Here is a 71,755-nt window from a genome sequence, read left to right on the forward strand (position 1 = left end):
TGTGCTGGGGGTGGAACTTCTTTGTTTCCCTAGCCAGATGGCATAGCTCCGATTGTAGTTCGCGGAAGCTCAGGAGCCTGGGTCTCATGGGAGCAATCCTGAGATAAACTTCTTCATCATTCAACCCTCTCAGGAACTGGCGAGTTAGTTTCTCATCCCGGTCTGTGAATGGCTGGTCCCTACGCTGGGCCTCTTCTACTGAACGAAGCGTGGCCTCCAGTGCAATGGCATAGGAACAAGCCGGTTCATCTGCCCGCTGGCTCCTCATAGAAGTCAGCTAATGGATCCAGGGACTGTTGGATGTCACCGTATTCAGCTCTCAGTTCATCAAATGCCCTCTCTGGATGCTGCTCATGGGGGGCTAGATTTAAGACCAGCCTCCTTGCTTCCCCACTCAGATGTCGCACAATGGTTGCAAAGCAGAGATGGGTGAGCAGCCCTCCTGCGTCCAAGAGGTACTGCATATCACGTATCCAGTCTTCGATGAGGGTTTTACCATCAGGATTTCCACTGAAAACTTGCACATTCTTCACTTGGTGTGTCTGTGTGAACCCAGCTGGTGTAGGCTGGACAGTGCTGTAACTCGCCGGTCCCCAGGTAGGAGCCCTCGGGGTTAGCATCTGCAGTTAGGGGTGCATGTATGTTGGCCCGGCCTGAAGGGGGGCTGGTAACTGGGAAGTTGGCGGTTCATTCAGGGTGGCTTGGGGGGTGTGGTCCGTGTTCTGGAGGTATCCGTGTGGCACCAGGCCTACTGTTAATTTAAAAATAAGTTGATTTTAGGACACAACGTTTTTGATATGTTAAAGGTGACGAAAGACAGCCAAGAGAAAATAAATTCTGCACTGCTCAGACCAAAGAACGCCAACTCCTGTCCGTTTTCTCCTGACTCCAACCACACCAATCAAATAACACAACGCAGAGGGAGACAGGGAGGAGGCAAAAATACAGGGCTAGGGAGACAGCCTGCAGAAACATGGGCTACATATACAAGAGCATTAAACAATAAAAAGTCTTCAACACTGCCTGATTTTCCTTAAATAACAACAGAAGATCGATGAAACAGAAAACATGTCATGAGGTAAATTGTGCGTGCCCTTGAGTGTTGGTAGATGGACTGTGTAACTAACCAACTTACAACAGATTTCAGCCAGTCCGTGGAATCATGTTGAAGAAACTGACCACAGGCGCCGTTCTGCTGCTGTTTTATGTGCAATCACTCCATTCCTCCGCCCTGCCTGCTGTGTCCTCCTATGAGTTTAACGCCTACAGGATGCAGCAGTACAACCTGGTGCAACAGAAATACGGTGAGTCCACTGGAAGGACCGCTCCGAAGACAAAGCTCGGTGTCAGACAGAACTCTTCTGTTTTTGTTTGTTTTCCAGAAACATCTCACAATTCCCTTGTTCAGGTGTGATTTTTTTTTGTCTCAAGTGTTTTTGAATTACCATGGCAGTTGAATTTCCATAAACTACACTATTTTGTGGAAAAAACAGCAATTTGTGTCTAGCCAATCATGAAGACACGAAACAACTCGGTTATGTTTTCATTTTACAGCATTAATGACACAGGCAGCACAATGCCAATGAACAATGAGGGTTAAGGCCCGTCATAGTCAAGGCCGTGCCTGTCGCTACTGTGCCAGTTGTGTATCTACATAACTTTATTTTCATTTGACCTTTGTGTTAAGATTAAAGTTCTGCACAGTTCTAATTGGATATATTAGTAGAGATGACTATAATAGATAAGAAGAAACTAAAAGACAGGTCTATAGTCAAAAGAGTTGGTAACTTAGGTGATATTTGCCACGCTTTTTGTGGCATGAGATATGGAAGGGTTAGTGTTTGTTTGTTTGGAGTACCTAATCTGGATGCTGACCTTTCTATTATTTTGATGAGGCTGCCGTGGGGCCATTGTGGTGGCGGAAGCAAGGTCATCAGATGAGCCAGTACTGACCAGACGCTGTGTCATCATGAAGGTAGCAGACTTCACCACAGAGAAATACCTCGAGGCCCAGAGGCAGAATGCTGCCGCCATATTGATCCTCCTCCCTAGAAACACCTCTTCTGTCTCACAAGAGGCCATACAGGTACAGACATAAAACATAGGTGCCCCAGAACATAACATCTGGTTTTGCCTGTCAGACACATGCAATTTATGTGTTTAATGATATTTTCAGGCTGAGTTGTTTTGAGGTAAAACTTGCTGCAGGAATATTATGAAATGTCTTTATTTACTCATCATTCTTTAGAATTAATATTTGTGCAACAGTTTTAATTTGCTGCATGAAGTCATATAAATATTGTTCGTGAATATGATCGGGAATACGCGGGTGTCGGAAACTACTGCAAAGTAGTTGCCTTGACCGTAAAGTAGTTGTCTCATCTCTTTTTAAGAGCAATTTAATCATGTTATTGACATGAAAAGACAGGTACGCCAGGGGGTCAACAAGAAGATGTCAAATGTCTCATTAAATAATGAGCCGAGATAGGCTGTCAGTAGAATTCGGAGCAACAGGAAACAACCTTTCTTCCTGTTAAGTGAATTTCTCTCTCTTTTGTCAGTCCTTCATGGTCAGTGAGAGTGAAGCCCTGCTGAAGGAGACACTCATGCCTGTGTATGTGGCGCCTGAGGATGAGCAGCTCCTCTGCATGTATGAGGAGGTCAAACAGGCCGCAGCCACCCGCACCTCCTCCATACTTGTACGAGGTAAATAGAGGTTAGATAATAGATGGGTGTCTGGATTGAGGTTTTCAACAGCAGATGTCTTTGTTTGGAGAAAATTACAAATACTGAGTCCACAGCAAAGAAAGCAGGACATGAATAGATTAAACGCTTAGCACTCTGCTATTTCTCTTGAGCTATTGAGAGGATCGTAGGTGAGGTAAAGGTGAAAATCTCATGGCCTGCCTTATGTGTTCTGTGTTTGGAGTTCTTCGTAGTATGGTCACAGCCACCGCCTTTCAGATCTTGGTGAGCAACAACAGCCCTATTAAGGCCATCACCGACAACACACTAGTTACACTGGAGGTGAGTGTTCAACCCAGTCTGAACATGCTGCATGAGTAAGGAGTCCTGATTCAGTTCTGTAAAATTACAGGAAATATTGTTTGCCATGAAATCCGGTCAACGCTGGCTATGCAGCCTCTTAAAATGCTGATGGGTGTTTCAGGGCGTGCTACCTGGATCAGGGGAGGATCCACCCACCATTGTCATCACTGCTTACTACGACTCCTATGGTCTGGCCCCAGTGAGTTGCTTTACTTGCAGTCAAACACTTGCAAACACAGTCTTCACGTTGCTATGAATGAGGACAGGAGGACTTTGGCAGCAACTGTCAATGGATCTGAATGTCCATCTATCTACCCTGCTTTCCTCTTTTGTAAAAGTCCATCAACAACAACTAAATATCTACTTACAGCATCCGGGTAGTGTAGTGGTCTATTCCGTTGCCTACCAACATGGGGATCGCCGGTTCGAATCCCCGTGTTACCCCCGGCTTGGTCAAGCGTCCCTACAGACACAATTGGCCGTGTCTGCGGGTGGGAAGCCGGATGTGGGTATGTGTCCTGGTCGCTGCACTAGCGCCTCCTCTGGTCAGTCGGAGCGCCTGTTCGGGAAGGAGGGGGAACTGGGGGGAATAGTGTGATCCTCCCATGCGCTACCCACCCCCTGGTGAAACTCGTCACTGTCAGGTGAAAAGAAGCAGCTGGCGACTTCACATGTATCGGAGGAGACGTGGTAGTCTGCAGCCCTCCCTGCATCGGCAGAGAAGGTGGAACAGCGATTGGGACAGCTCGGAAAAGTGGGGTAATTGGCCAGATACAATTGGGGAGAAAAAGTGAACCCCCCCCCAAAAAATCTACTTACAGCTTGACCGATATAAGTAAGCATTGTACATATTAGGTGCTGATGACAAGTCTCTCTTTAAACAATTCCCTATTTCTTTGGCTTAATATATCAAAGCACTTGCATTATTGTGCATGTCCTTGTATGCCTATGTATATATATGCATACATGTATAAGTACCTTTTTGTGTATCACAGTGGCTGTCACACGGCGCAGACTCTAACGGCAGCGGAGTCACCATTTTGATGGAGCTGGCACGTCTCTTCCAAAAGCTTTACAGCAACCCAAGCACCAGACCACCGTGAGTTACAGTTCATTTTGTGTAACTTTTAATACAATGTAATATATGCAATTCAGTGCTAAGTGCACGCACATTTACCATGAGTGACCTCAGCGGGAATCAAATCCTGAACCTTAGTTTTATTTCCATGATCAGTCTACTGACTGTGTCACTGCCCTTGGTTGACAAGACCACACCATTGTTTGGATTGACATGAATTGATAAATGTGCAACACAACCTTATATATATATATGATGAATATCTACTTGTTTAAGATCCTGTAATGCCACAGGGGTAAGAATAACATTCAGTGTTAAATCGTAGATTTCCTTTTGGTGTATTAGGTATCATTTGATGTTCTCCCTCACTGGAGGAGGCAAATACAACTTCATGGGCACCAAGAGATGGATTGAGGAGAACCTGGACCATGCCGGTGTTTTTTTCTTTTTCTTTTTAGCAGACATTCAGGATTTACTTTGTCTATGGGTTTAGCATTTATCGTCCATGTAAATGAACGTTAAAAGATTAAGGGACATTAAAGAAAGAAAAGTAAAAGCCAAAGTTGAGATTTGTTCTACGAAACTTTTCTCTCCGACCAACCAGAGTCCAGCCTGCTCCATGACAACGTGGCGTTCGTTTTGTGTTTGGATACTCTGGCTAATGGTGACGAGCTTTACATGCATGTGTCCCGCCCTCCGAAACCTGGGACCTCTATGCACTCCTTTATTCAGCAGCTGGAAGAGGTATCAGTCGATGTTACCGTGTTCGACATGAGGCTGATCTCACCCCCCGCGCAGTTCAGCTGATGTTCTGTCTCTTGTAGGTGGTTTCCTTTCGATTTCCTTGGGTAAAGATAGGAATGATTCATAAGAAGATCAATCTCGTGGAGTCCACAGTAGCCTGGGAGCACGAGCGCTATGCCCTGCGCAGGATCCCGGGGTTCACTCTGTCTCATCTGGAGGACCCCAAATCTGAGCTCCGGGGATCCATGCTAGATACCATGTGGGTCTGTCTATGGTGATCAAGAGAAAGGCCGTGTCGTTTTTTTTGTTGTTTTTTTACAGTATAGTACATCAAACATGTCTTGCTTCCCTGGTTGTACTCAAGAGGATCTCATCTCACAGGTCACAGGTGGACTTCAGGAAACTCAAACGTAACGGCATTATAATAGCAGAGGCGCTGGCACGGTTTATGTTCAACTTCTCTGACAAGGTGATGTATGATTATGAAATATGAAACCTCAAAAACGGTTGTTTATTATTGTTTATTGTGCTAGCTTCATCCCTCTGGACAATTTCAAATCGATATTGTTGCGTATATTGAGATGTTCTTGTATGACTGATTTGTCTTCACTGTCTACCGCTAGGGCTCACCAAGAGACCTACAGGTCTTCAAGGGCCAAATGGTAAGATTCGTTTTGTGTGGCTCAATATTACAAAGACAAACGCTGACCTCTAATGGCCATTTGGTAGCATTGCAGTCAATAGACGTTTATTTGACTGCCCAGAAGATTTTTTATATGTTACTTTCAAACTGATGGGCCAATATCTTACTAAAACAGTTACCTTTTATTTAGGATATCCGTGAAGGCTCTAAAGGGTTAGGGTTGGAGAGAAAGTTAAAAACGTGTTTTGGGCTACAGTGGGATCTCAATGTTTGAAGATATTACTTTCAAACAGCAAATGAATATCATAAATCCCAGATTGATCTTAAACTCAGATGAGTTAGATCTATTTCATGAACGCACCCTGCACCAGTGAAACGTCATTAAAAACCTCATGCTTTTGCTGCACACATTTGGTGTAACACTTTTTTGTTAATGTGCAGATGTTAGACAGTATCTATACGTTATAGATAAGATAATTTAGGTGCATGTCTACAGAACAAAGTGCAACGTTATAGACTGTAACGTTGCACTTTGTTCTGTAAATTGTCTGATGCAGGACTTGCAGGACAGTCGTTTGTCAAGTCTGATGTCCTTCCTGACGTCAGTCCCACGGGCCACCCAGCTGCTGGACAAGGAGCCCAGACACATCCTGCTGCTCAACTCGCTGGAGCAGGAGTTCAGACACTACTTGTTGCAAGTGCACAGGCACACCTTCCGACAGGACAAAAGGTTATTTCTTGTTGCACACTGTGGCACAATATTGCTGTATGTGACAAATGTATTGATGCACACCTAAACACACACACACACACACACACACACACACACACACACACTCTCTTAATTGGAACTTTCTCCCTTGTGTAACTTGTGCAGACAAGTGACTATCTGTCTCCTTTGTGCAGACAGATAGTCATTCATACCAACACAATCACACCTGTGCTAGACTTGGGATTCTATGAAACAGGATAAGAATAAACACCGCAACAATCACACTGTTTCTTAAACATTTTATATCACACATGCAATTTCTACATAGTAGATCATTATTCTTGAAGTTAACCACGATTTATGAATCTATTCTTACAGAGACCCTGATATTACATTTTTTGACCAGATGAATCAGCCCGTGATGATGTACAGGTAAACCTCTTAAGTTCCTATGAACTAGCAATTTTGCCCCTTTTCTGGGTGTAAAAAGTCAAATTGATTTTATTTTCTATCCATCAGAGTGAAGCCCGCCGCATTTGATCTCTTCCTGGGTGGCTGCATAGCAGCTTATTTGGGAATAGTTTACTATGCCATCCAGGTTTGTTGATATCAGCTCTTTCAAGTTGTGCAGATGGATTATCCATTGTTAATTGCACATTGTCTTGTTTTGGTCAAATGATCAAGATACACGTATGAACATAACAGGCCCACAGATCACGCTCTTCTGTATATATATTTTTTTGATTTCCTTTTCCACCCTTTTACAGAATTTTGGCTACCTCTACAAAAAACTCAAATCGGTGGTGAAATCCAAGCACCAGTGAATACGGTGATAGATGGCGTCTGAGACCTGCCACCACCTGTGTTGGACTTCACTGTCCCTCTGCTCTGCAGCATGACAGCAATACTGTATGACTCTTGGAGCATGCTTTGGAATATGGTCCTGTGCATCATATGTAAAAGAAATGCACCTACGTTCTGTTTTTTGTTTTGTATTTTTCTTTTATTGTGTTGAATTTCCAAGTTTCCAATAAACAGGATATCATTGCAGAGGTCTATTGTGTACTCACTGTAGCGAAGCTTATTTTTCTAATACCAAAAACCCTACTCACATAGGAGGAGATGAGATTGTGAGATACAATGTACAGTACCAGTCAAAAGTTTGGACACCCCAACTCATAGCAGGGGGTTTCTTTATTTTTGCTAAATTCACTTAAGTACTAAATGAAACAACTTGTTGGGGTGGGGTGAGGGGGGGCGGTTTCATATCAAAATCTATATTTAACATTGTTTTGGACAGAAATTCGGGAAATAGGGAACGACTTCAAAAGTTTGAAAAACATACATTCAATCGGGTTTGTCCAAACTTTTGGTACTGGTACTGCATGTCTTGCACCAAATCTGGCATAAAACCAAAACAAGCAGCACATTGCATCTCGAGCTCAGAATTTTCATTTTTTTTGTTCATTTCAACACGTAACGCTGTATGATCGTGCTACGCCGTTACTATGACTCCTCATGTCCTCCGCTGTGCATTTGCATGGCTTGGACTTGAATGGAGGTTGGCCATCAAACGAGCCCTTGCCATTTCATGCAGATGAACAACCAGATGCACTGAGCAAGTGAGAGCAGCGGAGACACAAAGGGACCCTGCAGTGCTGGATGAATTATTGATGGGCATGAATGAGGCATGCAGACTATGAACAGAATGGCGTGAACATGACCATGACCCTTTGTGTGTGTGTGTGTGTGTGTGTGTGTGTGTGTGTGTGTGTGTGTGTGTGTGTGTGTGTGTGTGTGTGTGTGTGTGTGTATGATTGATCCAATGATATTAAATCCATCTTAACTAAGCAGTGGTCTAACAGCTGGGAGCCAAGGCTTGGTGTTTAAGATCTTAGCTGGTTTGTTTGTTAGGGCACACAGGTGGGAGCTCTGTAATGGATATTAGATCGCTGTGTGTCCATTTCTGCAGGGGGGCCCTGGTCTTAGTGAGCCGCACATGGATTAGGGCCAAGTGCTCAGGTGGCAGAAAGGTGTTCTGGTTCAGCAGGGATGCCATCAGGATCCCGGTTCTACCAACATACCAGACTAATCACGGCTGCTGTTGGGTGACCAAAAGGTTTTTAACCATCCAGTCACATTTCTTGACTTCATAACTGAAGATCGAAGCTGCTTTAACAGGAAATGGTGAATTTTGGCTGTACTTTTACCGCAGTGTTTGAAAGCAGGAGCAGACAAAGTACTACAAAATATACGATGGTGGAATATTAAAATAAGTAAAAAAAAAAAAAAAAGTAAATCATATCAGCAAAAGGGCAACCGGTAAGCCACAATCCAGTTTGGTTCAAACCAAATAAGGCAATCGTGCAAAAAATAAACCACACAGACATGAAATGCGAAGGGTCAGGTGTGACGGACAGGGAGGAGCTACCGGCTGACGGGGGAGGAGAGGGGGGAATGTAAATGAGTTGAAGTGCTGCAGTCTCCAGCAGACTGCGGGACAGTGGTGGGAGCTGAATTGAGAGGAGCACCAGGAGAGATGGTTCCCCAGCTCCTCATCAGCACCTACTCAGAGCAGTTTGGCTCTCCTGGCAGAGGGAGACCTGCACGGCCTCGACCATCCTCAGCCCACCGCAGGAACAACCCACATCCCCGGCCGGTAAGACGCACTTTCAACCAATGCAGAAATTCTCCAAAAGCAGATGTCAGAAGTAGCCAAAGCGGATTTACAAGTACCTGTTTAAGACCGTGTAAAGGTCTCGAAGTTGATCAAAAGAGTCTTCAAAATTACAAAGGGAAGGAAGGTGGGCAGATTTCCCGAGGGTTCTTGTAAGGGCAGACAGTACACTTATCATTAACCCCTTTCCTCATTGCAGTTCTTCATTAAGACAGACTAAGCCCTCTTGTACTAATTGATGGCTGGTTGTTTACATACTGGCGTACAGAGTGAAAGCTGTATCCCATCTATTATTAACTACTTCCTCCATGCCTGTCTATCCCGAGATTGAGTACACAGAGCCACCGAAGACCTATTCAATATCACAAACGATTACCGTACATTACCGCTTTGTACAAAAATATTATAGTATAAATGTAAGTTGCATGTCTGTGATGAGTTTCCATGTCCTTCTGCTTTCTTTTTATCCCCTTGCCACACCAGAATCAGAATCACAATCAACTTTACTGGCCAAGTGTGCTTATGCACATGAGGAATTTAACTTCAGTTTACAGCAGCTTCTAGTACTTGCATATATCACTCACACAAAAAAAAGAAAGCAAGAGAAAATAAAAAATAAATGGAATAATAAATAGGATATTGGAGGTAAATATGTTTGCACAACAGGTATGTCACAACTATACAGGGTTTTGTTATAGTTGAATAATTAATAACTTATACTTATATATTATATGGCTTATATATTATATTGCTTATATATTATATTATATACTTATATCGCATACTTATAACTTTATAACTTATTATGCTTGTAGTATATTATATACTAATATACATATATATATTTATATATTTATATAAATTTATCTATTATAAAATTATATACTATATTATATACTTATATTATAATTATAACAATAACAATAATACCAAAGAAGGTTGAATCAGTTCATCTGGACACAGCATTGTATCCAGATGAACTGATTCAACCTTCTTTGATTTTCGTACCTGGGTTATTGAGCATGCATCAAGACAATCACAGTAATAATTTGTAACCAGTACACAGTGGCTGTATATGTATACATACAACTGTACATTTGTATTGCACATGTGGTTTAAAGAGAGGCAGTGCACATTGTAGATATGTAGGTGAGACATCTTGAGCAGAGGGGCTATTTACAAAGTGTCATATTTACATATAAGTGTCCATGCTGTTGCACCAAGCTGTTAAGTATTCATGAGAGAGATGGCCTGTGGGGAAAAAACTGTTCCTGTCTGGTGGTTTTGGCGCACATTGCCGAGTAGCACTTGCCAGAGGGTAGGAGTTCATACAGACTGTGTCCTGGGTGTGGGGGGTCTGTGCTGATTCTGCCCGCCAGTTTCCGGGCTCTAGAGGTGTACACGCCCTGCAGGGTGGGCAGGGGAGCGCCAATGATTTTTTTTCCTGCTGTCCTTGCACATAATAAAAATACAATGACAAGTTTAGAAAGGAAATATTCTGAGAGAAGGGTGAGCGCAAAATTGCATAACCCCCATCTTCTCTATGCATTTTCATCTTTTTCCAACTCCTCCCCCTCCCCAGGATTTCCTATTTCCCCGAAGACTTCAAGCACAAACAGTCTCACATCCCGTACCTCCTGTGAGCACCAGCCGTCCTCTCTTCCCCCCTGTGAGACACTTATCCTTCCACAGCCCAGGTACAGATGCATCCTCAACTTTAAGCCGTTTGTGTGAGATTTTTCCAAGTTTAAACAACTATAGTAACTCTGTGCATCCAATTATTGTCGAGTGTCTGAACCTGATTGAACAAGAATAAAACCAACATAAACGAAAGACAAATTTTTATCCCAGCTAAGTGATGTGCATTTTTTTGTACGTATGTGTACGCGTTGTTGCTGTGTTGTTGTGCGTGCTGTTTCTTTTGCATTAGGGGGTAAGCCTGAAAACACACTAAATGCAGCGGACACAGGCGGAACTCCCTTTACGCCTGCTGTCAGAACATCCACGACACATGCCCTGCCCTCTGCTGATGCACTGCAGAAAGTTCAGCTAACAAACCCTTCTGATCACGCAGACATTCTGTTACAAACACACCCGAGGAACCCACTGAGGTATCAATCCATATGTCTCATCCATTAGCCAGGCTATAAAGCTAATTACACTGACTTTAGGAAGATATGACCGTGGAGGATAACACTACAAAGGTCCTCCGCTTTACTGACAGTTTCATCCCGGATAATGTTTTGAACTTTGTCTGCAAACGTGGCTTTTGTTGCTGACAGTAAAATGGCTTTGTTTTAGGCATTTTCAGCAGAGGCCGGATGACCTGAAAAATGTCCGTAATCACTCAGCAGGAGGACTTAGGTAAGAGGTTGGCTTCTGACCTCTTTTTTCCCCCATGGCTTTTAAACCTTTGTCTCGTTTGCCAGTTTGATGGACATTGCTTCCAGCAATCACATGACAAAGGGCTTCACAGGAAGAAACACCCTGTTTACACATGTGTACACTTAGCATAAAAATGTGTCTAGAGTAAACGGTTGTGGCTAGATGGGGTACAGCCACGGACGGAAGTGACACAAATCTCGCTGGGTGTATTCCATTGCTATGGTGCTAGCTAGCCTAGCTAACCTCCTGAGACACATGGCGGCAAATTCAGAAGAAGCCCACGAAGGCTATTTTCACAGTTTCCTTTCGTGTAGATCTTTTGAGGGGATTTAAAAAATATATAAGGAGGACACACTGATGAAATTCGTTGTTTCGATAAAAGACAAGGCTCCTGGCGGAGCGTGGCAAATGCGATTACTTAATAGGGATAAATGCACAGAATTAACATTTTAAATATAATGTTATCTCTATGGATAGCTACAGTGTCGCAGACGCAAGCTAACGTTAGCAACTGTTTTATATAGACTTAGCTGGCTTGCTAGCATTGGGAAGCAGTATCTATGCACAAGCAACAGCGATGTTTCATTTAAAATGCACAATAAGCAGTTTTTATTAAGTGAAATTGTAGTTATTTTAAGTAAAAATAATTCATCCGACTCATCATTCATCTGGCTTTAAAAACCAAAGTCCAAACTCGTGGTAGCTCAGGAGGTTAGCTAGGCTAGCTATTGCCGTAGACAGTGAAATACGCCCAGTGAGATTTTGCGTCACTTCCGTCCGTGGCTGTACCCCATCTGGCCACTAGGCTAGCTATCGCCTTAGCAACGAAATGTGCCCGGTGAGATTTTGTGTCACTTCCGTCCGTGGCTGTACCCTATGTAGCCACTAGCTGTCAGGTTTAGTCAGTCCTTCTTCGGTGCGTCTTGGCTCCATTAACACTTGGATCATTATGTGGTTTGAGTAAATGTGACAGCTGTCGGATTTATTCAAAACGCACGTTTATGCTAAGAGTAAACAGGGTGAAAGTGGATATAGTTTTGATATCAGCTTAATGGCTGCATGACTCGTTAGAATGCATGGATAAAGGAGTTGCTGTCACAACATTAAAAGTGCAGAAATGATTTTTGCAGTCGGCAGTGGTAGTCATAAAGTAAACTTACATCGTTTCCGACAGGCAATTCATGGCTATTAATCCTCAGATGGGACTCCAAACACGCAACCCTCCTGCAGCACCTCACCACCTGCCACATACACAGCCCTGGAGGTCGCGTTCAAACATCACGCTGGATTCATGGTACACGTCCTACTGCATTGAGTGAAGACCAATTTTGTCCTGATATGGCGAACATTCCCCCATGCAACACACAAACCCATGGGTGTGGTCGGGGGGTGTCATTTGACCAACAACAATAAACAAAACGTCCAAAAAGTCCAACTAAATTGTATTCAATGAAACAAAGCAGCAGTTACCTTGGGAAAAAGGCTCATAGTCACTACCATATAATGTTTTTAAACCTGAAACATCCAGTGTTAGGTGACGCTTCTGTTAAATTACGAGTTTTAGCCCACTATAAAGTATAGTGTATTCATAGCTATAGTGGGTCAAGCACTGGCTTGCATAGGTGTCTTGTGCTAGGAATAAAATGTCCACTTTTTGAGAAAAAAGACCCACCCCTTTTAGTAGGCTGACTACTGCCCTGAGACGCATGCACATATTTCACACACACACACACACACACACACACACACACACACACACACACACACACACACACACACACACACACACACACACACACATACACACACACACACAAAAAGGGGGCGGGAGAGAGAGAGAGCGAGAGAGAATATGGACAATAACAGGTCTTTTTTTGTTCTGCTCTAATCCTTCCTTGACAGCAGTGGCTACAGCTGCTTCCATGTGGTGAACCCCTTCCAAGCTGGACACTACATCATACACCCGGAGTTTGTGTCCGAATTCCTCCGTTGAAACGCCAGCAAATGCATGGATGGATTCGTGAACGGGCCTCCTGTGCACAGGCCAAAGGCAGAGCCTCTGTGTGAAGTCACTCTTATTCACTTTTCATTTCGAGTCAAACGGCTCAGGCATTCGTTTCAATAACACCTTGCTGTCACTGGCTTTATCTGATCTCATATACGTGGTTGAGAGAGGCGTCAGTGTGCTGTTTGCTTTGATTGAGTGTACCTGTCCTGGGGATGGGGGTGGGGTTTGGGGTGTTTAAGGTGTCTGTTAAGAGGCCCCGTTGTCTCACGATCCCTCTCCATGAACGTATTTGAATTCAAAACATTTCAATAAAAGACGTTTACTCATACATGTGATATAGCTATAACTTTAAAATGTTATTTTGTGGAAGTTGGGTGAAAACAGAGACGAAAAACTTCTCTTTAACTACACAGTTATTTTTTATTTTCCACCACCCTGCCTCAACAACATGGCGCTGTGTAACCATGGCTACACCCTGAGCCCTTGAAGAGAGCATGTCAACTTAAAACAAAACAACAAGCCATGATCAATTAGGTCCGTAAGTCCACTACCCAAATCCCCCCAGAATTCACCATAATAGGAAGAGTTAAAGTGGTGGGGAACGGCTCTGCCGAACAGGTGCGGGGGGCTGGGGCTCCTGCTGGAGGGGCCTTAGGGACCCTACGGTGGCATGGGGGTGGGTGGGTGGAGGAGCTTTAGGGACCTTGTTGGGGGGTGGGGGCCAAGTAGGAGGGCGTCCCCGTCATGGCGATTGAGCCAGTCCAACAGGTCGGTACAAGTCCAGGTGAGCCGGTTTGAGGTGATCCATGGAAATGTGCTCCAGCTTACCACCGATGTCCACGACAAAGTGTTTGTTCCTGGTCTCCAGGACACAGAACAGGCCATTGTAGGGGGGTTGCAGGAGTCCACGGTGGGCATCGTGGTGGATGAAAATGTATTCTGCTGACTACAGACTTGCAGGGACGTGAGACTGTGGGAGGCTGTGTTGCGAAGTGGGGATCAGTGTGAAAACTGGCGTTATCCAGAAGCATGGTCTGTTGGTGGGCTGCAGACCAGGAAGCCGTGGTGTTTCAGCCATTGAGTCATCCTGTCCACCATTGTGAGGAGGTAAGTAAAACTGTGGGAGGGAGGTAGGGCCACCACTAGGTCCACGTTTACGTGGTCGAACCTCCTTACGGGCACCGGGAACTGCGCCAGGGGAGCTTTGGTGTGGTGGTGCACTTTAGAGCGCTGGCACTCCACGCAGATGTCAGCCCTGCCTTTCACATCTTTTTTTAGCCCATGCCAGATGACTTTGGCTGCTACCAGTCCTTGAGATGGCTTTTTGCCCGGGTGGGAGAGGCCATGGACAGTGTCGAAAACACACCGCCTTCATCCAGTTGGAATGACGGGCCGGGGCTGACCCCTGGAGACATCGCATAGGAACGTGGTACCAGTGTCGTCGAAAGCCACATCCTCTAACTACAGCCCTGTGACAGCCGTCCTGAGCTATGTGCGGGTTGGCGGCTTGGTCAGCTGCCATGCGGGCATTGTCAAGTCCCAAGCGGATGGCCCCCGCGATGGCCCAGGAGAGGCAGTCGGTGATGAGGTTGGTTTTGCCAGTAACATGCTGTACGTCTGTAGTGAACTCCAAGATGTAGGAGAGCTGTCGCTGCTGGCGGGCGGACCACAGCTCAGCCACCTTGGCCATGGCTAATGTCAGTGGTTTGTGGTACCCAAATGCCATGAACTGGTGGGCCTCCAGCAGGGGACAGAAGTGTCGAACGGCGAGGTAGAGAGTGAGGAGCTCCCAATCAAAGGTGCTGTACTTCCATTCGCTGTTGCATAACTGTTGGCTGAAGCAAGCAAGCGAGTGGCTCCCAAGCACCATTCACCCACTGCTCATGCACTGCACTGACTGCATAGTCCAAAGCGTCCGTGGTAATGGTGATCAGACCCTTGGGTGATGGGTGCGACAGCATTTTTGCATCAGCCAGAGCAGTCTTGGTGTCCACAAACGTCTTGTCCCTCTCTGCGGACCAGTCCACAGTGTGTCTGGTGGCCTTGCCTTTCAGGACCTCATATAAGGGTCGTATGAGGTGAGCAGCTTGAAGGATAAAGTGGTGGTAAAAGTTCACCATGCCGAGGAACTCCTTCAGGGACTTGACTGTGAGTGGTCGCGGAAGTTCACAACTGCGTCCACCTTTGATGGGAGGGGTACCGCCCCGTCTTTGGTGATTCGGTGTCGGAGGAAGTCGATGGTGGTCGGCCTGAACTGGCACTTGGCTGGGTTGATGATCAGCCTGTGTTGGCTGAGGTATTCAAAAAATGTCCAGAAGTGAGACAGGTGTTCTACTTTGGAGGTGATGGAAGATGAAAGGCAGGTCCCGTACACAGAACTGAATCCACGAGGCGCTGCGATGTCTGTGAACGGCATGTGCAGGAACTTGAACAGTCCAAATGGGGTGCTCACTGCCGTTTTGGGGACATTCAGCAGGTGGATGGGCAACTGATGGTATCCATGGACGAGGTCCACTTTGGAAAAGATGACTTTTCCAGCCAGGTGGGCAGAAAAGTCTCGGATGTGTGGGACTGGGTAGCAGTCCAGTGTTGTTGCATTGTTGAGTCGGCGTTAATCGCTGTACAAGTGCCACCCGCCGCCAGGCTTCAGGACGATGTGAAGGGGTGAAGCCCACGGGCTGCTGGAGCGGCGAATGATGCCGAGGCGCTCCATATTCTCAAACGCCTCCCTGGCGGTGGTGAGCTTGGCCGGGTCAAGGCGCCGAGGCCGAGCAGAGACCGGTGGGCCAGTGGCGGCGTGGTCCTCCACTCCGTGCTTGTTGGTGGATGACGAGAAGGTGGGCTGCATGAGGACCGGCAACTCAGCGAGAAGCCGGAGAAACTCGTCTGCGGCGGAGAGCATTCCAGACAGTCTGATGACGTCCGTTCCGCTGAGAGCGCACGCATACACAGAAAGTGACAGCGTCGATCAGCCGGCGGTTTTTGACATCCACCAGCGGTCCATAGACGCATAACAACGGAAATCCGCGCCGAGGAGGGGGACGGACACTTTTGCCTTGACAAAGCCCCAACCGAACCGCTGTCCGCCGAAACACAGCTCCACGTACCTAGTGCCACAAGTGCGGATGGGGCTGCCGTTAGCGGCATCCATGGGGGGGGGGTGATATCCGCAGGACAGGATTTATACTCTTAAAGCGGGCAGGATGCTCCTCTGCGCGCCCGTGTCGCATAGGAACCGCCGTCCGGAGATGGTGTCTTGGATGAACAGCAGCCTGCCAGTTCGGCCGACGCACATGGCCACTACTGAGCGCCGGCCCCGGCGTTTCCCGCCACGCTGTAACTGCATGCAGGTTGACGCCGCTTGGCCTTGGGTCCATACTTGGCGTAGTAAAAACACAGGCCGGGGCCCCGCCGTTGAGGAGCTGCTGCTGCTGCGGCGGCGACTGTTACATGTCTCCAGGCAGCGGTGAAAATGCTCGGGCAGGAAAAAGCGTGGCCGCAAAGTGCTGCTGACCAGCCAGGAATTTTTTTTTATCAGCCTCCTTGGCCAGAGCACGGCAGTCAATGATGGCAGTTTTGTGCCAAGCAGCCCGTACCTGAGAATTCGGGCTTGTGCTCGAGATCCAGCGCCCTGTCCATGAGTTCAGACGGCTTACTGTCACCGAGGCCTGGCAGAGAGAAGAGCCAGCTGGCCCGCTCAGCGTCACAAAGCTCGAACGTTTTCAACAGGCGAGCCTTGAGTGTCTCGTATTTATCCTGCTGCGGAGCATTTCTGGAGGAGGCTCGCCACTCTGGCTGCTGTTCAACTCCCGAGAGACGCCACATCACGGTATTTCGCGGCGTCCGCGGTGATTTCCCGCAACGCGAACTGCGCTTCTGTCTGGGCGAACCGAGCCGAGGCGGACGACTCCCAGAACTCCGGCAGCTTGAGAGAAACCGCATCAGGCGTCACGTCGGTGAAGAGCTGTCTCTGGAAACGCCCAGCTGACAAACGTCGGGGGTCACCAGTTGTGGAAACTGGGAGAAAACAGAGACGAGCGACTTCTCTCTTGCCTACCCGGACGCGTGTGTCGTCTATCTTGTTCTTTTTCCACCACCCCGCCTGAAACAACACGGCGCTGCATAATCATGGCTACACCCCGAGCCCTGAAACTATAAAGTGAGCACGTCAACTTCATACAGAAAAACAGCAAGCCACGGTGAGTTATTTCTGTAACCCCGCTACAATTCAGACGTCTGGCGCTGTGAGATTTCACTGGAACTGGCTCAGAAGTCTGTGACCCCACTCACTACACGTCAGGTCAGGAGAACGTACTTTTCCTGTCTAACTACATTTCCCATAGCTTGGTACGGTCGTGGTTTGAGTCGGTGGGCGTAGCCAAAGCGCACACGCAGAGGGTCCTGTTTACGAGGCTGTTCCGCCGACACAGGGCTCCTCTTGATCGGTAGGTGAATCTACTTTTTTCCTCTTCTTTCTTTAGTGACTTTTAGGGGTCTTAGCAGAACAGTCAGTACGATCAGCTGGCGCACATATCGAGTCATTCTCCTGTACTGTACATCACGTGAGAGTGGACCACGCGACGACAGAGTTATTAGTCCGCGAGGAAACTTTTTTAGCACACGACCGGTCGCCCAATGCATGTGTATGTCCACATAAATTCTCGAGATGATTTAATCATAACAGTGTGCTTGATGGTTAATGCATTTCGGTGAAAACAGAATGCTTTAGTTGAAAATATTTCCTCAGCAATGGTCACGACAGCAATGGTGATACTTGGTGTTTGGGTAAGTGACCATTACAGTGCTACCGTTGCAACACATGTACAGTATTGTACAGTCACCCCCCCCACCACCACCACCTCCTCCTCCTCCACGCACACATTTTGTTGTTTTGTTTTTTTCTGAGCTAGAGAGGTGTTCTCAGACACCAGTTTTGAGTGTATCAGCATGTCTGTGTTTATTTTTCTCCATGTGACAACACATGGAGAACTGTGTGACTTGGGAGATAGTCGCCTCCATTGACTCTTAACATAAACAAAAAACCTGCTTCACTCTCAAGTTGGGAATTTTCTTGGTTCCCACAGTGCTGGGCCATATGGAAAACATTATTTTTTACGACGATCGTTGGGGATTTTACACAATTTGTCACCATGTCTGTTTACATCTGTAAAAATACCATATTTAAGAGTCCCAAGGTGAGGTTTATCACACTGAATTGTTTGGTAATGTGAAGTATAATATCAAACTGAAAGTAGTTTGTCAAATAATACTCCCTCGGGTATTTCAGACCTCATTTTGTGAGAAATGTCCGGTGAAAGATTTGTGTTTTCATAATTTAGACTCTAAATTTGAGTATCACAGGACGACAATCTCATGGAGATACAGTACCATTTAAAGATGATAAAATTATTCAGTGACTTTCAAGATCGGTTCGCCGGATTAGTTCATATTGCAATAGTTTGGATTTAATTTGTGATTGCATGCTTAGAATACTAAAATCTGTTATTTTTATTTTATTTTTTGCTACATTTTTACACATCAGACCCTTGAAATTGTGCTTTTTTTCCACACCACATTATGCACATAATTAAGCACTACTGTATTGAACATGTCTCCAGTATAACTTTACCAATCGTATTTCTTTCACTGAGTTGATTGGAGCAAAGTGGCTACAGGCCCTTAAAGAAAACCAACGTTTTTAACCCTTATAAAAATGGGTTTTGTGGAGGGGTCAGGAATCAATAATGAGGCTGGTTGAACACAGAATTAGTCCATTAGATTGCTAATTAATTCCAAGCATTCTCTATTATCGACCCCAGCTGGCAGGGCAGGCAGTGAGGGCCCACTGTAGTTTAGGCTAGTCAGCAAGGCAGCAGGAAAGAGGAGACTGACCTCTTTCTGGTCTGCTCCACTGCATCCTATTGAAATTGATCTCATTAGTTAGTAGCCACAATAACTAACATCGAACAGGCAATTACCCATAATGGTTTCTCCTATATCGTTGTTGGCTGAGCAGTCTTTGTGCAGATCAAGTGGCTATGAGACATAGACATATATAGATATGTCTGTCTTTTTTGCGCTCATCAGTGATTTCCTGCAGTTTATTGTAATGTATAGGACCGTTGTTTTGTTACTGGGTTTGTTAAAGTATCTGGTGTTTAACTGGAGCGGACCAGGTTGCTTCCACTTCTGGCTCTTGGTCTGGCTTGATGGAAAAGGAAGTCTTGTATGTGTTCCTCTCACTGCCTGGTACTGGCAGAGCTTGAAAGCCTAAAATCCCTTTTTCACCTAACTCTGCTGCCTTACATACAAATGAGTCTTGTGTTTTAGTTGGAGTGATGCATTAGAATGACCACTGTGTGCTTTCACTTTGTCCGATTTGTCTTCGTTAAAGCATAAAAGTTCATACCTCTCACTGGCGTGGAGGCAGAGCGTTGTGGAGCTCTGTTCAGCATCTGAGTCCGTGGCTAAAGTGTGTGAGAGATGAGAGGCAGAGGATGGAATGTAAACTAGATGAGACTGTGAGGCAGATCCATATTGTGAAATGTGTATTCATTGGAACAGTTTTCCTTGATGTCTCTGGTTGTTCATAGTGAATACAAAGTGAATATTTGAATTATGTTACTTTTAAGACAACACTTGGTAATTGATATTGAGTGAATTTAGAGCAATCGCAAACAGATTTTTTTTCTTTTAGTAGTTTACTAACTTTATTGCTAACACGGTTTTCACTGAAAACGAATTGCTTTCTTATGTGAGAAACTGGCAAGACAATGCAGATGAGTAAATCTTATTCTAGGAACTACAAACAGGACTTTTGAACATATGTTATCACTTTCTTATGACAGGCAGATGAACAGATAACGACGGGGACGGCTCTCTCCTTTCTCTCTACAGTCTCCAAGGTCATGCCAGGCAAACGCTGATGGTCACAAAAGCACCGTCTCTACAACTTATCAAACATCAAGTGAAGGAACTGCTGCTTTGGTGAAAAAATCATGTACCAGGTTGTTCCAGGAGGAGCAGGGGGAACAATAACAGACATTATCCCCAAGCAAAAACACACCAAGGACAACCGTCCCTTAGTCGGAGCTGGAGTAATTGGGCTGGTACTTGTGATTGCGGCAGTGACTGCCTGGTGCTATTACATTGCCTCGCTACGCAAAGCTGAGCTACTTAAGACTCAACTCCTGGACCTGAATAAAGATGGCTACATTATCCGCAACCAGGGTGGCTCTATTGTTTTCAGAATGGATTTCAGGTTGGTATTTTCCAGTGGGATTGGGGTCAGTTGGAATTTGATCATTGCATACGGATACATAAAAATATATTTCAAATAAAATTCAATAGAGTTAAAGCTGAAATCTGCAACTTTGCTCCGTTGGTAAATTGTTAATTTATCCATCTGGACCATGGGGTCGGGTTATGTATTACTTAACTGGCATATTTACTGTGGTTGGAGACACTCTCCACTCTCCATATACCGCTGTTGAATTTTTTGACCAGGTGGGATGAACACTGGTGCAGCAGCAAACACGTACGTGTTGGAAACGACTCCAGCAGAAAAAACAGATTGGAACTTGATGCCAATGTGATGGCGCTAATGATGGACAGACAACCAGTTATACTGGTTGTCTGTCCATATAATGCCATATAATTTCATTAGGTTTGTAGTACTCCAGACTGCCTGTGTTAGCTCTGGTTTCGTGGCAGACTGTGATATCAGCAAGTATTGTATCGTTGTCAAAAAAAGTCAATATAATATCGTATCATGATGAAACTTGTGATTTGCACCCCTAATTAACATCACCCGAGAAAGTTCTGAGGAGGGCTCACACAGTATGCAGAACACCTAGGACCCCCATTTTGTTAAAATTCATTACTGGCCAAGAGGAAAGGAGGGCCATGTGTATTATTCATGGTTAAATTAAAAACCAGCCAGGCATGTCATTTGCCCCATAAGACAGAATAATTGCCAATCAGCAGGGGGGAAGGCGGGAAGGGGGTTGGTTCTGTGCTCCAAATGTACCCAAAAGGAAAAATATTAAACACACAATACTTAACCATCATGGCAATGAATCTAAAGAATTTGAACATACCAAAAAAGTAAATTTACCACTGTCTCTTGTTCCCGTTCATTCACCTTTACTCCATTACTCCCCCCCCCCACTCTCTGTTTATATATATATAAAATCCAGTGAGTCAAGTAAGTTCTTTATGAGACAGCACAAGCCTGTTTCATGCCATAAGCAATCATCAGCTGTGACAGCTGATGATTGCTTGCTTTCATGCTTACGGCACATGAAACAGGCTTGTACGGTCTCATAAAGGATTTCCTTGACTCACTGGATTATTTTTGTTGAGCACTTTCCCTACCGTTGAGTGTTTCTTTTAACAAAGTTTTATATATATATATATATATATATATATATATATATATACACACACACACACACACACACACACACGCATATATACACACATACACCTACACACATATACATATATCTTAATATTCTCAATCTGGACTGAAGCCAAATATGCCAGAAGCAATATGTACAGATACGAGACATTTTTCCTGTCCAGTGTTGCAGTTAACGATTTGGGCTTTTCAACTTTTTTGTTTTACAATTTTTCTAAATAACTACCAGAAAATGTTCAACTCACTGTCTAGTGTTCAGCAGGCTTATCATGACATTCTTTCTCTGTGAACTGAAATGTGTTTTAGTTGAGCCTAAAATAACTGCCGGCATTTGTTTGTCATTTATTTTTGTGTTTTTTGACAACACAAGTTTGAGTTCAGTTTAAAACTATTACATTTTTGCAGGTCTGGTACCCTGGATCTAGATTCTTGCAATAAAGAGGGAGAGATGCTGAGCTGCAGCCGTACCAGCGATAGAGAGCTTAACTTCTTCATCGAAACGGTGCGACCCAAGGACACAGTGCAGTGCTACCGCGTGCGCTGGGAGGAACTAGTTCCTGACATTCCTGTTGAACATGCCATGACGTACAAATTTTCACATTGGTATGGTGGTGCTGTGTCAGCCATCCAGCACTGGCCTATAGCACTCTCTGGCCAACAAGCCCCAAAACCCTTTGTCACCAGTGATATTTATTCAAACCGAAATGAATTTGGTGGAATTTTGGAAAGCTATTGGCTCTCCTCTAATGCCACTGCCATTAAGATAAATAACTCAGTACCCTTCCATCTGGGCTGGAATGACACGGAAAAAACCATGTACTTCCAGGCACGCTACCATGACAGTCCCTTTAAGCCAAACCCAGGGGAGGCTCCGTGTGCTGAACTCAGCTATAGAGTGTGCGTGGGCTCAGATGTTACTTCTATTCACAAGTACATGGTCCGCAGATACTTCACCAAGCCAAACAAAGTGCCTGCCAAAGCCATGTTTCGCCACCCTATCTGGTCCACTTGGGCTCTACATAAGACTTACATTGACCAGGAGAAACTCTTGGCGTATGCTGCCAACATCCGAAAGTATAGTTTCAACTGTAGCCACCTGGAACTAGATGACCGTTACACTAGCCGCCATGGGGAATATGATTTTGATCCGATCAAGTTCCCCAATGCTTCAGCCATGTTTCAGAAGCTGAAAGCAGATGGATTTTTAGTGTCCCTGTGGACTCACCCATTTGTGAACTATGACTCGGACAACTTCCATACTTGTGTAGAGAGAGGGCTGTTTGTCCGGGAGCCCACTGGCCAGTTACCAGCTTTGGTGCGTTGGTGGAATGGAATTGGTGGCATTCTGGACTTTACTAATCCTGAGGCTCGTGATTGGTTTGCCTCCCACTTGCGTTCATTTCGCTCCACATACGGGGTGTCATCCTTTAAATTTGATGCTGGTGAGACAAATTACCTGCCCTGGAAGTTTAGTACCAGAACTCACATACGGGATCCAAGCACTTTCACAAGGCGTTACACAGAGATGGCCATTCCTTACAACGATCGAGCAGAACTGCGTAGCGGCTACCAATCCCAGAACATATCCTGCTTCTTCAGGCCTATTGACAGGGACTCTGTGTGGGGCTACGAAATGGGACTCAAATCCCTCATCCCCACAGTGCTCACCATTAGCATTCTCGGCTATCAGTTCATTCTACCAGACATGATTGGAGGCAACGCCTATCTGAATCGCACAGACGGAAATCGTGCGTTACCCGACCGGGAACTCTATATCCGCTGGCTGGAGCTGTCAGCTTTCATGCCGTCCATGCAGTTCTCTATTCCCCCTTGGGAGTATGACAATGAGGTTGTGGAAATTGCTAGGAAATACACAGCCCTCCATGAGAGTATTGTTGCACCGCGAGTGCTGGAGTTGGCCGGTGAGGTACTGGACACGGGAGACCCCATCATACGGCCCCTGTGGTGGATTGCCACGGGTGATGAAACTGCCTATAAAATTGACTCCCAGTTTCTGATCGGGGATGACCTCATGGTAGCGCCGGTTTTAGAGCCCGGAAAGCAAGAGCGGGACATTTACCTTCCTGCCGGCCGTTGGCGAAGTTACAAGGGGGAGAGCTTTGATATCAAAGAGCCCCTGCACCTCACGGACTATCCTGTGGACCTCGATGAAATTGCTTACTTTGTCTGGGTTTAACATAGGAAGATTACACGATTGGGTAGATATGGGTATCCCATGCGTAAAGTTGTTATTGAGCAACAATATTTTGCTTTAACCCTTGCACATTCGAAATTATTGACAGAAAATAAGGCTGTCATTACAACGATTAATTTGATTTTCATGGATTTTTTTTTTTGCTGTAAAAGCCACCTTTTGTTCGAACTGTGAAACTAGAGTTGTCATTTTATTAACCCATTGAACGTCTTTTCTTTTTCGCTGTTTTAAGTGGCTTTAATACAATGTAATTGCTATCTGTTGCCAAATAATTAAGCCATGTTGTAATTTTGTTTTAACTAAACAAAGCCATAGATCTTAACTGATTGTTAAACGTAACACCTGTTTATCTAAAGGGATTTAAAAAGTTATAATGCTTTACGTGTAAATTAATTGTGAAAAAGGGAAAATGCAAACTGCCAATGGCAGGAAGTCTGAATTGAAAGTGTGAATGATTGGAATTTACTTTTTGCCTAAATTCTTCTCTTCTTTTCGCTTCTCTTCACTTCATCGACTTCAAGTAAGTCAGATGTTATGATGATGATGATGATGATGATATGTTGTTTTGGCAAGTGCAAATGCTTGAAGCTAAATCATGCGTCTTTAACCTGCCAAACAAGGTGCATATTTTTGTGTAACACTTGTTGTCACTGAACCACTTTCAGTGTAAGGATAATGTCACTGATCTACAAGTCCCTCTTCTTATGCATGCAGTGTTTAATGCAGCTCCTCGGGTTAAAGCTTTGTTTTTCTCAGGTTATGGCCTATATGAGGTATCTAATACTAGCTACCACCCCCCCCCTGTCCAGCCCTAACGCCTGATGCAGCTCTGCAACCAATAATATCTGTGATGGATGGTAGATTGATCGGTGACAAAATCACCCCCCCCCCAAAAAAGCACCTCAAGTCATAATTTGGTTGGGACTTCTCATTTTTGGCATTTTAATAAAATGTCCTACAAGATAATCCTTTGGTTTTCACAGCAAGTTGAGTCAGTTCATCTGGACACAACGTTTACTGAGAGACAAATGTTTCATTACTCATCTAGGTGTCCTTACCCTTATAAACAATACGGTGGCATAACGACCAAAAACAAGGATTGGTTTCATATGCAAATTACCGTGACCATTAACTAGAGTTGCAATGGCCATGTGTACTGTTCACAGAGGGTTGGGGAATAGTTGCAATCACAGCATTGTAAAATAGTGACAGAAATAGCGTGATCCTCCCACGCACTACGTCCACCTGGTGAGACTCCTCACTGTCAGGTGAAAAGAAGCAGCTGGTGACTCCACGTATCCCAGATAGCATCCGGATGTGGGCCACTTCAGGCAATGATGTGGCACTGACGGCCTTCATCTGGCCCTGACAAAATGGATGTGAGCCGGAAGTGGCCCACGTGTATAATAGGAAATATGGCCCTAATATGCCAAATCAGATGTGGGCCTTTTTTTTGGCAAAGATGCAGTGTCACTGCAGCGTCACTGCTCTCGGCAACATGTAATCTGGATGTGACCCTGAAGTGGCCCGTGTGGTAAATGGTGAATATGGCCCAAATATGACAAAACAAATATGGGCCACCTTTGCACATGCGGCATTTCTGTGGCTTGGTTCTGGCCCAGATCTGGCAAACAGGAGCAGACTACTCAAGTGCCATCATTCCACGCGGTATGAGGGCCGGATGAAGTGTCGGGTGTGGGACGGGTCCTGGCCACAGCCATTTTGCTATCTGGGATAGGCATGAATGGTTGAATATGTCTGTGAATATCGACGGAAAATGCACAATGCCCTGTAATTTTTCTAAATGTAAATGTTACCACAATGATGTAATTTAAGCACCGTAACGCTGCCACATAATCTTATATTATGCTATTGAATTTAATTGTTTTTCAACGCTCAATCATTTGGTTCATTTTCTGGTTTTTCTTTTTGATGCGACCTGGCTTTTAAACATCTGCGGAGGTTCCCGACTAGCATGTGGCGTCCCATGTTGACCTCAGTGGTTTGTGTGTGCGCCCTAAGAAATGGTTTCATCATTGCCACATGGCCTATTTATAGCCGCTCTCACCCAGTCTGCAGGCTGGGCGGACAACCGACTATTTCTGTCTCACACGGTCTTTCTTTTTTGACAACCTCAAGTGTTGAGATCCCGAGATAGAGTCTGAGGCACCTTTGCATGTAAAATGTCCATCGTGTTAACATTTTATTAACACGTCTGATGATGATGTTGCAGGAGTTAATAAAATCGTTTGATTGCTTAAGAGTTCTTGTTGTTTCGAGTGGTAAATGTGTTTGTTACCTTGAGTTTTGTGGTGGTCACGTAAGAATATCTCTGTTGATGTGTAATATTTGTGTTTTTTTTTAAGTAAGAATCCCATGGTGAAAAACAGAACTAGATTTAAAAACAAAACTGAAAGGTAGCATAGCGGTCTATTCCGTTGCCTACCAACACAGGGGATCGCCAGTTCGAATCCCCATGTTACCGCCGGCTTGGTCGGACGTCCCTACAGACACAATTGGCTGTGTACTGGTGGGAAGCCAGATGTGGGTATGTGTACTGGTCGCCTCCTCTGGTCAGTCAGGGCACCTATTCGGGGGGGGGGGGCTGGGTGGAATAGCGTGAGCCTCCCACATGCTACATCCCCCCTGGTGAAACTCCTCACTGTCAGGTGAAAAGAAGCGGCTGGTGACTCCACATGTATCGGAGGAGGCATGTGGTAGTCTGCAGTCCTCCTCGGATCGGCAGAGGGGGTGCAGCAGAGACCGGGACAGCTCAGAAGAGTTGGGGTAATTGGCCAAGTACCATTGGGGAGAAAAGGGGGGGGGTACAGTAAATAAATAAATAAATAAAAAGTTCACTTGCCAAGGCTATGCAATAAGATGGTCATTTTGAGAATAATTGCTTTTTTCTAATAACTACTTCATGTGGTAGTAAACTTACTTTATAGATAATTTGTATATATTATACACACAATGGAACGTATAGAAAAAGGATTGCCCTGTAAGACGCACAAACTATTCCTGCCTTTGTTGTCACACAATCGCCTCCCTCTACCCTATATAGTAGCTGTAAAACATTTAATGGCAAATCTCACCCACACACACACACACACACACACACACACACACACACACACACACACACACACGAAGGGAAGAAAAATCACAGAAAAAAACCCCCATGAACATGAAATTACGGGCGGCGAGCTGACCTCAGTGACTGCAATCATGGAGTCAATAACCTTCTGCAACCTCTAATGAGTCTGCAACATGTGAAAACTACTGTGTCTGTGAATTCACTGTTAAAGAGAAACCCTTGAGGGATGACTGCAGCTTTCTGATGCCCAGCTCATCACCGGGCAGTAATGACAAGGTGATGAGACAGTGCAGGTTACTCGGAGGCTGCGTCCTGATCAATAAATCATCTGGTGCTTGGTGACGTGAGGGCAGGGTGTGTGTGATATAGAGGCTTGCAGTTGACTAGACCCCGAGAATAAAAGAAAAAGAAAATGTAAGCTTAGCGAGTGGTAATAAATACCCTTTAATAGAATTACGAGAGAGAGAGAGAGAGAGAGCGAGAGAGTGGTCACTGTTTTCCAGTTCTGCGGCTCTGACTGGACCTTTTGTGACAAATGGCACATATCTCTTCTTCTTTGATTGGGAAATTCATCCTATTCCACAACAATGAGTCATGCTTCAGAACCACTCCACTTTGTTTGCCAATGTCTCATCTTTCTTCAGAATTGATCTTGACTTGTGGCCTGTGTGGAGGAGACAAACATCCATTGATTAGCTGTCTCTGTGTTGCGAAAAATCAATACTTTTTGTGGGTTTGCTTTCTACAATCATATTATTTTGTTCAGCCCATCTTTTCATTGACTGGCCAAATTATGCATGTAAGGTTTGGAGGGGGCTAGGAAGAGGGGGGGGGCATGAAGAGCTGTGAAAGAGCATGGAATTGGGATTGGAGAATGATATATTATGCTGAGGAAGTAATGTGTAGTATTACTAATGGACAACAGTGTGTGTGTGTGTGTGTGTGTGTGTGTGCGTGTGCGTGTGAGTGAGGACGTTCAATCTGAATGGCTGAGCAATTAATGGAGAAAACGAGATTCAGATAGCACCACTGTTTTTATGTTGTAGGCAATAATGAACCACGTGACTCATATCAAATATTCCAGAGTTTCTCATAAAAACTACACTTCAGAACGTCACTTGATGTACTTTACATTAAAATTCAAATCTTCAGTGTCTACCATGATGTCAACATTCAAAATGACAAACTGTAATACGTTCACTGCGCAACTAAATCAAATGTGCTGTGGTGAGCACTCTAGCTATGCAGTACTACATGTGTCCAGGAGGGTGCAGTGTAGCTTCATTGATCAATCGCTTCTCTGACGCGATTGCAGTGGACTGTTGACCAGATGTAATGTGTACACACACACACACACACACGCGCACACACACACACACACACACACACACGGATACTTGCCCACTCATAAATACGAGGACACACACAGCAAGCAGGACACAAACCTGGCAAAGCACCCCCCGCTCCTTCCTTCTCCACCTGCGAGCCCACCTGTGTGTCCATCTGCAGAGGAGACACGCCAGTTGTTCTGGTTGTGAGCCAAAGTGTCTCAAGTACCATCCCGTACTCTCTTTCCATGGGCCTGTCTGCCTGTCTTATTTTGTCAGCATGTCTTTCCATTTGTCTATCCCTGTCTTCCCCCCCCGCTTTTTTTTTAGTCCTAGTATGAATAGTAAATTATGACTTAGAAGGAGAGAGAGAATAGTCAAGAACTACAACCCTCAAAACACAAATTCATAATAAATCTATGCCGGATCCAAGCAATATGTAGTACCTGAAAAGTACATGCTTTATTGTAGTTTTATTATTATTATTATTATTATTATTAGTAGTAGTAGTAGTAGTAGTAGTAGCAGTAGTAGTACAACCTGGCCACTTCTAAAGGAATGTTTTAATTGTTAGGAATATTTAGTAACGTTCAAATTAGGCCTAGGGTATTATGGTTACTAATATTCATGATGAAAAGTGTTTACATTGCTTTTCCCAAAGAGGGAAATAAGTTCAGTTAGAATTTTTCAAAATGACACATAAACAGTAACTTCATGGTCATTGTTGCAAATAATTGAACACTGTTTTGAAAAGTGAAGTAACAGCACTCGTTCATTAAAAAGCCTACCCATAAGAAAAATTTGCCGGCGAATAATAAAACTTCTAAGAACTGTGGGCTATTGTGGCGACTGCAAACGTAATAACACGTTTTGATCTGCAAATGCAATAACAAACCAAAGAATACTCAAGTGAAATGATGAAGGATAGGCCAGTGTGCTATGTGGAAACGCTTGCGAGGCTCCTCCTGGGGCCGTGAATGCTGCTGGGAAGCGTAGAACGGCATTCATGGTAGACGGTCACAGGGGAAATAAAAACCCATGGTCATCCCATGTGGAGTGAGAATTTGATCCTTAACCCAAGGTTTTTACTCCGCGGCCCGAGTGACCTCACATCTGGCGCTGCCAGGACTTGTCTGACACAAATATGTCTGTCCTCGCTAGGGCAACAAATGAACCTGACACCCCTGGAGACTGGCCTCGCATCTGTTTATCTTTTTCACCTGTCTACTTCCTGCTCTGCATACAACTTACACACCTCTGCAGCCTTCGCAGTTTTACCTCCCAGGCACTACGGGGGCAGAGATTGCTGTTGGCCCCTGGCAAGGTTTTGTTAACTCTAGTGCCGGACTGGACCTGGCTGAGACATGCTGATAGCGTGGAGCGGGTTAAAAAATAAAATGGAGGCGCCTAAGCAGATGGGCCATCGCAGTAAAATTAAGAAAAGGAGTTAGTGGGGCAACTTGTGTGGCTAACAGGGAGGGCTCTTCCCCTGTGCTCTGGTGGGGGGTAGGAGGTAGGATGAAATGTCAGGCTCCGAGGAACAGATGCATAATTGAAACATTGCGTTGCTCCTGCAGCGGTGCACAAGGCAGCGTGATTGATACCGTTTTGGAGCACTCCTGTCCCTTCATGCTCCTGGGGTTTACCTGGGGAGAAAACTAAGGGAGGGGGAAAGGTGCTTAGATGGCTCATCTGGGTTTTGGAGGAAAATTGGTGCCATCCATCAAACAGCACATTTAACAAACGCCAACGTGGGGCTGGCCAACAAAGGATTCACATTTAAGGCGGTGAACTGGGAAAGGTGTGAGGTGCAGGGACTGGTGAGGGTCTATCAATCAGCCAGTCAGCTCCTTTATTTAACAAGCGAGGGCCACAGACCCTGAGGGCCACACTCCATATTCTGGCTGGTTGGGTTTGCAGTCTTCTCTGTAAGACAAAGAAAAAAAAAAGGGGAAGATAGGGATGAAGGGTGGAAGGCAAGGAGGATATGAGGGGATGGGGGGTGAGGGGGGTGGTGCATCAGGGTTTGGCCCATGTCCCCTGGCATGCTGGTTTGTTTCATCTTCTCGGTGCAAGGGCCTGGAACTGCTGCTTGATGGGATTTTCAGCCCTGTGGCCTCTGCTGTCCCAGCATCCATCTGGAGGGCTGCCGGGCGCACAGCAGACAGCCAGCCACTCAGCGACAAAGCCATAAAGAACAACCCGTAGGCCAGCCAATGCCACTGATCTGAGGCCCGCAGCCCTGTTCAGTGGACAGGCCGACAGTCAGTGGTACACATCCCTGACAGGGATGCAGGCTGATCTCAAAGCTATTGTGTGCTCAGTGGAACAGAGGACACACTGTGAGGCAGTCCACATCCAACCAGTGACTCCCTCACTGCTCAGGCGAAAAAAATGGAGAGGAAGAACTCCACTATTCAGCAACCTTAATGGTGTGGAGGAAGGGCTGTGGGTGTGTTTGTGTGTGTATGTGCATGCTTGTGGGCGGGTGGGGGCTGAGTGTAATGGGAATGTTTACTTATTCTTATTTTTGCATTGTGTGGATTGTGCATTTTTCAGATGTTATTGTTTATTCAGTATATTTTTATAAATAGCAGCGGAGGCAGCGTATAATGACGATTAATTTACATACAACTGGACACAGGAGACCCCATCATACAGCCCCTGTGGTTGGCCGCCACGGAAATTTACTGTATAGTTAGTGGCCACTCGGATTTACCAACAACTCCTCACTTGTATAAGCCGCTTAAGCAGCTTAAGTGCACACAGCTGAAATAAAACCTTGCATCAAAATAATGCCTCCTTTGCATTTTCAATTAGACATTGAAACCATCTCCATGTACATTTTAATACAACAAGGCACAGCATCCACAGCAGTAATATCAACAATGTATAATTGAAAATCAAGTCCAAATATGCAAACACAGTCATTATTGGCTCTCATTATTGGCTTCAATTTATGTATGCCCCGGGGGACAGAACCGCAAATTATGGATTTGTATCGCAAAGAGCCCAGGTACAGTACGGGCTATTTCCATATTGGACGTGGCCATGGTACAGCCTGAGAGAACTGGTATGACTGGAGGAACTTTGAATTGAAAATGTTTTTGTTTCTCCTCAGGGCTAGACAGCACGATTAGCATATTTCTCTCTCCTGACGACTGTAAATTCAGTGAATGTAGCTCTGTGGTGGGCAAGGTGGGCAGACGGCAGACTGTATAAATAAACAGAGTCTGTCTGAGGGCAGCACTGTGGCCCCCACCTGCCCACCATCAATCAATATTACAGCGACCACTGGCAGCCCAATCGCCCTTTTATAGGCTTGTGAAATGATCAAACATCTGCTCATAACCATACTTCTTATCTAGATGCATCATACAATATCAAACCCCGCATGATATCGCCCCGCTGTGGAAGATTTAACTCCAAAAAATATGGAGGATAAAAGAAAAAAACTCCAAAAAAGGCGGCGGCACTTGTTTGAGACAGAAGTATTTCTGAGACGGATCACATCGGCGGTGGAGTCAACACAAACAAGAGCTCAGCAGGCATTTTTAAGGCTTGCCAAAAAAAGTCATGATCAATACCGTAGGTCCAAATAGGATTCTACGTTTCTGATCAGATGCCGTTCCACATCTCATTGCTTTCACATGATCGCACATACAGAGTCCCCCCCCCCCCCACGTACTCAAAGCACTGGGTAAGGCTGAGGGAGCACAAGTGTCAAATATTTCCTTGTTTACTGCGTAAAAGTCTTCCAGTTTGACTGCTGCTTCCCAAACACAACAAAACTCAAACCGTGTAACTAGTTTGGTGGCCGGAGTGGACAAAAGGTTGCGAGAGTCTAGACCGTGGGGAGGGGAAATGAATCCAAGCGGTCCAAGGTTAATGGCGGCGTGGAACAAAATGGATTCAATGCCAGGGGTGTGCTGACAGGTGATTTGACATGAGTGAAGGTGCACCATCAATCTCCCGCTGGCCTCTCTGACCCTCGCCCACCCGGCCCAGGCAGCTAGGGGGCGCCAGGTGTCAACGCACCCTGACCCGCACAGGTCTCCAGATAGCCCACCTGCTGTCTGCCTAAAGCTTTCCCCGCGGTGTGAAGAGACTCCCGTCACTTTACGCTTGGCTGGAACAATGAAAGTGTGATTGGGAGATGGTGAACTGTGACAGGCAGTGGTGGACTCGGAGCTCTCCGAGCCGAATGCATGCCACTTACTCTTGATTTCCCTTCACAATCCCCCTTTCTCTTGAACTGGTTTAAAGTTTTAATGGTGCAAAAAAAAAGAAGAGAAAAAAAAAGTGGGGGGACTCAGTCAGTTGTGAATGAATTTCTCTGCTCAACTGTGGCTATACTTTGCTCCTCACAGGTACTTGTCTCAGGTACTGTTGAATACAGCTATTTTGTTATCCATTCAGCCGGAAAAGAGATAAAAAACAGGCCACATATAATATATCAAGGTGAAAGATACTCCGTGTATGAGTATGTTGGTGTGCGATTGTTTATTTGTCCATGTTTACGTGTGTGTATCTAGGCTAGTGTGTGCGCATATATTCCTCCCTACAAGGTTCCCCAAGGGGGCTCTGTGCTATGTGTTTAAGCCTGACATAAATTCCCCGTCACAAATCCCCGGGGCAGCCTCGCTCCTAGGCACAAAAGCAAATATTTCCTTTCCCGATCATGGCCAATCCCTTTTAACATCCCCACCCATTGACCACCATCCTCCCACCCTCCACTGAACCTACCCTAGCACCGCCAGCTAGCCATTTGTCACAAAGTAATTATAGAATTATCGATTGGCAAGCAATTAACGCCCTTTTTTCCCTCTTTTCTCAACCGCCCCGCTGCCCCACCCCACCCCACCCCGTTTCCCATCTTTTAATCTGAAGTTGGAGTGAGAGAGAACAAGAAGGGGGGGGGGGGAAGCGGTGGAAATAAAACATTTAATGCCACCGGCATTTCCTAGTGCTCCTCAAATTAATAGGGCGACAGTGACAATAAGCCCTTTTTCTCTCCCTTTCTGCGTTTCCTCTCTTCCTCCTCTTGTCGTATTGTCTGCTGATCTATCTCCGCCTGACAGGGAGCTGCTTAAAGTACACCTGCACACTCCAACCATCATCATCACCATCACAGGCTTACCTCTGGAGTGACCGTTTTCCATTTCATTGCTAAGGGCGGGGGGGGGGGTTACTTCACATCTGCATCACTGAAATATTGGATGACAATCAAATGGGTCATCCAGCACGACAGCCATGACACTTTTAAGCTTTCGGGGGGAAAACAAAGCAAACGAGAACAGCTCATTTTCTTAAATCCACATCCTGCTCCTGTTAATTTTTTTTAAATATTTTCTGACAGCCTTCAACTTCTCATCTTTCCTTTCGCCTCCCTCGTCCAGCTGCCAGCGGTAGTAGTGGTCCAGATGGACGTGCAGAGGAACAGAGCGAGAACCTGCGGCTGGCAGGTGTCTGAATCATGGATGGATGTCATGGAACATCACCTTAGTAACATATGGACGGGGACAAGGGAGTTGATTTGCCTTCTGGCAAGGATAATGCATCCTCTCCTCGTCTGTCTGTCTGTCTGTCAGTCTGTCAGTCTGTCAGTCTCTCTGTCTGTCCGTCTCACTGGCCCATTCTCCCCCCCCCCCCCAAATGTTTGTCCTTCCTGCAGGGCAATAGAACCAATTTTTCATCGTTTTATAGAGTGTGGACGATGTGAAAACCTGTTTGTTGTTTAAAATACACTGTTTGTACCCCTCAATGCGACATTCTCTGAAACGGTTTTTTGTTTTATGGGCTGGATTACAATAAGACGCATAAGTTTGAATATCAGCTGTTGGGACCTCCTGTTGGGAGAGGCTCTCTATTCTACGTTATTTAAATATCCATTTATATTATGAACAGGAAAAAGAAAATGGAGGACAGAACAGGGATGGACGTCATGCCTTTTATTCGTTTCAATTTTAATTCATCAACGGTGCTATAACAGTGTGCGTTTTTAATGTGTTCCAGGAGGAAATGGTCTTTACACGTGTTTTTGGTTGAAATCTGCTTTAAATGTGTGTCTTAATTTGTTGTTGCAGAGGTAGAGATACCTATTTATGGTATGTATGAAATATACAGATATATTTGTATGTTTCTAATGTAAACTAAATAAATGTGCTTTTGAAATAAAAAATCTCCGTCTCTCTGTCTCTTACTCTGATTTTTGATAATTTTTTGTTAAATAAAGGCGTTTTAAAATTCAAAATTCTTACGCTGTCTCTCTCTCTCTCTTACTCTGTCTCTCTCGCTTGTTCTTCTCTTTCACTGTCTCTCTCTCTCTCTTACTCGCTCTCTCTCTGTCTCTTACTCTCTTTCTCTCTGCCTCTGTCTCTCTCTTGCTCTCTCTCCTCTGCCTTTCATATTCAGCCGGTGTTTGTCTTCTTACCTGCTGAAATGGGATCTGCTAGATGGAGATAATCTATTGTCCAAAGACCCAGTCTTAAACTTGAAGTAAATCCTCGGTGCGTGAACGGGACTCAGGAGAACATTTCATGCACCCTCCTGTACAACAAGTGTACCACGAGTTGCTAAAATGTATTACCGTACTGTGTCTGCTGTGCTGGTCCACTGTATTTCATTTTCCATATGATAAAATATAATATTGATTTTTTTTTAAACTTCAAATCAGAACCCAAAGTGGGTCATGTGCCTAATTCTAGTGTGATCCCACATGGTAAAGTACCAATAAATATTAATGAGTCTGTACCCAGGATGAGAGACTAAATTTCTCATTTGGGTCCCAGGCTGGAAGAGAACCTCTGAGTTAGAGGGTTTAATTTTCCTCTAGTCTCTCAAGTCAAAGGCACAGCTATTTCTAAATTGCAAATCATGTCATCAGACTGGCGTTGGCGTGGCATTATTCTTGCTCCTATGCAGAGCAGATGAGACAGAATTATTGATGTCGTTCGGCAACAAAACGAGCGTCCAACAATATTTGCAAATCATTCTTACGTTTCCTTGCGACTCAAGAGGACCGCCCGGATGGTCGAGGGATATGCGGTGAGATTTGGGAAATTTCAGTCGCAGAGCAACATTTTAAAGGTGACCTTAGTTTAAAGTTCAGGCACACAAGGCAGATACTATATACGTTGTCTACCAAATACATTAACTACCACTGAGCTATTCGTCGTCCCCCTTCTCTCACCATCCCTCACCCTCTTCCGTTGTTCCCTCTCTCAGGCTGCCGCTGTGACTGGCACTCCTTTGACAGCCATTTATGGAGGAATTTGAAGCCGTACAGGTAGCGTTCTCTTTTTATGGTGCGGCGCTGATCGATAACTCCCCTCCGGGCGTTATTCAAACACACATGCAGCAATATTCGTTCATGAGAGACACTGTGATATTGACCTGTTTTTCCTGCCCTGCAGCCTTTCTGATGCTCTCCACCCCAGAGACAAATATCGTTGTGGCCCCGTGCTTTATGCAGGTTTATGGTCCTGATTTCATGGCTCTCTGCTGCAGTCTTTCCAAAGCCTGTTCACGATGCTTTTCTATATGCTCAACAGTTATGGGATCATCTAAGGATGTTCGGACCGTTCCCCTTTTTAGCCGTCTTACCTCACGAACAAGAAAAAAAAATGCAGATAAATTGACGCGAATGGCTCGGAAGCACCGAAACAACACAGGTAGTGCTTGGCGAGATCTGTAGCCATTCACTGGGGTCAAACTGTCTATCTGGCGGTTGAAATGTTCTGCCAGATCTGCTTTATGCCAATTAGACGTAATCTGTCGAGTCAAAGTCACAGAAAACAAATTTGAAATTTTAGCGATCAATCATTATATGTGTCATCGTTTGTTTGTGATTTTGCTTCATCTCATTGGTGACAGGTTCATCATCGCTGCAAACACACCTAGACCCCGCTGTTTATCAGACAGTGAGAAGTCCTGACCTCGGGGTGCATCCTACTAAGTGCTTAATAGCTTGAACTGTTTGAGATGAAAACCAACACTGATGACAGATTAAGCTGTCATTATGCTGCGCTGCCTTTCTTAAACTCCAATTCATTTGGTTTAATAAGCGGAGAATATCAGCGTAGCGAACAAAAAGTTTGGTTAAGGAGGTCACTTGTTCTGTTTGGCACAGTTTGCTTTACATAGGCGAGTGTGGAAACCCTGCTCCAGCACCGGGCCGCAGCAACAGGTTTCCCTTAGGAGTTGTGGGAACATCAGGTGGAAAAGGGGCCGAGCTGGCAGACAGAAGGCAGGACCACAGCGGTGGTCTTGTTCCCAGTCGGGCCAGGACCTATGAGAACAAGGTGGACACCCCTCATCAGCCCCGGTCCCCTCCCCAACACTTGCCTTCCAGGCCCTTATTTTCCACATGATTAGCCTGCCACCTGTCCTCTGGTTGGCCCCTGGCCCCGAGGCCAGCCACATCCCAATGCTATTTAGTACCGGCAAGACTTCTACTGAGGAACGCTAAGGGTTGTGGACTCAGCATGGAGAATGTGCCCCAAAAAAGATGTAGATGTTGTTTTTGGTGGGGGAAATACCCGCATGTTGTTTCGATAAAAGATAGAAGAAGGAATTTTCGGGGCTATTTCACCGAAGCGTGTCAGACAAATAAGTTGAAGCTAAGTCACATATCCATTTTTGTCTGTTAAATATGGTGGGCTCTTGCGATAGACTGTATCACGTTTTATTTTTGTCTTTGTTTACACACATCCTCTCGATTAAAAGGCTGTTACATTTGTAATTACGCACAATTATAGAGCTAGTCCTGCCACAAAAGCGATGTGTAGCCTACCCACAGAGGAGAAGGAATGATCTCAGTAGCAATTACCTCGGCCAATTTCTAGATCTGCTTTGGTTTATACTGAACAACCCTCCCGGTGCAGTTCTTTTATGTATCAATGGAAGGCACTGTTTACTACAGAATACCACCATGGCTGGGCTGCACCTCTGTCTCAGACCAGTCAAGAGATCTGCATGGCAATCAATACATCTGGAACGTGCAAACATCCCTGGCTTTTTAACGTCTTAATGCAAAAGGAAGTTGTATCTAACTTCGGAGTGAGGATGGCTTTGAGATTTTGGCATTTTGAGTAAAGGACTTAAAAAAATTATCATAAACACAATTAACCCTTTTTTTATTCTAACTATGATTTTGACCAATGTTTGGTTTTTCATCACCTTGAGGCACTAATCAACAAAATGAAACCTGCAAAAAAAAAAAAAAGCTTGAAAGACATTTCCCCACGTCAAACCCCAGCAATCTTTGTTTGGCTTTGTTAAGCTTTGCTGGGTCTTTCCTAAGAGCATAATTTCCAACAATACACAGGAAACACCGGGAATACCAGAACACAGAAAAAGGTATGTTTCCTGCGCAATCTGACAGAGGCAGATTTTCTCCGTCTACCCCCCCCGAAAACACTTTGCAGCTGTGTGAAGTTGACGAGTGATGCACAGTGACGTGGTGTGACACACCATGTTACCCCACTGTAACTCAAGCTGCTGGTAGGAGATGTATGCCCTGTCAGAGCAGAGAGGGGACTGGCCTTGACCCACTGCGGCCTCTCCTCTTGTGTGTGTGGCTCGGGACAACAGGTGCAACGGGAGACGTATGAAGAGAAACAAGGTAATGACGTGCAAAGAAAGACCAAAAAAAAAAAGAAGCTAGTATGTTAATTTATCATGGACCCTAAAGGTATATGATTGAGATTTTCAGCTCATTCAAGGCTGCCGGCAAGTCTAAGTTATGCTTGTTGTTGGGCTCTGTATTAAGATCGGTGTATTATTCCCGGGTCATAAAAAAGGTCCTCCCTCTTTGCTCAGTTGCATCTAACCCCTCATCAGTCTCAACAACCTGCCCTAATAAAAAGAGTGTTTTGCAAAACAAGGCAGAAGAGCAGCTTGTCTCCGCATTGATTTGCACTTAGGGCTGCTACAGGGATAACTTCCTAAAGGGCGGCCACGGCATATGGGAATGGGAATGGAAAAAAGGTAGGCAAACACTATGTAAATATTGGCCCTCCCCTGGGCAATATTGTTTGGTGTTACACAGTATGACAAGAAGGCATGCAGGCTAAACAAAGACCATTGCCATTGCCGGTCTTATTTCATAGTGAGACGGTGTGCACAATGTGCACCCTTGCCTGTTCATAGCGCAGCCGCTGGCTGGTATTGGACATGTATTGCCCCTAGCAAAAATCCTGGATCTGGTCATATTTGCATTGTCTGCTGTCAGCTGATGAGAAGACACAGTGGTTTTGCTCCGCTCCGCATCCTCTACCCTCTATATAGCTTCAAGCATCGCCTGTCATTCATTGTAAATCATAGTAGGTGTTACCTTGGTCCATTGTGCTTGTATTTTGCTGCACACAATGGTGCTCCTTAACTGATACTTCATCTGTTGTGATGCTTCATTGTCTGTTGAAGGAGAGGTGTGCGTGGCATTTATATGGGATGCCTTTATGGATCAATATTCATGGCTCGAATGATCTGCAACAAAGGTATTTGTTTGCACCCCATCCTTTGAGAGAAAAAAAAAGGGAACCCTACTGCGGCAAAACGTCAATATACCACAATATTGAAACAAATGATAAGTGAGTAACCTTTGAAAACAAAACGCTGAAGGTATAGTAAGGTAGCGTGTGAATCGGGTGACTGAGCGGGCAACACATTATCTTGAGGAGACATAGAGTGGGAAAATGAAATGATGTATTTATATACTCCTCGAGATGATTAGGGGAGATGGTGATCACAACGCAGGATGCCTGTGATCTGGAGAGTAAAGGCTTACGCTGGCAAAGGCATCTCCACATTTGAAAACACATTATACAATTTCTCATGTCAAATTCAATTTGATTGTAATCGAGACTTGACTGAATGTGCAGGTGGGATGGTGCAGTGTGAAGGCGGGGAGAGAGAGAGAGCGAGAGGGAGAGAGAGAGAGAGAGCGGCAAAGGGAGAAAGCCAAACCCAGTCAGAGTAAAGTTTTTCAAGTCTTTGTCCCTCCTCAATTTGCATGCCTAATGAAGCTAAGCGAGAGTTAATAGCGGGTGTAATGACTTCTGACTGGCTGGGCTGTGGACTGTTGGGGCAGGAGAGGGCTTTGAATGGTTAGCCACGGAGCAGGATAGGTAGGAGCAAGCAGTGAAAGACTGACTGGATTGCTCTGACAGGGGAGAGAGAGAGAGCACAGCGCCGATTTGCTGAGTTGATTCAAACCGCCCTAAAAAAAAAAATCTGTTAATGGAACTTTACTCCAAGCCAACATGCTGTGTAGCTGGGTTTCCACCGTTTGTAAGTCTTAGAGAAGAATAGCCCCATAAATACTCTCAGCATAAAGTGAGATTTAAGACACAGCACACATGCTGGATTAATCATTGACACTAACCAAAAGAGAAAGGCCTGCTAAAATATCATCCTAGATAAAGTTCTCTGGGAGCGAGAAAAAAAAAAGCAACAAAAAAGACACTAAGAAATGCAATTACCATCTGATTAAGAAAGGAAATCTACTTGGTATGATTAACTTACAGACCATGGTGTTATTTAAGTCACACGTTTGTTTAGCTGCAACCTTTACCCTCCCCATTTAAAGTCTGACATCCCCTCATCTCACCACACTACAATATGGATCTGTTATTCACAACGGCTTATTTCCATCAGGACAAAAGTTGGCTTCTAAAGCATGTTACACATTAGTGTTGGTTTTCTGTCCATTTTCCCATGTAGCCTTGTTTTTAAGTTTTGAAGGCCAATTCTGTTTCAAGTCAACGACAGCAATTAGTGACCGATGTACCGGATACCGATTTTGCTGCAATAGACGAGGGAGCCATAGTGAAGCAATCCTTCAGCATTTCACCATCTTTCACGAGGGCACCAGGGTACCTAGATCGGAGGCTGAGCGTCGTCTCTATTCTGAGCCATTCTAGTCATGAGAACAAATAGCATTATTTCCTGACATTTCCTTCTCATTTTTTTCCCCTTTTTCATTTTCTCTTGCCCTTTCTACAGTGTTCAGCAAATTTTAGATAGGCTTGAAGAGTTTAAAGAGCTCTCCTTCTGCATTGACAAAACACAGTGAAAACGAACTGAAATGGTTGGAGACTTACAGCCTCACTAGATTTGATCTACATAGCACAGTGGTTTGCAGAACATGTACAGTACTTGGGAATACCGTTGATGCTCAAAAGGTTGTACAATTTTTTTTTTGCTTTAACATAAGAATTCTCCCGACTTACAGGCGGAAACTAAAGTCTGCTAAGCCTGTGGTCAAGAATGTGAAGAAATGGAACAACGAGGCAAAGCTGGAATTACAGGCTTGCTTTGACTGCACTGATCGGAGAATTTTTGAGGCTGCTACTACAGACCTGCAAGAACTTACTGACACTGTGACATCCTACATCAGTTTTTGTGAAGATATGCGTGTGCCGACCAAATCCTACCACACGTACATCAACAATAAACCCTGGTTTACTGCAAAACTCAGGCAGCTTCGTCAGGCCAAGGAGGAGGCCTACATAAGTGGGGACAGGATCCGGTACAACCAGGCCAGAAACATATTGTCAAAGGAGGTCAGAGTAACAAAAAAGGTGCTACACTGATAAATCGCAAAACAAGTTTTCTGCCAACGACCCCGCAGCAACGTGGAGAGGTCTGTAGGACATTACCAACTACAGGAGACCCCCCCCCCACACACACACACTGCAGAGAACCATCAACTGGCTGACAACCTGAAAGTGTTTTACTGCAGGTATGATGAGTCCACTTTCACACCTCTCAGCTTCTCCGGCCACATCACACAACCAACTGCACCCCCTGCCAGCCCCCCCCCCCCCGACACACCTGCACTCAGGATCTGCGAAGAGGTTATAAGTCAGCTCTTCCAGAGATGGAAGACCAGAAAGTCACCGGGCCCAGACAGCGTATCTCCCTCCTGTCTGAAAGTCTGTTCTGACCAGCTGGCCCCCATCTTCACACTGATCTTCAACAGATCACTGGAGCTGTGTGAAGTCCCCTCCTGCTTCAAAAGCTCCACTGCCACCCCGGTCCCCAAGAAACCCTTTATCTCAGGATTAAATGATAGGCCCATCGCCCTGAAGTGTATGGTCATGAAATCCTTTGAGAGACTGGTGTTGGCCCACCTGAAGGACATCACAGGCCCCCTGCTGCACCCCCTGCAGTTTCCCTAACAGGCAAACAGATCAGCGCATGATGCAGTCAACATGGGATTGCGCTACATCTTGCAACACCTTTACTCCAGTGGCAGCTCCTGCCGAATCTCTCAAGGGGGCAATTGTTGCGATGATGGCTAAGGTGACCCGTTCAATGGGTAAATTAACCTAAGTCAGCTAGCTAAGTTGACATTGTCACATTGCATTGCTCATTTTGTTTATACATGATCAATAATCCAGCTAAGAAAATCAAAGAAGTTGAATCAGTTCATCTGTGTACAATGTTTATTAACAGATTCGTTTCATCACTCATCTAAGTGATGTCTTCAGTCTAAACTGACTGCAGGTATCCCCAGTCTTATAAACAATACAGTTGCATAACGACTGAAACCAATGACCAGTTTCATTTGCAAATATGGTCCCCAACCCTCTGTGAATAGTACACATGGCCAATGTAACTCTAGTTAATGGTGATTAGCTGATTAGATCTGCCCCCAGTAACCAAATTTAATTCCAACAAGTACCCAGTAAAATGTTCAATTTCTCGTGTTAATAACAAACTAAATTTCATGAAAATCAGTTCAAAATGAAGTGAGTTACAGTTTATGTTTATTTAGATCCCCATTAGCTGTTACGCAAGGCAACAGCTACTCTTCCTGGGGTCCACATTAAAAACTTCCTACAACAACATCCATGTATACACATGCCTTCACACTTGTAGTGAAGTCTGCGTCTCTCAATACACATTGTATTTGTTTGCTAGTGGATCTCAATCGCTCCAACATGGCGGAGGTGCAGACGCATAGCGGCGACATACAGCGGCAGCCAATGAGGTATGGCTGGCTGCCCCAGTTACGTATAACAAAAACATGTTAGTGCAAGCCCTCCCAGAACCCAGAGAGATTGCACTACAGTGTCTGCAATTCGAAAAAAAAATTGCCTTACCATGAAAGTCTATCAGAGCGGTCTGGGCGATTTTCAACCAAATGGGCGGTACTCCATGGGACATGACTTGAAACTGACTGGACTATGACATTCAGCCACAGGACAAAATGTCTAGAACAGCCACAGCTAGCGTAGCACTGTGGTGGTGTGTTGCCCGATTACCCCACTTCAGCTCAGTGTTCAACACCATTGTCCCAGACATCCTCCACTCCAAACTCACTCAGCTCACTCTACCAGCCCCCATTTGTCAGTGGATCACACATTTCCTGACAGACAGGAACCAGCTGGTGAGGCTGGGGAAAATCACATCTAGCACCCAGACAATCAGCACTAGTGCCCCCCAGGGGTGTGCTCACCCCTCCGCTCTTCTCCCTCTGCACAAATGACTGCATCTCGGGAGACTCGCCTGTTAAACTCCTGAAGTTTGCAGACGACACAACAATCATCAGCCTCATCCGGGATGGTGAAGAGTCTGCAGGTTCAACAGTTGGCCCTAAGATGCGGTCAAAACAACCCGGAGCTGAGCAAACTCAAAGCTGTGGAGATGACAGTGGACTTCGGGAGGAGCCCCCCAACACTGCCTCCCCTCACCTTACTCAACAGCACTTTGTCTGTTGTGGAAACCTTCAGGTTTCTGGGATCCACAATCTCCCAGGGCTAAAGTGAGTGCCCAACACAGACACAATCATCAAAAAGATCCAGTAGAGGATGTACTTCCTGCGCCAGCTCAGGAAGTTCAACCTGCCTCAGGAGCTGCTGATTCAGATATACTCTGCAGTAATCCTGTTCTCTTCACATCCATCACTGTCTGGTTTGAATTGGCCACCAAATAGGACAGAAACAGACTACAACGGATAGTCAGAACTGCAGAGAAAATCACTGGTGCCAACCCACCGTCCATTCAGGACTTGTACATCTCCACAGTCAGGAAACGGGCAGGCAACATCACTGCAGACCCTAGTCCCAACCTGTTCCAAATCCTCCCCTCTGATAGGTGCTACAGAGCACTGTGCCCCAAAACAACCAGATTTCAGAAGTTTCTTTTCACAAGCCGTCACTCTGATGAACACTTAAAACAGTCATACACTGTCAGAAACAATCCCCATATAATATATCTGTAACACTGAACATCTACTGTACCTACAAATACTTATATCCATCTATCCATCTATCTATCCACACATACATAATTGTAAAGTAGTAGTTTAAACACAGTTTTAACATCTCATCGACAAAAATAAATCTAAGCACACTGTATATACTGTATATTATATGCATGCATATTCTGTCATGTCCATCTACCTCATGTATAAACAGTAACCATTTAACATATCTATTCCACCATCTTTGCACTCTGCGCCATTGTATTATTGTCTACCTGTTACGTCATTGTTGTTGTTTTTTTCATATACATCTGTATATGTGCATAGTAGTTAAATTTGTATGTTTAGCTTGTCTTTGTTTTAGCTGTATGTCTATTCTGTGTAAACACATGGAGAGCAGTGGAGGAACTGGAGTCGAATTCCTTGAACGTGTTGTCCTACACATACTCGGCCAAATAAAACCCATTCTGATTTTGATTCTTAAGATTTAAAAAAAAGGAAAAAGAAAGATAATTTGAAAGAACAGGTGGCAAATATTTCCATAGCAGCCAACATCTTTTTTTCCCTCTTCTTCTACATCTGCAAACTGATGTGTTTTCCCTGCATTTCTGGCGCATCTCGCCAAGAACTCGGGTTGGCACCATCACCCATGCCGGCCGTGCTGCCAACACTCTTGCTGGATTTGGGATACACACACACACACACACACACGCACTGTCTTGATGGTCACAGATGTAGCGATGACCAGCCCATCTCCTCCAGGTGTTGCTTTATGGCTGTGTCACTTTGAGCCTGAGTCCATCTGCCACACTCGGCAAAGGAAGAAAACCGAGCTTGTCTGCTTTTCACACATGCGCTCACACACGTACACATCTACGCACAAAAAAACATAAAATAAAATGCAATAACAGCTGAGGACGTTTTTACTTGGTTTCGTATTCATTTTTCAGCTAGGACATACACTCACTGGCCACTTTATTAGGTACACCTTGCTAGTACCGGGTTGGACCCCCTTTTGCCTTCAGACTGCCTTAATCCTTCCTGGCATAGATTCAACAAGGTACTGGAAACATTCCTCAGAGAGTTTGGTCCATATTGACATGATAGCATCACGCAGTTGCTGCAGATTTGTCGGCTGCACATCCATGATGCGAATCTCCCGGTCCACCACATCCCAAAGGTGCTCTATTGGATTGAGATCTGGTGGCTGTGGAGGCCATTTGAGTGCAGTGAACTCATTGTCATGTTCAAGAAACCAGTCTGAGATGATTCGAGCTTTATGACATGGCGCATTATCCTGCTGGAAGTAGCCATCAGAAGATGGGAACACTGTGGTCATAAAGGGATGGACATGGTCAGCAACAATACTCAGGTAGGCTGTGGCGTTGAAACGATGCTCAATTGGTACTAAGGGGTCCAAAGTGTGCCAAGAAAATATCCCCCACACCATTACACCACCACCACCAGCCTGAACCGTTGATACAAGGCAGGAAGGATCCATGCTTTCACGTTGTTGACACCAAATTCTGACCCTACCATCCGAATGTCGCAGCAGAAATCGAGACTCATCAGACCAGGCAACGTTTTTCCAATCTTCTATTGTCTAATTTTGGTGAGCCTGTGCAAATTGTAGCCTCAGTTTCCTGTTCTTAGCTGACAGGAGTGGCACCCGGTGTGGTCTTCTGCTGCTGTAGCCCATCTGCCTCAAGGTTCGACATGTTGTGCGTTCAGAGATGCTCTTCTGCATACCTCGGTTGTAATGAGTGGTTATTTGAGTTACTGTTGTCTTTCTATCAGCTCGAACCAGTCTGGCCATTCTCCTCTGACCTCTGGCATTAACAAGGCATTTTCGCCCACAGAACTGCCGCTCACTGGATATTTTCTCTTTTTCGGACCATTCTCTGTAAACCCTAGAGATGGTTGTGCGTGAAAATCCCAGTAGATCAGCAGTTTCTGAAATACTCAGACCAGCCCGTCTGGCACCAACAACCATGCCACGTTCAAAGTCACTTAAATCACCTTTCTTCCCCATTCTGATGCTCGGTTTGAACTGCAGCAGATCGTCTTGACCATGTCTACATGCCTAAATGCATTGAGTTGCTGCCATGTGATTGGCTGATTAGAAATTTGTGTTAACGAGCAGTTGGGCAGGTGTGCCTAATAAAGTGGCCGGTGAGTGTACACACGTCATTCACACAGGGCTTGCATGGCCTGTCTTCCCTGCTGACCCGTCCAGACTCCAGTATGGTAGGTGCACTTGCTGGCTGCAAGTTACTTTTGTTTGGTTTGATCGCTCACTCCAAAGTACTGGCATAAAAGACCACATCATGGATCCCATTAAAATGGGCTCTGTCCCCCAACAACAGATGTCTCAGGCTGTAGGACCCATGGTCCTTATGGTCAGTGTTACCAGAAAATATTTTGGTCATCCTTCAGTCAACACTCTTGAAGGATAATATTTATCAACTTCTCTGCAACAACAGGCGCTGATCTGGAATCAGTTCACAGGAGGTTACATATCTGTACAGACACCATAAGGTCATTTTGAAGGAAACTGATCTCAGTGATTAGCATTCTTTCTCCTTATTTCTATTGATGCCATTCATTGATATCCTAAACCTGAGTATTGCCTTCTCTGTTTTAATTTTAATTTTTTTTAATTTCCCCCTTTTTCTCGCCAGTTGTATCTGGCCAACTACCCCACTCTTCCGAGCCGTTACGGTCACTGCTCCACCCCCCCTGCCGATCCAGGAGGGCTGCAGACCACCACATGCCTCCTCTGATACATGTGGAGTCGCCAGCCGCTTCTTTTCACCTGAAAGTGAGGAGTTTTGCCAGGGGGCCGTAGCGCGTGGGAGGATCACACTAGTCCCCCCAGTACCCCCCCCCCCATAGGCATCCCGACTGTCCAGAGGAGGTGCTAGTGCAGCGACCAGGACACATGCCCACATGCCACTTCCGATGGCCTCACCATCCCACTTCTGACACCAATGTAGCGAAGTCGGAGGGTAGCTGGGAACTGCTGCAGCCGGGATGCGAACCTGGGTCTCCCGCACCATGGGCGACTACGTTAACCAGTCAACTAAAGGGTCCGACCCGCATGCCCACATCTGGCTTCTCACCCGCAGACACAGCCAATTGTGTCTGTTGGGACGCTCGACTAAGCCGGAGGTAACACGTGGATTCAAACCGGCGATCCCTGTGTTGGTAGGCCGGATGCGCATTCTCTGTTTTATAATCATAACCCTACAGTCATAACTAATCACGCTCTCATATCTCTCAGAAACTTTGTTTATGTGCAAAGCTAGTCCTGGGACCTGAGTCAGAGGCATCCCATCCTAGTAGCATTGTTTAGGCTCTGTGATCCGTCATCCCAACAGGCAATACGATAGTGTGTGTGTGTGTGGGGGGGGGGGGGGGCGCTATGGCTCAATTAGAACTGAGTCTAAACGGTGGGGTGTGTTTTCCTCCTCCACATACATGCATTTTTAATCACAGGCGTCCTATTCATAACAATGCAAAGCAGACATGAATGAACGCAGTGAGTTACGGTTTCTGAAAAAGACTCAAAGGTCGACCTCCAAAAGTGATCAAAGTTGAGATGCTCGTCACTATTTCATGCATATTTACGCTTCGTGTAATTAAAGGTAATGGGGAGGTTAAGGTATATTTGATCAACACGTGGGCCTCTGTCCTTTATCAAGGATTTGAGGAGCAGTGGTAGACACTTCAAAAGTGCTACTGGTGATTAAATCCATAATATTTGGTGTTTAGTTTCAGTTATTCAAAATTTGTCACTTATCATGCAGTTCAGCAGAGCTATTTTCATTAAAATTTTTAGCCAACTTTTCATAATTCATGCGTTGTTTGTTCTGTAGATAGTTATGATAATTGATGTGACTTGATGATTGTTAATAATTGCACAAAACTGGAGGAGCAGGCCAGTATTTTCTGTCAAATTGTTCTGGTTTTCCTCTCGGTTTTTCCTCTTTTAGCTCTTAGTGGCCCCCTGTGTCCCTGCTATGTCTCCATCTTTCTTTTCCTATCCTTATATCTTTCTTTTTGCACTGTTGTAACTAAGCCTTGCCTACAAACCTCTCTCTCTTGCCCCCCCCCCCCCTACCGCATCTTAACATCCATGTGTCTGCCAGCCCTACCTCCCTCTTATACCGTACCCTGGGTCCTCCGTCATGCGGAGATGAATGGTGCTCTGTCACTCGCCAGGCTCTTCAGAGGGCCGGCACCCTGTACGAAGAAAGTGCCAGTCATTAATGGGGGGGGAGAGGCAGGATGAAAAATGAGTTCATTTACGGGCAAGTCCTGTGAGCCGCGTAACGTCAGCAGCTCCCAACCCCCCGCCACCCCTTCTTCTCTTCCTCCCATCTCCACTGTAGGAGCCTGGGGTGGGGGGTGGGCGTTACTCAGCAGATTTTCAGCCTAGTAAAAGGTGGCTGCTGCTTGCGAGAGGAAGCTCGCACGGGCCTGCGGAGGGAAAGATGAGTTGAAAGAAAGGGTGAGGGAAGAGGAAACGAGGGGAGGTGTTAGCAGTGTGAGAATGAGATGGGGGCCGGATGAATCACGCTGGTAATGCCAGGATGAATTCGAGCCAAAGATTACCGCCTCTTCTTACGGCTAATACCGCATGTCAAGTACTGCAGCAAACCAGTGCTGTCACATGCAGGATTTCAGTCCTTGGACGACTTCAACAGGTAGTAAATGTACGCCAGGTATTATGTGACTAGTTTGGGATTCAAATAATCAATTTGCCAATAATAAGGTAATAAGCATACATATCTATTTCCTATATTACTACACCTACACCCTTTTTGCTGACATTTTAAATAGCGAGTTGCAGGAACAGTCTCAACTCAAGTCTATCCCTATTCTATATTCACTGCTAATGTATTACTTAGATAGGTTTCATTTTCACAGTCATCCATCCGCTTCTTCATAATGGACACACCGATTCAGCTTGCCATCCTGAGTTCAAGGCAATTAATAGGGGATAAATCTGGAAGCCACATTAATTGCAAAAAAAAAAAAGCCCCATGGTTCAGCCAAAGCTAAAATGATGCCACAGCAGTCTATCATAGTGAAATGGAGTGGTCATTTTTAAAATTCAGTTTTTTACGGTCGGTTACAAGCGATTGCCAGAAGTCACTCCACCCTGGCGCAGCAAAGCAAACACCAAGAGGCGCTCTACCAGTAATAACAAATGTAAATTTTTAAAATGACCACTTGAATTCGCTAATACAGACTGCTGTAGCATTACGTTAGATTTGGCTGAACCATAAAGTGTTTTTTGCAGCCAACAAGGAGTGTGGATTTATCCCCCATTAATTGTACTGCACTGTGTGTCCAGCATCTAAAAAAGGACAGACGTCTGTGAAAATGAAACCTACCTATGTCTTTATGCATGCTCAATAATCCAGGTGAGGAAATCGCAGAAAGGTGAATCAGTTCATCTGGACACAAGGTTTATTGAGAGAAATGTTTCATCACTCATCTAACTGACCGCTCCATAGACTGAAGAGGTCAACTGACTGCAGGTATCCCCACCCTTATAAACAATACAGTGGCATAACGACCGAAACCAATGATGTTTCATATGCAAATTGCCGTGATCACAAACAAGAGTTACAATGGCCGTGTGTACTGTTCACAGAGGATTGGGGAATAGTTGCAATCACAGCTTTGTAAGATGGTGACAGATGTACTCTTAGCCCTCCACCCCCCACTTCCTCGGTTCAGGGATGGTCGTTCCCTCTTCACATAGATAACCTCTTTGACTCGCCGTTCAAACCAGCGTTCCTCCCTATCAAGGATGTGCACATCCTCAACCTTGAAAGAGTGGCCACTGGCCTGTAGATGGGTGGAGACTGCAGAGTCCTGGCCTGGCGTGTTAGCTCTTCTACATTATGCCATCTTCTTGGCCAGCGTCTGTTTACTTTCCCCAATGTACAAGTCACGGCAATCCTCCTGGCACTTAAAAGCGTACACTATATTGCTGTTTATGCCAGCAGATCCGATCCTTGGGGTGGACCAATTTCTGGCTCAGCTTGTTTTGGCGTTTGAAAGCAACTGAGATGTGGTGTTTGGAAAATACGCATCTCAACTGTTCCGACATGCCTGCCACATACAGAATCACCACTGGTTTACGCTTAGACAGCTGTTGTCCTTCTCCTCTCTTCGATCGTCTGGTGCACTGTTTGGGCATCTTCCTGGCTTTGACAAACGCCCAGTTAGGATAACCACACCTAACCAGGGCCTGTTTAATGTGGGATTTCACCCTTTCCCCGGCCACTGTGTAAGTGGGGACATTGTCAGCTCGGTGGTACAGTGTCCTGATGACTCCTAGTTTGTGCTGCAGTGGATGGTGAGAGTCAAACCTTAAGAAGTGATCAGTATATGTTGGTTTATGGTAAACATCAACAATCAAATGTCCCCCATCACCAACTGCAATTTCAGAGTCTAAAAAGGCTGACCTGTCATTTTTCACATCCTCCCTGGTGAACTTGATGTGGTTGTCCACAGAGTTAATGTGGTCGGTGAAATGTGGTACATCCTGAGATTTAATTTTAACCCAGGTGTCATCCACATATTTGAACCAATGGCTAGGTGGTGTCCCTGGATAGGACATCAGAGCCCTCTTTTCCACTTCCTCCATACACAAGTTGGCCACTATAGGTGAGACTGGGGAACCCATAGCACACCCATGCTTCTGGCTATAGTACTGTATGTGAAGTATGTGGACTGAAGACATAGTTTCAGGAGCAGACACACTTAGTCAGTGCTAAGGGTGGTCCTATTGCTAAGGGTGGGGTTGTTTTGTAATTTCATAGACTACCTCCACTGTTTCAGCAACAGGAACACATGTGAAGAGACGTAACATCATAAGAGACCATTGTTTCATCCCCCTCCATAATGATGTCCCTCACCTAATCTACAAAATCCAATGTGATGTTCATTGCTGCCTACCTACCAACGGGTTAAGAACAGATGCCAGAAACTTGGAAACCTACCTAGGTACTACATGAACGGTGAGTACACACTAGGGACAGACTTCAAAAATTGTCAGACGGTCCTTTAAGATGACATAACAAAGGAAGTGAAATATATGGATTTTAGGCTACAGAGTTGCAGGAGCTTAGCTTCAGCACTGTGTCAACAAACATCCACCACTGAAGCGTCCTTGAGCAAGAAGACTGATTCCCTACAATTACCAGGTCTGCTTCTGAATTGAGAGAGAAAATAGTCTTTCATAACAAAGGACAGAAGACTGAGTAAAACCCAACGATGGCATCCGTCTCATGAATATCACATTCAGAGTCTGCCTGGCCAGCTGTTGGACACCAACAGTAAATGATGATGATCTCTGTGAAATCAGGGGGCTAAAATTGGATTACAAGCTCAATAGAGTGTTTATCATTGTGTTTTGTGAAAGAGCGAAGAAAGCAAGTGAGAGAAAAAGAAAGAAGGGAAGAGAAACAGACCAAGGGAGGGAGGAAGACAGGAAAAATGACTCAGGGAGAAATAAAGGACCTTTTCAGTAAAGCCGGTGGGGTGAAAACATAGTGCAGGTGTGTTGTGCTTTGTGTGTGGTGGTGTTCCTCTGTAATTTAATTTCATACATCATAAATGCCACTTTGAGACGTAGTCAGGCGTGTGGCAACGTGAAAGAGGAAGCCATAAATTAAATCAAAGCCATTTCCTCTTTTCTCTCCGTCCAACTTCTGCCTAATTCACTGTGCCTAGCTGGAGGAGACTGAGGTGCTGGGAGGACTGATTAATGCTGCTCTAAATATTAAACTCAGCCCGAGTAGTTAGCTATAGTCTTCATAACAACACTTATGCATGCATGTGCATACGCAGAGGAAAAGAGAGCGGGTCAGATAGACTGAGGCAAAGACATAGGGAAACAAAAAAACAGCAAATGCAGAAGGCAAGACCAGGTCTTTGTCCGCAAGCTTGAAACCGCATTTCAGAAAATTTCTGAATAACGTCACCTGTGGAAATTTGTTTCATGCCCATGTCTCTTCTCATTTAGCAACTAATGTAAAAGCAAGAAACCGAGTATATGGCGAAAACCATATAAACCATATATGGCCAATGTTGAAATTGTGGCCAATTTGTTACAGGGATAGTCAGTGGTAGTGTCTATAATGTGAATTCCTAGATCAGTGTTTCCCAACCCAGTCCTCAAGGAACCCCTATCCTGCAGATTTTCTTTGCAACCCTGAATAGGTACCTGTTTGCAGTTATTCAACCAATCAGCAATGAATTATGTCATATGTTGCACACCTTGCATAATTAAGTGCTGTGAGATGATCGGTTGAGTAAGTACAAGCAGGGCTACCTATACAGGGTTACAATCAAACCTGCGGGATAGGGGTTCCTTGAGGACTGGGTTGGGAAATGCTGTCCTAGGTAGTAAATATTCATCTGCAATTTTCTGTAGTGGTCTCAGTAATATTTGTTGTTAAAGTGTACTGACGTAGTGTATCACATCACATGGTTAAGCTATGTCTGAATAAAAAAAATGACCACCCTACATCACCACCCCAGTCCAAGGATTCTAAAAACAGGAACTGTGTGGGATGTGCTTATGATAATAGGTGACACCACTTTCAAGAGGCATGTCCGTCCCACATGTGCCCAGTTTGACATTCTGATAGCCCAGCTGAGGGAGACAGGGCTCAGAGAAGACCATCAGGCTGATGGTTGCCCTGAGGTACTTCTAAACAAGAAGGTTCTGATATTTCTCTGGTATATGGCCAATCAAAACACCTTCAGAGAAATATCAGATAAACTCGATGAGTCCCAAGGGGCAGCCCATGGTGTGATTATTGAGATCCTGGATGCTGTGTGTCAAATTGCATCCCACTACATCATCTGGCCCTCGGACTGCCAGAAGACAGCCATCAGCGCATCCTTTGAAAGAGTCTGTGTCATCAGAAACATCATTGGAGCTACTGATGGTTGCCACAGTAGAATTCAGAGGCCACGGATTCGGGGTGATGACTACATCGACCAAAAAGTGTACTACTCCATGCTGCTGCAGGGCATTGTGGATGAGATGGGAAGTTTTATAGACATTTTCACTGGGCCACCAGGGAGGGTCCATGATGCATGGATGTTAAGGATCTCCCCATTCTACTCCTCCTGGCCAGAGAAAATGAGGAACTACAGGCTACTGGGAGACAGCGCATATATTGGCGAAGCATTCCCTTTCATTGTCAGCCCGCTAAGAGATAATGGTGCCCAAACAGTTGCCAAGCTACAGGACAATGCCTCTGTAAGATGTGGGACGGTCATTGTTGAGAACTGCTTTGGCCGACTAAAGTGCACATGGAGGTGCATATGAGACCTGCAGAACATCAAAATCGATGCTGTGGTCAAACTGATTGTGGCAGCATGCACACTACAATATATGCATATGGAGTCTGTATAGGAGTGCGAAGAACATCACCATGGCTGCCCAAGGGAGGACGACAGTAATGAGTGAAAAATAAAGCTGGTCCTTATGCCAGCGTCGATAGGTCCTTATGGGCAGTACACTAGTACTTCCCACCTTCATTTTTGTTAATAGGAGTAAATACTTAAAAATATGCTAATTGATTGCTACCTTATCCTTTATTAGTCCATAGTCAGAAGTTCCATCCTCTCCATATCTGCACTGCACAAAAAGCCCAGAGTGATGTATTAGGAGTTAATTTCCACCATTAAATATATTTCCTCGCATTGCTGCCTACTTATTCATCACACTTCCACAAAATACAGTTGACACTTTATTGCAAATTTTGTGTAACTTAGGTAGGAAGCTTGTACAAAGATTAGAAAGGTATACAAAGATTAGAAAGACTGAAGATGTCACGTAGTTGAGTGATGAAATGTATCTGTCAGTAAACGTATCCAGATGAACTGATTCATCCTTCTTGATTTTCTGGATTATTGAGCATGCATCAAGACATTAGAAAGGTGTGTTCAACCAGTATAACACACCAAAATGCAGTGAAACTCACATTTAACTTGGCCTGGTCCAAGTCATTACTTGATATTTGCATAACTCAAAATCACAGTAACTGTTACAATAACATAGAATTAAATCATAAAATGCTCGTTCACGCTTGAATAAAAACAAAAACTTCAGGCAAGTTTACCAACATTTCACAGGGAGCCTCAAAAATAAAAATTAAGTCTTAAATCACTTGTTCTTAGAAACTGGAATAAGGCGAAGAACGCATATGCTCCGAAACCCATCAAGCTTTATTACAGCATCTCAAGGAAGGCCCACATAATTCTCTCAAATGACCGTTGAGAGGACTTCATTTGCTGGAGCAGCTCACCGTGCCTAGACCGGCTGGCTGCTTCAGACTGCCTCAGGATGTCCATCAGTTGGCCACAATGGCCAGCCTCTGCTCTCAGTCTTCCTCATTGAGGGATCATTTTAATGGGTTGTGGAGACCCAGAATGGACAGTATGGAACTCTGGGCCATCAGTTCCCAAGGCCTCAGGCCTTCTTGAGTTGAACCCCCTCTGCTGTGGTAACAACTGGATAGCTAACCTCATGGTTGCCCCCCAGAAGAAGCTCCATCTCTGAATAATATTGGAAGCGCATAGTGCCACTTCCTGTGGTACAATTGTTATCATTCACTTTTTTATAACCATCTTCCAGAGTAGACTGTTTTCTTGTAACCCTGTCAAGGTCAAATTTCTCTCTTGAACTGTTCAGACAGCTTCATTGCCATCTCTTCCCAAAACAACTTATTCTTCTTCTTCTTCTTCCCTCTTACATATTTAACCCTGGCATTTAATTCAGCTAGAGCTTTTCGTAAAGCCCTCCCATCTCCCTCCAGGTGTTGCCTCATTAAATGCATAAGGAACAGGGTGTGTTCACAACTAAAACCCATATTGGGGGCATGGGGGTAGTAGGTGAGACCTCGTCTATTGGCTGCTTTTGTCCCTCACAGACATCCTCAAAACCTAGATAAAGAATAAACAACAATGGTCTAAAACCTTTTAAGTCATTTTAAAAAATATCAACTACCCTGCTGCTTCATAGACCTTTTATATGGACAGCAGTGGTCAGGTAGTAGCCCTCCACACCAGTGGCTTGATAGAAGGGACCTTCTAATGGAGGAGTCCTGGCTTCATGAACAAATAGGCCTATGCTCTTGTCTGCATACATCAATGAATGCCATGCAAGAGAAAATAGAGGAAACAACTTAACTGGCTGAGTTCTGTTATCTAATCTGGTTAGGGGAAAACTGATGGAAATGACAGGTTTATTAACATTGGGCCAAGTGTTAAGCTATGGGCATAGGCTGTATATTACACAATAATAAACTAAACAGAAATGTTGCATTCCATGAATGTCATCTAAAATGCATGGCCTCTGAAGTTAGTTAACTTACTTTAATATTTTTGTTGGTTTGAATCACATCTACAGCCAATTATGTTCATATCGATGAAGCTCGAGTAGACTAGTGGGCTAATATCAATTATTACAACCGTCTTTGCAAAAACTGTAATACTGGCAACTTCACTAATATATTAAGAAGTCAAACATATCACATACAATAGTAACTTGTTAAAAGTAATTAAATAGCGTTTGTAATATTACTGTCTTGCCAGTCACGACAGAGGACGCCATGATTGTAGTTGTTATGATGTCAATTCGGGTAAATCGGGGCACTATATTTCTGCACGAGTTTCCAGACAAAAAAAAATCTGACCCGGCCATGCGTTCAAATCATATCTTCCGAGTCAGAGCTTGTAATTTCCCGATTTCCGGCGTATCATGAACGCAGCATTTAACTGTGCGCTCTCCCTCATGCCTCTCGGCGCTCGGCCGACCAATCGTTTAGCTTCAGTGACGTTGCTGGTCACCTGATCCAGCGGCCCAATCATGTCAAACATGATCACTCAGTCACTCAGCGACATTCGTGTTTGTAGGGCTGGCCTGTTGTTGGTCCGGTCCAGTCAAAAAAAAGTGTCTTTCACCAAATTCAAATACAAAACTAAGTTTAGAATTTTGAACTTCGGGATAACTACTGCCGGAGGTGCTGAGGGAGCACAGTATTACTATTTCATCACCTTTCAGTATTACCATGCTGTTTCATCTCAGCAGGTGCCGTTTCATTGAATGGCTGCGAATGTGCAATTTTTCTTGACTATGTAGCACCGAACTTTATGACAGGGGTGTAAAGTCTAGTGTACTGTAGATCTTCATCAACATTGAGTTCTCAGTGACTTTTTGTCACTGACAAGCCAATACCCTTCCTCTCCAGGAACAGCCAAGCAATGTTTATGAAAGAGTTTCCCCACAGGGCTCAGCCATTAGGCACTGTTGATTTCCTCCAGCACTGTTTAATTTCAGGCTCCAATTGGAAGTACACATTAAAACTTAATGGGTAGCTATTGATTACAAGATAAATAACACACATAACAATACAGGGCAGCTTTTGGTTTTCATTTACCTTTTTGTGTCTGTATTCCTTTTATTTATTTCTCACATCAACTATAAATCTACTTATTCAAGTTATTCAAAAGTTATTTCATATATATATATATATATATATATATATATATTTTAAGCCGGTGATTTTCATTTCGCATTTCACGAGTACATCGATGATTTGGAGGTGCTGTGAAATAAAGCCCACCACAGAGCTGTGGTTGGTGCAGCTGCGGCTTCCTTGTGCTGCTTCTTGCTCCGTGACTGTAGCCAGTGGCCTGTCAGGCAGCGGAGCAGGGGAAACGGTGGGATAAATGATTATTTATGATCTGCCACCACCCATCCTCTCAGCTATCCCCAGGCCCCATTCATTACTGCTGCAGGCTGCCACTGTTGCAGGAGCAAATGGGCACGCAAACAAGCGCACCCACAATTTCATTCGAACTCACGTGCACACACGCACGCACACACACACAACTTATGTGTGCACATGTATTGATGTATACCACATTCCTGGAAACACACACACACAAAACATATTTCACTTTTTCCATTTAAGGCCTATATAGTTCAGGCACAGTTTGCTGCCATATTTTGTGTTTCAACATTGTACAATAAGAGGTGTGCACTCATCTAAAAAAAAAAACAAAACAAAAAAACTCACCCAGTAGGAGATGCTCTCTCTTGAGAAACAAAGATGTCTGAGCGAGCCATCGCATCTTACACTTGTCATTTCTCTGCCTGGCATTAAGTGCCACATGGCTGACAAGTCTCTGTGGTATTTGTCTCTCTGTCCATGCGTCATGTTTTTCATTGTGCCAAACTTCCAGCAGTTGGACATAATAAATCCTGGGAAAACCAAGCGAGCTCAAGGTAGCTTAAATAATTGATCAGACTGAGCATGCAGCCTGGCAGCCAGCTCGCCTGATAGGCTACATGGAAATAACAATAAGATAGATACCACCACGCATCGGCGTTTGCTTGGGTTTGTGTGTGTTTTTCTGTTTGTCTGCACGGTTTTCGGGGTTTTTTTTCATCAAAAATCAATAACAGCAGGGAGATTTTTCTCCCACAAATTTTGAAGACGTATGCTCGGCTGCACACGTGGACACATGCATACACAAGAAGCATGCATAACACGCTCTCTCTCTCTCTCTCACACACACACACACACACACACACACACACACACACACACACACACACACACAATAACTTGGCTCTTTGCGCAGTGATGTTTTGTCTCCCCTTATATAAAACTAGAAAGTAAAGCCAGGACCGGGTAAAACACGATCCCTGGGAACAGCATTGACTCGCCAGCGTATTAAACTCTGGGACGGGTTGAACACAAGCTATTTCATGTTTTAAAAGCTTCTTGTGACGTTTTTTCTATAAAGACCAGAGTTAGGGGGTGCTTTAGATGGACTATACATCACATTCATCAAGAACTTGTTAAGAAAATGTATATATAAGTCCCTGGGCCCGAGTGATATGTTACAGCTGCTCCATTTAGCTTAAAATACATTGGTGCCGCTGGACACCGTAACTGTCCACTGGGCTTTGGAGACCACAGCATGGTGCGCCTGTAGGAGGAGTCCCACCATGATAACTCACATTAACTGTCCACAGTCTGCCATTATACAAGGGAAGGAAAGGGGAGTATTGAAGTGTGGTGTGGGGATGATGAATCAATATATTGGATGATAATATATTACGGGGGAGGAGACGTGCGCAAATGGTGTACCATTAGGGGGCCATCAACAGGGTCCTTCTTTGGCAGGAGAAATTGGGCAGGATTGTTCAAAATCTATATTGCAGATGGTCGGTCCTCAATATATAGGTACAATCACTCACCCGCGCTGCTCGGCAGTCATATGACAATTATTTGCATCTCTGAATGACTTTTGAGATTTATTGCTGATGAGCTGTTAAAGTTTGCTGTGGGAGGCGCCCCCGTGAAATCACTAGACCGAATTTTCAAGTAGCCTGACCCTAACTATATGCAAGGCTCAGCGTTTTCGGTTTTTATTTTTTCAAAGCCATCCAGCATGCCGAATTTCGCCACAAGAGGGCACTGTTACATAACCCCACACGAACAGGAACAACTTTCGGATCCGTGGAAACATAGAATCCCGGGTGAAAATCAGTTTAAACCGATCTGCTCCTTTAAAAAAAAAAAAATCCGGGTATTTTCCGGTGAAAATCGGTTAAAAACTAAAAAAAACGCTGAGCCTTGACTATAAGTAGCGAATCCAGGGGGCAGCCGGGAAGCGAACCCGGGTCGACCACTGTGTCCATGGTCTGGGCGACCCGGGTTCGGTGCCCGGCTGCGGCTGATTCCCGGCTGCCCCCTGAATTCGCTACATATATGTGTATGTTGCACACTCCCTCTGAACACACACTGGCTGGCGCAGAAAACTTTTCCAAGAGCAAGTGGAAAAAGGTGAAACAACGGCCAACTCACAATGCATCTCTCCGGACACCTTCTTTTATGAAATGTGTATCCCAACTGCATTAAAATCACCTGACAACAAACAATACAACGTGGGAAATAGCTGCGGGAGAAAAGCATCATTTTCACCTTTTCTTGGTGTCATCCTTTTTTCTCCCACTGGGATGGCCGATCAGTAATTACACACAAACTTCCCCTGGCTTACAATCTGTTTTTTCGCCCCCCCCTCCTTTCCTCTATCCTTCCCGTCTATCCTATTCTCCATGTGCTTTCACTCACTCTCTCACTCTCCCTTGCATGTCAACACCGTCAGGTCCCCTGGCACTGACAGAGCTATCCGCTGTTGCACCCCCCCCCCCTCCTCCCCTCCCCCCCCTGTCCCATTACAATGACAATAACAGATAAGAATATTTATTATGTTGGCTCACCATTCCCTGTTCCTCCAAACATCTCTCAGGGGACCCGGCTCTTCACTATCACCCTCAAAAGCCTCATTCAGTTAACAGGAAAAAAAAAAAACCCAAAAAAACCTCAACCCCTAGCCTTGACGCTCCCCTTTATCAGTTCTATGAAAGGAGAGCCAGAGCATGAAGGCGTCTCATCTCCTTTGCTCCCTTTCTCCTCTCTCAACTCCCCCTCCCCACTTTTAATTTTCATCTCTTTTCCTACTCATTTTGGAAAAAAAAAAGGAAATGGAAGGAGGGAGGGGGAGAGCAAATGAGTGTGGGACGCTGGCTTGTGATAACTGGCGTGCAGAATGGACATCTCCCTTGTTTATTGGCTTTTGAAATTCAATCCATTGTCTGGGACGGGAAGTGATAAAGGGAGTGGAAATACAGACGCTCTTATCGTGCCGGCTCAGTGAAAGGAACTTTTTTTCTTTTTCCCCCTCTCTCCTCCAGATGCCTTCATTTGTTGTGGGGTACGTTTGTTGTGTGCACACCGCCACATCCGAATAATGGTTTCTGAAAAATGCATTTCATTCAGCTGATTATTTGGGCCCAGCTATGCCACTTACTACTGAGCCGCGTCAGTGTGTGTAGTCATCACATTTAGTGGCGGCACACAATTGAAACTGGTCACACTTGTCTCTTAGGCTTTTCCCTGGACGTGTCATATTTAAAGGAATGAAAATGCTCCTTTTTTGTTTCCCAGATAATGAGCATGTTGAACTGTCAGTGGGAATTGTGGTCGATCTGTTGACCGCACCGGCTCTTTACTACCATATACTGCAGAAAGCAAAATATGATTGCAAATCAATGACACATGGCTCGGCTCGCATATGATATGGTCATTAAAGAGCGCTGTGGTCACGCTGGTCGACAGCCAGTGGTCTCCATCACGCGCCACAGTTTAGCTTTCAATATATTGCATTGACATATACAGTGCATCCGGAAAGTATTCACACCCCTTCACTTTCCCCACATTTTGTTATGTTACAGCCTTTTTCCAAAATGGATTAAATTCCTTTTTTTCCCCTCATCAATCTACATACAATACCCCATAATGACAAAGCAAAAAAGGTTTTGTAGAAATTTTTGCAAATTTATTAAAAATGAAAAACTGAAATATTGCATGTACATAAGTATTCACACCCTTTACTCAGTACTTGGTTGAGGCACCCTTGGCAGCGATTACTGCCTCAAGTCTTCTTGGGTATGAAGCTACAAGCTTGGCACACCTATATTTGGGGTATTTCTCCCATTCTTCTCTGTAGATCCTCTCGAGTCCTGTAAGGTTAGATGGGGAGCGTCGCTGCACAGCTATTTTCAGGTCTTTCCAGAGATGTTCAATGGGGTTCAAGTCTGGGCTCTGGCTGGGCCACTCAAGGACATTCACAGACTTGTCCCGAAGCCACTCCTTCGTTGTCTTGGCTGTGTGCTTAGGGTCGTTGTAGTGTTGAAAGGTAAACCTTCGCCCCAGTCTGAGGTCCTGAGCGCTCTGGAGCAGGTTTTCATCAAGGATCTCTCTGTACTTTGCTCCATTCATCTTCCCCTCGATCCTGACTAGTCTCCCAGTTCCCGCCGCTGAAAAACATCCCCACAGCATGATACTGCCACCACCATGCTTCACTGTAGGGATGGTATTAGCAAGGTGATGAGAGGTGCCTGGTTTCCTCCGGACGTGACGTTTGGTATTCAGGCCAAAGAGTTCAATCTTGGTTTCATCAGACCAGAGAATCTTGTTTCTCCTAGTCTGAGAGTCCTTTAGCTGCTTTCTGGCAAACTCCAAGCGGGCTGTCATGTGCCTTTTACTGAGCAGAGGCTTCCGTCTGGCCACTCTACCATAAAGGCCTGATTGGTGGAGTGCTGCAGAGATGGTTGTCCTTCTGGAAGGTTCTCCCATCTCCACAGAGGAACGCTGGAGCTCTGTCAGAGTGACCATCGGGTTCTTGGTCACCTCCCTGACCAAGGCCCTTCTCTTCCGATTGCTCAGTTTGGCTTGGCGGCCAGCTCTAGGAAGAGTCCTGGTGTATCCAAACTTCTTCCATTTACGAATGGTGGAGACCACTGTGCTCTTTGGGACCTTCAAAGCTGTAGAAATTTTTTGTACCCTTCCCCAGATCTGTGCCTCGATACAATCCTGTCTCGGAGGTCCACAGACAATTCTTTTGACTTCATGGCTTGGTTTCTGCTCTGACATGCACTGTAAACAGTGGGACCTTATATAGACAGGTGTGTGCCTTTCCAAATCATGTCCAATCCATTGAATTTACTACAGGTGGACTCCAATCAAGATATAGAAACATCTCAAGGATGATCAGTGGAAACAGGATGAACCTGAGCTCAATTTTGGGTGTCATAGCAAAGGGTGTGAATACTTATGTACATGCAATATTTCAGTTTTTTATTTTTAATAAATTTGCAAAAATTTCTACAAAACCTTTTTCACTTTGTCATTATGGGGTATTGTGTGTAGATTGATGAGAAAAAAAAGGAATTTGATCCATTTTGGAATAAGGCTGTAACATAACAAAATGTGGGGAAAGTGAAGGGGTGTGAATACTTTCCGGATTCACTGTATATAGCGAAAATATTTTTCAATCACAAATCTGCATTTTCGCCTTCGTCAGGACTTCTGAGTCGTATCCAAACCGTTTTAAAATCGAGCACATTTCCAACGCATGTTGCTAAAATGAGGTGGATAGCATGAAAAATGTAAAGGAATTGGATGTAAGGAAGACAACATCAAATTCCCACTCCTTTTTTTTTTAAAATTAAATTTATATGGTGGTCACATGATGCTGTTGCTGCAAAGAATAACTGTAAAAATAATAAAATAATCATTCACCTGTTTTGGTAAGCAGCAAAAAATTTCCCAAATCAGTGAACTTCAGCGCTTCACATGTCCGTGAGAGAGGCAACCTTGGGGCATCTGGTGTTGCTTTTGATACAAAGACAGTGCACATTAAATTCCCTTCAGGTTACCTGTGGTAGAAAACAAGTTGACAGCATTTACTCTAAATAAAGCTGCCCAGAAACACTGGGCGGTGGCTTCGTTTTCCTGCCCGTGGGCCGTTCCTTACAGGTCTACCAGGGAACCACGGTGGAATATATTCTTCCTTACCCACTGGCTTTATTTCCATCAATCGGGGGATAAGTGTACCATTGATTCCTAATTAACTATTTGGTGTCAAGGTCCCAGACCAGCTTGACCCCTTGGGGGGTCCAAACCAAATTCTAGAGGAATCCCATCATGCAACGCAGAGTCTCATGCATGGCCGTGACTAATCAGATTACCCCGGGAGGTCACAAGAGTACAGGGGGGAAAAAACCGGGGGGTTGATCGAATAGTTTATCCACTGTTCTCGACATAACAAATGAGCTTACAAGGGGAAGTGATCACAGAGCTGGTTATGTCTGCTCTGGTTTGCCGCTGTTTTCTGACACGCAGGTCGAGGAACTTTCTATTTGACAGGACAGGGGGGAAAGTAAGAGAACAGACCCGTATTCCTATCCCCACACTGGTAAAGGCACATGCTATTCCTCCTCCATCTGCTGAGGGGCTCTGTCGTACAGGAAATCACACCGTAGTCTCTCTCTCTCGCTCCGCCTCTCTCCATCCCAACCTCCCGCTCTTCCTCTCTCTTCCCCATTCCCCATCTCCTTTGTCATCTACCCCTCTGATCCATTCAAAGCAAAAGACTCAGCCTTCGTTCCTCATTTCAGTCCTTGAGATGTCACACATTGCTTCGCTGAGGGATCAGACCCACTGGATGTGAAACTATGAAATACCATATGATGCGATAATAATTGGAGTATTTAACACTATAATTTATCTTAAACAGTGTTTTCAGACAGTTTTACAACAGCTGTGGTGATGGAGTTATAACCCAGTTCTGCATAACCGCATCGAGCAGCTAAATATTTAGCAGTGCTGATGAGTTTGTTAATGGATTATTCAGCGGGAGATTTGCAGCAAAATCCCAGGACACCCTTTGCTGACAAAAGTTGTTGGATCACGGTACCGTGGCAAATAATATAGTGTTAAGAATACTTAACTAATAATTGGCCCAACGACTACATAGGATCCACGGCCTCCATCAGGTCAGCCTCTTGTGCTGGATCAGGCTGTGGAATTAGCAGAGAGCCGCGTTAATCCCCTCTCATTTTCCACATAAACTGTGCCGCATCTGAAAAACACGGTCCACTCGGGCATTAATTACGTAAAGTTCAGCGGTGCGGTGTGCGGGGAGGGTCATTTGTTTTCCAGACGACATCAGCGGTGAAACACATTAATCAATTAGTCCGAGGTGATAAACACATGAACCGCACCGTCAGGTTTCATATGGGATTCCTGGGTTTCAAGGTTGCTGATGTACACTCAAGAAGTATATCCCACATACACCCTTATGGGCGGGCACACACACACACACACACACACACACACACACACACACACACACACACACACATGCAAACACACTTGTCCATACAGGTATACACGCACACGCGCGCACACACACACAGATCTAATTAAAACCATTGTAGTAAATAGATCTGATTCCATTCCAGTGTGGTTAACAGTCCTTCATGGTTAAGTAATGAGCTGCTGCCCGTAGCGGCAGAGCAACCAAGACCGTTCATCTCGCACTTCTTGTGCCGCCGCCGCAGCAACCGGAGATGGGGACTCCTTGACAAGTTACCATGGTGATTGGTATTGTATTGCCCGATAGCAGAGGTGATTTCTGTTACTATTATGACATAAGTGACACAGGGCAAAATGTGTGTGGACAGACTGGGCAGTATTGAGTACAGTTTCAGACCTCAGTCGCTCCCTCTTCACTTCTCAGTTTGTCAGCAGCGCTCACTTTAAAATGGGATAATAATTGAGTGTTTGCAAAATTGCAAAATGATTAAATAAAAAAAAGCGGGAGAAAACACAGAGAGGGATGAAAATAAGTGAGCGAGAGAGGCTTCCGATTAAGGAGAAAGAGCATTTTGTTTTTAGCTCCAGCAACCTTGGGGACGGACCATGCCAAGATTGATTGCAGCGAATTTTCCACCAAGCCGTCGACAGCCGAGCCGCCGGAAAATAGGAAAATAAAGCGGGACAATCTCCTGTCCGTCTGTCTGTTAGGGGAGATAAAAATGTGTGACCCGGGCCGAGTGCGGTGCCTTTTCCTTTAACATATTTTCCTCTCCCCGCCTGTCGGAGCAGCGGGGCTACTTTGATCAGAGCGTTATCTGCACCGCTGCGGCCTAATCCGTGTGTTTGCTCCGAGTCTTAGCTGGATCACCGTGCTCAAATCAAAGAGCTACAGAGTCAGACCAGGAGAGGACGAAGACATGCGGGAACACACACAGCCATGCCTGCATGCACGCATACTCATACACACAGTTAGAAAACCACAGAAGTCCACACTCGGCTTCACGTTGTGGCGCTGCAACATGTGAACAAGTAAAGTCGTTTGATCACAGACACGCACACGCACACACCCACAAACACGCACATGGACACGCACACATGCGACTGCAACCACATGCACCCAGGCATGCTCATGCAGACACAAAGGAAAATGTACAGTTACTGAACGCTATGCAGCTCAGCTTGTTCTGAGCAACAAAACTGAATTTATTCGAGAAGAAATCATTTTGATGTGTGGTCTGAAGCTCATTTTTACCAGGCCAGTGCCAAACGTAGACCTGTGTCAACAGATAACTTGAAAATAGAAGAAAAAATGTCGGCCACAAATAACAAAACAGCACTAATTACAACACATACACACATACACACATGCCTTTGATTCAGGTCATTTTAAGACAGTCAAGCAATGTTTTAATGTAACTCCTCACGCTGGAAACCAGGTTTTCTGCTCTGGTCTCTCCTCCGAATAATGCTCAGAAAGTCAATCAACACCCCCCAGCCCCCCCCCCCCGCACACAGACTGATCATTTCACAATTAGAAAGTTGACTGTTACACAGTTGGTGTTAGCCACGTACATGCCTTGCTCAGGCACCAACCAAAATTATCAGGAGGCCACCAAAGTTATCTAAAAGGCAAATTATGTCTTCTTTTTTTATAAACTGATAATTAATTATCACAGATATGGGCTCCGGAGTCTCCACAACCCTGACAGCAGGATAGGCGGTACAGATAATGGATGGATGGATGGATAAAACTTAATCTCTCAGGGACACTGAAACACATTTTTTTTTTATTTTCCCCTTTTTTCGCCCCAACTGTATCCAGCCAATTACAGGACTCCCCCCCCCCCCCGCCAATCCGGGGAGGGCTGCAGACTACCACATGTCTCCTCCGATACATGTGGCGTCGCCAGTTGATTCTTTCCACCTGACAGTGAGGAGTTTCGCCAGGGGGACGTAGCGTGTGGGAGGATCACGCTATTCCCCCCAGTTCCCCCTCCCCCCTGAACAAGCGCCCCGACCGACCAGAGGAGGCGCCAGTGCAGTGACCAGGACACATACCCACACCTGGCTTCCCACCCTCAGACACGGCCAATTGTGTCTGTAGGGACGCCCAGCTAAGCCGGAGGTAACACGGGGATTCAAACCAGCGATCCCCATTTTGGTAGGCAACGGAATAGACCGCTACACTACCCGGACGCCAACTGAAACTATTTTAAGTCAGTCAGTACATCAAAAACCACATCCAAGGATGTAGGGTAGCATGCACCAATTTGAAAAAGGACAGGGACAGTGCCTCATTTTCACCAATTTATTTTGACCAGCAAAACATGCTAACGTTTCGGCCTACTGCTACAGGCCTTCATCAGAGCATGTCTTTTGGGTTTAGCACCACAGTAAGAGTTTCTTTTTGGGAAGGCACATCCAACTCCCCCATTCCAAGTCAGTCAGTACAGTAGCTCTTCAGCACATAACGTAATTACAGTTATTTACCATGGAAGTGGACGTGATGTCAGTAAATGGAATAGAGGCAAGGTAACTCAAGTTACTGTACAAACTACTTTGACATGGAAATCATTTTTACATTGCTTTTCATTTAGTAGATAATCCCATACCCTATGGTGTGCCATCCCAAAGGAGGCAATACGCACAGGAGGACGGGGAAGCGGAGCGGAGAGAGAGAGAATTCACAGCTAGTGCGATAATAAAACAGCTTATGGAGTGGGAGAAAGGGCAGGGAGGTAATGGCCGTGGGCCCACACTCTTATAGTTACAGTAGAAGTGAAACTAGGGAGGTTTCGTCCTGACAGACACAGGATAACACAGATACAGACAAAACAGAGACCTTGGATTTTAGAACGTATGAGCGGAGTAAGAGGAGTATATTTACTATTTCAGTTTAAAAAAAAAAAGAGACAAGCATCTAATAGCAAATATGCAATTTATAATCACATCTTCATGTAAGCTCAATGAGATCTCGGGAAGTCAAGACCTTTAATTGGTCCACTCAGGTTTCATTTTTCTTCTTCTGTTTTTTAAACGAGAAATTTTCTGAACTGGACAAGTAAACATCTATATTAAAATAGCAGCGCTATATTTCTACAAAATAAGGTCACTTGATTCAGTTTTATTTTGTTAATAATAACACTTGTTTTATCAGTGAGACAATAGTTTCTAGAAACACTGAAGCGCCACCTGTTGAAAATAGGAATCAACATTCCTGCGCGTCCTCAATGATGAGAACTGTGATGCTAAGCTTTCTGATCCCCTGTGATATTTCCATGTTAATAAATGAGAGCTCCAGCAAAGCACAGCTGCTTTAAACCTATGTATTATGTATGAGGCAAAAGAGAACGGCACTAAAAAGGAGGAATCATCTCAGCACACATAAGCACCAGAATCCAATCTCAGCTCCATTAGTGCAGGACAAATCCTATACAGTGAGAAGGGGTCTCCATATGTTTCCATAAGGGAGCTCAGGAAGCCATTATGGAAATGAAAGGGGACAAATCAGACGATACAGATCACCGAGTAAAGCAAGGAGGGAAAAAAATCATGATAGAGTATACTTTGGAGTGGTAGGCTGTAAAAAAAGGATGCTGAAACTCGAAAGAGTCTTTTCTATGGACTCATAATAAACTCCTGTGGTACATCAAGAAGGGCTATAAAAGAATGCCAATATAGAAGAACACACTTTTGTGGTTATTTATTTGCAAATGATGATGTTTTGTTGCTCCTCAGATCAGAGATTACAGCCTTGCCATTTTTTTATTTTTATTTCATTCATTTTTTTCACCCCTTTTTCTCCCCATTTGTATCTAGCCAATTACCCCACTCTTCCGAGTCATCCCGGGCTGCAGACTACCACATGCCTCCTCCAATACATGTCGAGTCGCCAGCCGCTTCTTTTCACCTGACAGTGAGGAGTTTCGCCAGGGGGACGCAGTGCGTGGGAGGATCATGCTATTCCCCACAGTTCCCCTTCCCCCTGAACAGGCGCCCCAACTGACCGAGGAGGTGCTAGTGTGGCGATCAGGACACACCCACATCCGGCTTCCCACCCAAACACACGGCCAATTATTTCTGTAGGAACGCCTGACCAAGCCGGAGGTAACACGGGGCTTTGAACCGCTGATCCCCATATTGGTAGGCAACGGAATAGACCGCCATGCCACCCGGATGCCCAGCCTTGCCTTTTTTCAACTTTACTATGCCATGTGAAAGTCGACAGCAGCATGAAAAAGAATAGTGCTGGCATCCTCCATGTGGCATACTAAAAGTTCAGACGAATAGCTTCCTGTTCGATCATGTGTAGATCACCCTCTCCCCATCATGACAAGGCACAGAACTCATTCTAAGTACCAAGGCCGTAGACTTGGGTTCAACATTAGTTGGGATATTTTTGAATGATTTGTTGGACTAACAATGTGCATTCCCATCCCCAACCTATTACACTTCAATAGCAAAGCCATGATAGGTAGAGCACTAATGGTAACTCAGGATCCCGTTCACCCCTTTAACCCATTCTTCACATTGCTTCCATCTGGTTGCAGGTACAGGTCCCTCACCTGGAGATGGGGCACTTTAAAAGGAGTTTTGTTCCTTCTGCCATTGAAGTTCTAAACTCACTGAACCTCTAAATTCTTATGTTAATGCATTGTTGTCTCCCTGTTCCTATGTCCTGTGCTATGTATAGTATGTATACATGTATTTACTGTATGTGAGGCTCTGTACAAAAGGTGAAAACAAACATCCCCTTGTACAATAAGGGATCTATCTATCTATTGTGTGTGTGTCACACCCAGCCACACACACGCAAAGTGTGTAAATGTTACACAGACACACAAGCTACAAAAAGTAAGGTGTACCTAATGTTATTCTGCAAGTACTGTTCCAGTTAGTTTTCCATGTTGGCTGCACTTGTGAACTGAATTTCAACGAGTCTTAAAGGGAGACTCTGTCTCCATCTGATTAATCTTTTATTATATTGTTTATCCAGCTCTAGTTATCATTTAATTTCTTTAATTCTTTATTTTATTCTTTTTGTATTCTTGTTATTTAATATCTGTATCTTGTTTTGTATCGCTCATTTAAGGTGTAAACCTTTGTAAACCTTTATGCAATTGTCTGTGTATGAAATGTGTGACTTCATAAAAAAAAGGATCCGACATCAATTTTCCTCCTTTTTGAGAGCATTTCGCCGTAACGTTACAAACAATAAAATATTAGCTGATAATGTTACAACGATGACATGTTCGAGCAATGAATATATTTAGCAAACAATCTAGACCTGAGCTCTGAATTTCAAATGAATTGACTAACATTGGCTGTAGATAACAGATTCTGATAGAATCGTTTCATGTGAATCTTTTAAACTACAGGAAGTCCCCAGGTTACAAACGCCCGATTTACGAACTGCCATGGGGCCCCGTGATGGCCTGGCGGCCTGTCCAGAGTGTCTCCCTGCCTGCCGCCCAATGACTGCTGGGATAGGCTCCAGCATCCCCGCGACCCTGAGAGCAGGATGAGCGGTTCGGATAATGGACTGATGGATAATGGATGGATGGCGTTACACATAATGGTTCGTACTAAACGAACGGACGGATTACTTTGCGCGATGCTCACAACACTGCGCGTTTTAAGCGGTTCGTCGGCCCGCGGGAGAACAACGACACGTCATCGTCGCCATTTTGAGTCGGATCACGTAAACATTAACGTGTGCGTAGCGTTTTGACTTAAAATGTTCGTGTGTTCACCCCCGTAATCACGGCTTCAAAGCGTAAATCTGATGTAACAATAGGATTGTTGTACCTAGTTTGTGGTTCCGGGGAGCAATTAGAGTGTGACACAGACCCCGAGTGACGATGTCTAGAGCTGAAAGTAACGGAAGTGTATGATAGAAGTAATAAGTAAGCAATTAAAGCTTTAACCTCCATTATATAGGGTTAAGTTAAGTAAAGAACGGAACAGAATGAAACATGGTGGCAGCGGTGGGATTCGAACACACGCCCCCGAATGAAACAAGTGATGGCGAAGCATCGGAGAAATGGAAAACGATCACGATTGAAACGCAAGTGGAAGTAATAACGTTTTCAGAGAGAGGTGAAACGCTGTTATCGTTTTTTTTTCTTTCACTTACCTGGTGAGGCGGGGAGGCGAGCCCCGAGCGGACTCTCGTTTCTGGCGTCAAACGGCTGGACTCCGCCGGTCACGACTTCCGGGACAGGGGCAGGTGGGGAGTTTGAAATGGGTAGAGGCTAGTTCCCATCGATGCAGAGAACGGAAATGGAGTAGATAACGGTCAACTGAGCATGCGCGAAATGCCTCTACCATGCCTCCACACGCCCCGCGTAGCATCCAGGCGCTAGGATTCTAGGAAGACCCACCCCTACTCTGCGTCTGATTAGCTAACTTTAACCCTAACCCCGCCCTAACCCTAACCTTAACCTACCCAAATAACGGAGGCAACGAGTACTTGCGCATGCTCAGTTGACCGTTCTCTGCATCGACGGGAACTAGCCTCTACCGTTTGAAATGTAAGAAAGGTTTCTTTAAAAAAAAAAACTTCTACACACATTCTCTCTCTCAATTATACGTACTGTACTGCAGTTACATTTATTATTATTACTGCATTATTATATTTATGATGTTTTAGGTAAAACATTGTAGTGGGAAATGCCTGGGGATGTACTTGGAATGTTGCACTGGGCTCGTGCAGCTAGAGGACCAATCACAGGTTAGCTCGCGCTGTCACAGACGCAACTATATTAGACACCGCGGGAGAGACAAAGGGCAGAACTGTTTAGTAACCATATCGTAGACTGTCACCTTAGCGTGGGATAGAGCAGGGAAACCTAGCGTATCCTGGGCTGGACAGTAGATACGGTGGCTAGCAGTGGTAGTGTTAGCAGCAGACTGCCTCGGTACCTGTAGCTAGCTGACTACCCCCGAGAGCTTCCCCAGAGAGACTGAGAGAGACATTCACCCGGTCACACCGGAGCAGAGTACAGAGAGAGAGAGAGACACGCACCCCGGAGAGCAGCCATCCATCTCCCGCCCCGCCTAGAGCTCAGCCGCCCTGTTCCATCACCAGCCCTGGTCCCAAGGTGAGCTTGCTAACCCATTAGCACACGGCTAACTAGCTAACTAGCAGGCTAGCCCTAGCATTGGTGCAGCTATCTAGCTAACGGTGGTGAAGCCCGGTTTGTCGCACCTAAAAGTCCCCGCCTCCATCCATAGTTATCCGGGCTATAAAAAAACCGCGACAAGTGGTGTCAGAAGTGGGATAAAAGGTTGGGATTCGCCATAATCTCAACACCGGAGAATCCTGCCCCGGTCACATGGCGGCATAATTCAGCCTGCACACTGTGAGCTAACCCAGCTAGCAAGAAGCCATTTTGTGAAGCACTGTAATTTCTTCAGTAGTCACGTAAATCAGTGGAAAAATAAAAATGTCACAGGACAAAGAAAATGTAAAAGAACAGTCTGAGTTGAGTCTGGATGGTGCTGGTGTGGGGACAGAAGACCCCGGAGAGCACGCCTGGATGAAGCTCCTCCTGGCGCAGATGGAAACCATGAACCAGACCCAGGTTCAGATGCAACGCCAGATGGAAAACATGGAACGCCAGACCCAGGTTAAGATGCAACGCCAGATAGAGATGCAGATGCAGGCCCTCACAGCGCGTATCGATGGACTAGCGGAAGCGGTGGCTAAGCGATCTCGTCCCCCCACACCTCCCATTCAGCGCACCGATTGGGCCCGTCATCGTTCAGATATCCAAGGTGAGCCTCCCGGTTTGTCGCCCATCGCTCAAGTAGTGAAGCAAGGGGTTTCTCCTAGTAGCCCTCAAAGCGATAGTGGTGTAGGGTCGGCAGGGGCTGTGCTCGGAGAACGAACTAGCAGAACGGTGCAAGACATGAGCCTACTCTCGCAGTTCACCCCGGCCCGGGAGAACCCAGGGGCCAGACAGCGAGACGGCGCTGATCACCTGTTGCCAGCAGCTATGGCCGCAGTGGCTAACTTGAGCGACCGGCGCAACGAGGAGACGCCAGCCAGGCCGAGCAGCAAAGCGGCCCCAGCAGCCCTGCGCTATACAGGAAATGGACCCAGTGAGCCCGCACCACTTACCAGCACTCCGATCGGTCATGGTGGAAAAAATGGAGCGACTGCAGTACCACCCCCCGACGGGATGCAGGGTGGCCAAATGTCCCTGGACAGCAACGGCGGCCGAAACCTGCTGGATGACAGCGTTGGAGGGCAGGCAGGTTCCTCTAGAGGTCAACAGAGCCAGACAGGAGACCTTCAAAGTCGGAGCGGCAACCGAAGCTCACAAGGTCCCGACCGAGGACACGAAAATGACATCAAGCTCCTCGCCACTTTCGATGGTAAGGGCGACTGGGATAGTT

General features: G+C 45.2%; 3 protein-coding genes and 1 long non-coding RNA gene across 5 annotated transcripts; 3 read left to right on the forward strand and 1 right to left on the reverse strand.

Annotated features, from left to right (window-relative positions):
* Positions 1-1,162: 1,162 nt before the first annotated feature.
* zgc:109965 (Nicalin-1-like) lies at positions 1,163-7,049 on the forward strand. The gene is made up of 15 exons (XM_056275014.1): positions 1,163-1,304; positions 1,896-2,086; positions 2,562-2,706; positions 2,930-3,027; positions 3,170-3,247; positions 4,044-4,147; positions 4,472-4,560; positions 4,731-4,870; positions 4,951-5,129; positions 5,252-5,339; positions 5,494-5,532; positions 6,071-6,243; positions 6,604-6,657; positions 6,745-6,823; positions 6,993-7,049. Exons 1-15 carry the CDS (start codon positions 1,163-1,165, stop codon positions 7,047-7,049), a joined length of 1,656 nt encoding a protein of 551 aa, XP_056130989.1.
* Positions 7,050-8,743: 1,694 nt separating this feature from the next.
* LOC130108427 (uncharacterized) lies at positions 8,744-13,540 on the forward strand. Of its 2 annotated transcripts, none has more exons than XM_056275340.1 (6): positions 8,744-8,884; positions 10,485-10,599; positions 10,833-11,013; positions 11,204-11,266; positions 12,462-12,581; positions 13,190-13,540. In XM_056275340.1, the coding sequence occupies exons 1-6, from the start codon at positions 8,765-8,767 to the stop codon at positions 13,278-13,280; spliced, it is 690 nt and encodes a 229-aa protein (XP_056131315.1). In that variant the 5' UTR covers positions 8,744-8,764; the 3' UTR covers positions 13,281-13,540. The 2 variants fall into 2 exon arrangements, with proteins under 2 accessions (XP_056131315.1, XP_056131317.1); XM_056275342.1 differs by having other exon boundaries at positions 13,193-13,540.
* Positions 13,541-20,148: 6,608 nt separating this feature from the next.
* myorg (myogenesis regulating glycosidase (putative)) lies at positions 20,149-23,914 on the forward strand. The gene is made up of 2 exons (XM_056275256.1): positions 20,149-20,556; positions 22,123-23,914. The coding sequence occupies exons 1-2, from the start codon at positions 20,294-20,296 to the stop codon at positions 23,912-23,914; spliced, it is 2,055 nt and encodes a 684-aa protein (XP_056131231.1). The 5' UTR covers positions 20,149-20,293.
* Positions 23,915-28,521: 4,607 nt separating this feature from the next.
* Positions 28,522-59,085, reverse strand: LOC130134283 (uncharacterized). Its single transcript, XR_008814228.1, has 3 exons — positions 58,909-59,085; positions 47,747-47,816; positions 28,522-28,532 (listed from the first exon to the last, which is right to left on the reverse strand). It is a non-coding gene; the product is annotated as an uncharacterized LOC130134283 (long non-coding RNA).
* Positions 59,086-71,755: the final 12,670 nt, after the last annotated feature.

Source organism: Lampris incognitus, chromosome 2 (assembly GCF_029633865.1).
Source record: "Lampris incognitus isolate fLamInc1 chromosome 2, fLamInc1.hap2, whole genome shotgun sequence".
In the NCBI taxonomy this organism is placed as follows: Eukaryota; Metazoa; Chordata; class Actinopteri; order Lampriformes; family Lampridae; genus Lampris; species Lampris incognitus.

What these genes read in the sequence shown, in the direction of transcription:
- zgc:109965 (XM_056275014.1), top strand. Translation starts at nt 1,163, where the DNA reads ATGTTGAAGAAACTGACCACAGGCGCCGTTCTGCTGCTGTTTTATGTG. An exon ending in CCTGGTGCAACAGAAATACG is followed by an intron (nt 1,305 to 1,895) that starts GTGAGTCCACTG and finishes TATTTTGATGAG; the next exon opens with GCTGCCGTGGGGCCATTGTG. An exon ending in ACTCCTATGGTCTGGCCCCA is followed by an intron (nt 3,248 to 4,043) that starts GTGAGTTGCTTT and finishes TGTGTATCACAG; the next exon opens with TGGCTGTCACACGGCGCAGA.
- LOC130108427 (XM_056275340.1), top strand. Translation starts at nt 8,765, where the DNA reads ATGGTTCCCCAGCTCCTCATCAGCACCTACTCAGAGCAGTTTGGCTCT. An exon ending in CTTATCCTTCCACAGCCCAG is followed by an intron (nt 10,600 to 10,832) that starts GTACAGATGCAT and finishes CTTTTGCATTAG; the next exon opens with GGGGTAAGCCTGAAAACACA. An exon ending in CACCCGAGGAACCCACTGAG is followed by an intron (nt 11,014 to 11,203) that starts GTATCAATCCAT and finishes GCTTTGTTTTAG; the next exon opens with GCATTTTCAGCAGAGGCCGG.
- myorg (XM_056275256.1), top strand. Translation starts at nt 20,294, where the DNA reads ATGTACCAGGTTGTTCCAGGAGGAGCAGGGGGAACAATAACAGACATT. An exon ending in GTTTTCAGAATGGATTTCAG is followed by an intron (nt 20,557 to 22,122) that starts GTTGGTATTTTC and finishes ACATTTTTGCAG; the next exon opens with GTCTGGTACCCTGGATCTAG.